This window comes from Triticum urartu, chromosome 1A, assembly GCF_056163025.1.
Source record: "Triticum urartu cultivar PI428250 chromosome 1A, HENAU_Tu73, whole genome shotgun sequence".
In the NCBI taxonomy this organism is placed as follows: domain Eukaryota; kingdom Viridiplantae; phylum Streptophyta; class Magnoliopsida; order Poales; family Poaceae; genus Triticum; species Triticum urartu.
Window position 1 is genome coordinate 535,035,467 of NC_141873.1, and position 70,571 is coordinate 535,106,037.

Here is a 70,571-nt window from a genome sequence, read left to right on the forward strand (position 1 = left end):
ATCTCGTTAAGATGTTGAAGCCCACTGATCGGTGCTTCGTCGTTGTTGAAGCGTGGATGAAGAACCCAAACAAATTGCCTAAATTATATGAAGTGGATCTGCCAGAGCCTGAATTACGACAAGATGACCCAACCTCTGACTCTGACATGCCAATTTCACCGCCTAGTAGTCGTCTGAAAGATGAGAAGCCAACAGTTGTTCATTTTCTGAAGATCCATGTTTTGAAGGTTATAGATCACAGCCCTATCTTAACACAGTAGTCGCCTACTTATGACTATGACGAAGAATCGAACAGCGCTCGGTGTCACACTTTCACTTGTTATCCTAGTACAATAGATGGTGCAGAGAGGGCATACATTGGTGGTGGACATGGTTTTGCAGGGCCAGGGTCCGATGGCCGTGCAGGTGCTCTGTTTAGGATGTAGATGAGACAGAGATGATGCATCTCTTTTATTCAGCAATGTATCATGTATGTTTGTTGTGTGCCAGTGTGAGAATATGTCTGTAAGACTATTGTTTGGTTGTGAACCTATTTTATGTAAGAGATCTATTTATGATGTGTGACTGATGTGAGGATGTTGCATGAAATTCAATTGTTGTTGCACTACCAGTATATGCAATTGATTTGACAAGAGATATCTCATTTAACAAAAGAGCAGAAACCACAGAGAAATTATCTTGCAGAGAGTAACTACATAGAACAGTACTAAAATAACAAGTTCATTTTGGAACTACCACAGAACAGTACTAAAATTTCTCAGTACTAAAAGAACAAATTCATCCAAAAGAATTAGTTGCGCCAAAAGTAACTACACAGGACAGTACTAAAAGAACAAGTTCATTTTGAAACTACAGCAAGTTCATTTTGGAACTACTACATTTCTGAATTACAGCATGATCTCAGTCTTGTGGTGCTGGTTGTGTATTGTTGATCTCCTCTTCATCCATGCTTATGCCAGACGTGTTTACATATGTTGGTCCTGTTCTACCTCTTCTTCCTCCCCTTCCTCCCCTTCCCCCCCTTCTTCCTGCTCTGCTGCCTCTTGTAGGTGCACCTCCTCCTCTCTGTCCATATTCAGTAGTAAAGCAGTTGGCTGCATAATCTGCATTTTTCTGAACTTTTTGTCTAATCTTTGGGCAAATCTGACCAGTCCACTTTTGTAGAGCATCCTTTTGCATTTTGTTATATCTTTTCCCTATCTTGCAAGAAATGTTCTCCAACATAGACAGGACATGTAGCTCTCTAGCTTCTAATATCCACCTAATTAGTAGGAAGGTCCATAAACAGAAGTAAGCACTAGACATTTAATAAGCAATAGTAAAGAGAAGAAGGTAAGATAATTACTTATTGAAAACTTCACAAGAATTGTTTGTAAGTATGTCACATTTGACAAAATCACTGAAGAAAGCTCTGCAATACTCAGATGGCTTCTTTCATCTAACCAAGCATGTGCTTCAGGACAATCTGCCTTGAACCTGTCCATGTTTTGCTGCCATCTTGTAGTGTTGCTTGACCTTGCACATGCCCACAAGTGATTCTTTACTGTTTCTCCCTTGTGAAGCTAGTTCAGGTTCTGATAGAGATGTCTGAGACAAAACCTATGTTCAGAGTCAGGGAACAATTCTCTGACTGCTCTAATCAAACCCTACATCACAAAAAACAACATATATGTTATGTTAAGACAGAAGATACAATGTTGTAATCACACACATATAAGGAATTTTTTAATTTTCACCACACCTTTTGTTTATCACTCATTATAGAGATAGTTGATGTGTTAATGATGTTTAGGTTGTGAGTCCATGTGGTGATACCCTTAATTTTGTGATGATTATATTGCCAATGCTTTTGCTCGCTTTGAAAGTTATTTTAATGAAGTTTGAAAATCACAGTTTGTCGGATCAAGGACGTGATCTATTTTATGTGACTTATCTGGATGGTGTTGATTGTATTAAACTGTTAATTTGGATTGACTTGGGTCAAGCTCAGGAAGTTTGTGCTCGCAATAGTTGCTTGTTTCCATTGTGTGCAGGTTCCAGTGAGTGCGGCGGTAGTCGACAACGAGGATGGTTGGCATAAGGCTTGAAGAGCTAAGATGTGACCATGGATGCTGTGCGGGATCGTGCGGCTCAAAGCAACGCACAAGTTTTGGACAAGGACTATATGGAGGCAAAGGAGAAGACCATGTCAAGTGAAGGTTATTTTGGTATGTTTACCAAAATCCACTAACAAGCAAACCAAGAGAGTGATTGTGGTGTTGCTTAAGAGTGGAAAATGTTATTTACAAGTGGCTAAGTAAAAATGGCTATTTCTTTTAGTGTTTTGGGCTTGGCCCATTCGGTGGGAACCATGGCCCATTCAATGGCGGTGGAAGGCTGATCCAGCCTTATATATGAGCTGCTAGGTTTTCCCTTGTGGGCACGAACAGAGGAGCCGCCGCTATGAGGAGAAAAACAGAGCAGCCGTCGCACATTTGATATAGAGCTTCCTGTGTGGGATTTAGCCTATGTGAGAGAGGCTTGTAACTCCAGAAATCTGAGAAATAAATCCTAAAATTGTTCCCAGCCTTACTATTGTCGAGGTCTGCTGTTTGTCCTTGCAAATCTCGTTTTTCTGCTATACTAATTTTGTCTCTGTGATTCCTTGGCTATAATGGGGTTTCCTTGATGGAAAATCATGTCTAAATTCATGTGCATCCATCCCTAGCTTTGAATCTGGTTGTTATTCATTTATTCATGGGTTCTTGAGGATGGTGCAGGAGTTTATCTTTCGTGATTTATTTTGTGCGAGTTCATACTGAGTTCTTCCCCTGTTTTTGATTCAATTTGAGGTCGCAGTAGTTTCTAGGGAAGTTCTTGTATGCGTGGTGGAAGGGAAGAGCACCTGCTGCTCTCTGTCTCGCCGCCGGGAGCGACCGTCTTAGGATTCAGTTTATCCTCTTCTAGCTGTTGTGTGACTTCCAAATAGCAGAATTGGTTTGTGCAATTTTGCAGAGGTATAATCGTGGTTTTCAGTTGTTGGTAGTCTTGCAGCTCTATGCGCTACAGGTGACTAGAGTTCCTGACAAGTGAAATCAGCTCCAGGCAGTGTAGTTCTTCTCCATTGAAAAAGTTTCTGCTGGTACGTGCACGTTAAGTACTAGTGTCTTGTGCTAGTGCGTGTTACTCTTTTGGGTTAAGTAGCTCCCATTTGATTAGCCTATAACCTTGCCGTGTAACCTCTTGGTCTAATTAAGCACTAATCTTTCCAGTACACTTTTCCGGTGCTTATTATTCTTTGAGCTCTCAAGTCAAGATTTGAGTATTGTTGGACTAGTTCCAGTCTGTTTTGACAGGCATATTTTGTTTCCGCTGCGTATTCCTCTATTCCGAGCATCATAATTTTTCCGTAACTATCATGCAAAATTGAAGAGGTTAAATTTTTCAAGGTCGTCATTCAACCCCCCTTCTGACTCCCGGCATTCGATCCTACAATTGGCATCAGAGCCCGGTCGGCTCATCTGTAGCCTTAATCAGCTCTTGAGCCATGGAGTCATTTGCGAACCTGTCACGTCCTCCGCTGTTCTCTGGGAGTGACTGGCCGTTTTGGAAGTCTCGGATGAAAACATTTCTTGAAGCTCAAAGCTATGCAATATGGCAAATTGTTGTGCGAGATTTTGCAATACCTGCTCGTGTTGGTCCTGAGAATATAGTTGATGTTGAAAATAATTCCAAAGCTATTAACATTCTCTTGTCAGGTTTGGATAGGAGAGAGCATGAGCGTGTTGCACACCTAGATACAGCCCACAAAATTTGGTCCACTCTCATCACTTACCACGAGGGCACTAGTGAGATTAAGACAGCTCGTCAGGACATTTACAAAGCCGAGTACAACAAATTTGAGCATGTGACGCCCGGATAATCATGCTACAGTAATCTCACGTTAATGATGCCACGTCACCTCGTTTAGTTGCTAATCTCGAGTTAGTTCGAAACCGATTCAAATTCAAATTCAAAAATAGGCAAACAATAAAAGTTTTCAAATATTAAAACTAAAATGTTTGGAGTGAACCAAATATTGCATAGATAATTATGGGGGAAAACCACACATGTATAAAATGTTTAAATACTATGAGATGAATAAAACAGTAGTAAAAATGATAATTTGAATAACTTTTATAATTAATAAAATGTCAAACTAAGTTATTTGGGGTCTAGACTTTTTGTGACTATGGACTAGGTTGTAATACTAATTTAGATACTAAGTGTATGTTTTACTAAAATAAAATGCAACTACAATAAAGCAGGAAAGAATAAATAAAAGGAAAAGAAAATACAAAAGAGAAAAACTAAATTAACAAAAAACAGAAAGCCCCCCCACCATGCTGGGCCAACCGGCCGGCCCAGCCGGCCCTCCTCTTTGGCCTACAAGGCCACCCCCCCCCCCCCCCGAACCCTAACCCCCACCCGATCCCCACTCTCCCCCACTCGTCCCACCCCCGCGCGTCTCCCTCGCCCCTCCCCGATCTGGATCGGGGGAGACGGCGCCTCGACCCCGCTGCCTCATCCCTGCGCCCCGTCACCGGCCGGCGCTGCCCGTCTCCGCCGGCGCCTCCTCATCGCCTCCCCACACCGCCTCCTCAACCCCCCCCCCCCCCCGACCGGCCTCCTGGCGCCTCTGCTTCCTCCCGGCGCCGCCCCGCCATCGCCGCCTCGACCCCGACCTCGTCGCCCGAAGCCGTCCCGGACGCCGCCGGACTTCGCCGTCGCGCAGCACGTCGTCCCCGTCCTCCTCCTCGTCACCCGCTGCCTAGCCCCTACACCGTACGGTGAGGCCCTCGGCCTCCTCTTCTCCTCTCCGCTGCTCGCTGATGCCTGCGACCACCGCATCGAACGGATCCGGCCGCGCTCACCCTCGCCCGTGGCCGCATCTCGCACCTCGTTCCCGACCGGCCAATGCGTGTCCATGGTCCCGCGATCGCCTGCTCGCTGCAGCTCGTCGCCCGCCCCTGCTCCTCTGTCCGCCGCGGCCCGCTGCTGCTTCGTCGCGTCCGCCGTTCCCCGCACGGGCCACAGCCCCCTGCTGCCCGGCCCCGCTGCTCGCCGGAGCTGGCCGCCCCTTTCCCCCCTACCTCGCCAGATTCTGGCGCCCCGCCTCGCCCCTGGTGGCCTCGCGTGCGGGTGTCCCTGCGCCCGCACCGCCCGATCGGGCGCACCCGATCCGCTAAGGCCCAGTGGCCCTATGACAACGGGGCCCCACCCCCAGAACGTTTTAATAAAAAAAGAAGAAGAAAAATAATAAATAAAATAATAATAATAATAATAATAATAATTAATTAGTTAATTAATTAAGGAATTAATTAAGTTTAATTAAACTGTAATTAGATTAACCTAAACCCTAATTAACCTAATTAGAGGATGACAGGTGGGTCCCCCCTGGACCCACATGTCAGGTTGACCAAGTCAACTCTGTTGACAGTCGATGTCAGCATGACATCATGCTGATGTCATTAAATCATTTTCGAATTAATTAAATAATTAATTAAATCTCAGAAATTAATAAAATCTTTAGAAAATCATATCTTTTAATCCGTAACTCGGATTAAAATATTTTCAACATGAAAGTTGCTCAGAACGACGAGACAAATTTGAATGCGCAGCCCGTTTATCCGCCACGCATCCCTAGCATAGCGAACACGCAACTTTCCCCCTCTGTTTCATCTGTCCGAAAACGCGAAACACCGGGGATATTTTCCCGGATGTTTCCCCCCTTCACCGGTATCACCTCATACCGCGATAGGGCACCCCTAGCACCGATACTTGTCATGTCATGCATCGCTATGCATCTGTTTGCTTAAATATTTATTGTTTCTCCCCCCTCTTCTCTCGCTAGACACCGGGACCGACGCCGCTGCTACCCAGTACGTCTACGGTGTTGACGACCACTCTCTCTTGCCAGAGCAACCAGGCAAGCCCCCCCTTTTGATCACCAGATATCGCCTACTCTTCTCTATACTGCTTGCATTAGAGTAGCGTAGCATGTTACTGCTTCCCGTTAATTCTATACTGATGCATAGCCTGTCCTTGCTACTATTGTTGTTACCTTTACCTGCAATCCTAATGCTTAGTATAGGATGCTAGTTTATCATCAGTGGCCCTACATCCTTGTCCGTCTGCCATGCTATACTATCGGGCCGTGATCACTCGGGAGGTGATCACGGGTATATACTATATACTTTATACATGATACATGTGGTGACCAAAGACGGGTCGGCTTGAGGAGCACCCGCGAGTGGAGTTTTGAGGCGGAGCGGCAGGGCAGGTTCCGACCATCTAGGAGAGAGGTGGGCCTGGCCCTGGTCGGCGTTCACGGATACTTAACACGCTTAACGAGATCTGGGTATTTGATCTGAGTCTGGCCATTTGGTCTATACGCACTAACCATCTACGCGGGAGTAGTTATGGGTATCCCGGCGTCGTGGTATCAGCCGAAGCCTTCGTGACGTCAGCGACTGAGTGGCGCGCGCCGGATTGGACTGGAAGGCCACTAGGCTAGGTCTGCTTTCGGCCGCGTTCGCAACGTGCAGGTGTGCTAAGGGCGATGGGCCCAGACCCCTGGGCGCTTAGGTTTAGACCGGCGTGCTGACCTCTCTGTTGGTCTAGGTGGGGCTGCGACGTGTTGACCTTCCGAGGCCGGGCATGACCCAGGAAAGTGTGTCCGGCCAAATGGGATCGAGCGTGTTGGGGTATGTGATGCACCCCTGCAGGGAAGTTAATCTATTCGAATAGCCGTGATCTTCGGTAACAGGACGACTTGGAGTTGTATCTTGACCTTATGACAACTAGAACCGGATACTTAATAAAACACACCCTTCCAAGTGCCAGATACAACCGGTGGTCGCTCTCTCACAGGGCGACGAGGGGAGGACCATCGGTTAGGATTATGCTATGCGATGCTACTTGGAGGACTTCAGTCTACTCCCTTCTACATGCTGCAAGACGGAGGCTGCCAGAAGCGTAGTCTTCGAAAGGATTAGCTATCCCCCTCTTATTCTGGCATTCTGCAGTTCAGTCCACCGATATGGCCTTTACACATATACCCATGCATATGTAGTGTAGCTCCTTGCTTGCGAGTACTTTGGATGAGTACTCACGGTTGCTTTCTCCCTCTTTTCCCCCTATCCCTTCTACCTGGTTGTCGCAACCAGATGTTGGAGCCCAGGAGCCAGACGCCACCGTCGACGACGACTCCTACTACACCGGAGGTGCCTACTACTACGTGCTACCCGCTGATGACGACCAGGAGTAGTTTAGGAGGATCCCAGGCAGGAGGCCTGCGCCTCTTTCGATCTGTATCCCAGTTTGTGCTAGTCTTCTTAAGGCAAACTTGTTTAACTTATGTCTGTACTCAGATATTGTTGCTTCCGCTGACTCGTCTATGATCGAGCTCTTGTATTCGAGCCCTCGAGGCCCCTGGCTTGTAATATGATGCTTGTATGACTTATTTTAATTGTAGAGTTGTGTTGTGATATCTTCCCGTGAGTCCTTGATCTTGATCGTACACATTTGCGTGCATGATTAGTGTACGGTCAAATCGGGGGCGTCACAAGTTGGTATCAGAGCTGACTGCCTGTAGGAACCCCCTTCCACACTCCTTGGCCGAAGTCGAGTCTAGACATTACGAAACTTTTTACTAACATGGCTGTGTGCCTTACGGGCCCACGTCGCCATCTGGGTGGTATTAGGATCTTTTATTCCTCGTCTATACTCTGGAACTCTGATCTCTCTTCTATTCGGGTTAAATGAATTTTGCTAAATCTAACATTAGGATCTCGTTATCACTTTCCCCCGGAGAGCCCCTTATTACTGATGATCGTCGGCTGCACGGGAAGACCCTGAAGATACTCTCCGCTGTTAACCCGAGAACTTGTGTTCGTCACGTTTGCAATTCCCCTTCCATCGTCAACCCTTATGGGTAACTACTTACAGTTGGTATTCTTACATTCATCCCCAGTTTATTACAAGATACCCCGAAATACTCGTCGTTGTTTCGATAATCCTTTGAGCTTACTGCCTTGCTGTTCTTTGTCACCTGAATACCCCTACGGATAATTCTCGTACTTATCGAGTATCCGCTCATCCCCCAGTTGTTCATGTGTTTCACAATGGTCATCGAAATACTATTCGATCCTCCAAAAATCCTTAGTAGCTTATTGCTCTACAATACTTGTCTGCTTGCATGATGAATGCTTTCCATATGTCTGGCAATATTCGTGAGTATCCTTAGGCACCATCATTTTGATCCCTTTATTTCAACATGAGTGCGAATGCATGCAATCATCAGTTGATCCTTTTAATTATCTTTCCGGCTCAGACGTCATTTTAAACATGAGCTAGTTCTTAACCAATCAGATTGCCATCGATTGTACCCCTAAGTCTATTCAACTTGTCCGTCCTTGATCAGAGCGTTTGCTCCTGATCCCTTGATTTGAAAATCATAATTCCTTTGTTATCTAAACATCGAATTATTCAGATGTTCTATAATATGATGCTGTGCATTCTTTCTTTGTCTGATTGAGTACCGATACTCACATCAGCTCCGTTGTGGATCGCCCAATCCATTTTGTTGGATTTCATCCGACATCGTCCTTCATATTCAATAACCTTGTGAGCCTTTCCACGGGTATATAATGCCTTTGGTAAATTGTATCCTCCGCTTTGTCAACCATGCTCTACTTTTGAGCTTGTGTTATTTACTCCTGAAGTTCGTGGTACATGTGCTAAGAAGCCCCGATGGCTTGAACCTATGCCTTCCTTAATATGTGTGAACTCAAAAGTTTTCACGAGTCATACTCTTCTGGTATTTTGCCAGATAAAATTTCAACACTACAACTTCATCGAACGCGAGAAGTAAATGAAAGGTTATGCATTGGGGAAGTGGGAGTCGACCTTGAACTTTGTGTTCATGCCCATGGACATGATGTAGATCCTATCATGGAAACTTCTTGTAATAATAACTATTTCCTTGGTATAATATCATCTGGTACCTGTGAATTGATCCTTTGCTATCATGGCTCCGACCATGATTGATCCCCTTTGATTCCATTTCACAGACAAGATGAAGTACTTGTCTTCTGCAGATCACTTCACGTGTCCACCCTCTACTCTGCTCTACCGTCGAGTATTACAATCTAGTATCTCAAGAATATCATGGAACATCATAACTTCTTATGGGTTCTTCATCAATTGTTATTACTCACCAGGTCCAATTGTTCTTAGGTTATAGGTTGTTGTCAATCGAGAACACCGACTAGTGAAATTATTCCGCACTACAAATCAAATACCCCTAGTATTTTTACTGGGAAATTCTAAACTCAAGCTGGTAATTCCTAGACTATCAGCTGCATCCTGGTCTTGCTACCTTTGACTGTGCTACCTTGTCATTCTCTGGTGCACGTATTCTTCAGTGTGTGAGCACGACTTACGTCAAGCTTTCAACATCTTGTTGCTTGTCTTGGAATGCAACTTTGGTTCCGAGCTTGCCTCTTATATATTGATCCTATAACTTGCCACTTTGTCATTTCCTTGCTTGTTGCCGTTGTTATTTGATTGCATCCTCTTGAAACCTCCCGGCAAATGTGTCGGATCACCTTCAACACTTTGACTTCTTCCGAGATGTCAACTGTGCTCATGATGAGAAATACCCTCCTTGCCCTCGATGATTTTTATTATCATCGACAACACCCTTGACTTCCTTTCATCATGAACTTCCCCACATAGTGAATGCAACTTGTTCTCCAGCTAGTGTTGTGTTCTACCTTGGAGTATTACCATCTTTTAATATCAAGGATGTGGTGAGGATTGCTCCTCCTCTTAAGAATTCTTGGTATAGTGATACTTCTCATCATCACCATTCCTTCTTGGTCCTCGCGTTGATTCCAAACGGGGTACCAACAAGTGAACGGTGCTGTTTGGATTCTGCCTTTCTAGCAACCCTATTGCTTTGAATAATGGTCGGCCATTCATTCTTAGACTATTGATTATTGAATCACCATTCTGACATTGGTCGTGCAGCCCAACCCATATTTCGGGCGCACCTTTCTACCAATGTTTAATTGTGTATGTTTTCCTCAAACATGCTTCATTACATCATTTGATCTGACAAATGTTATCTCCTTGATTCACATAAGTGTGGAAATCCATCCTTTGAAAATTTCAATGAATAATCGTTGAGTTCATCAGCCACCTCCTCGTCCTCTCCTTGGTTAAATGATGAACTCATGATTCGGGACTTGCTTCCATAGTACATTCCCGAGAATTTTGCAACTCCATCTCATCTAATTGTGTTGCCCCTTTTCCTTCTCGGGCATCATGAGTCCGAGTTATCATGACACCAATCTGATCTGAATCTCGGTCAGATATGATGGTTGGAACCTATTCTAAGAGTCATAACATTGGTCTTTATATAACCTAGTAAGGTGATGTCATGCCTAGCACCCCTGGCCGGAGGACCTATTGTTATAGTTCTTCCTTTTTAGCAAGGTTAACCATTCTTCCGTAAGGAAATTGTAAGACTTATTCTACCAGTTATTCCTGATGGATCCTTTGTGTTTCCAAAGTCTGATCTTCACCTGTTGACCATGTCAATGCTATCTCGAAGCATGTAGATGGTACTCCGATTTTCAACAAGAACATTTGAAGCCCAATGCTAAATGTTTCTTGCTCAATTATCCAAACACCGTTGCATGGGTAATGTCATGAAATTTCTCTCCCCTTACCTAAAGAGTTTTCTACATTATATCCTGTCATGGATATCATGTTTTGCTTGTCCTTGGGAAGGTTATACCCCTGAAATATGTGTTTAAACACATTATCCTTTCCATTGTTGTTTAATCCGATGATCACATTTTCCTTTCCATTGGACTGTTTAACCTTTCTTGTGATCTATATGATCTAAGCAGTAATATTCTCCTACTTACGTAAACCCCTCGGTGTACAGTTCTGTCAGCAAGACCCTGTTACTATCGTTGATGACATTCCGGTAGCCACCGATGGACGAGAACTTTGCCTATTGGTCCGCCTCGTTCAACGAGCAGGAAAAGGGTTCTCTTCGTCCCTCGCCCTTGGTACCAACGATGTTGCCAACATAACTGACGGGCTAAGCTCTGACATTCCTTGCTTACACGATCGTGCAAGACGTTACCGCCCTTCCTACTTTTAACCCACATGGTGGGCCCATAACCCACCAGTCCCACAGGATCGAAACCTGACTCTCCTTGTTTTCAAAGTTGTCCCTCGCGCGTGGCTTTGTATGCAATTCATAAGCCACGTTCCTAGCTAGTGATCTATTCTGGTAATACTTATTCATGTTACTCTGAACCCCTTTCACACTCTGTTTCAGGCAATGAACGATTGCCTATCCGCTTGAAACTTCTTATTGCACCGTCTTACTTTGCTCTCGATGTGTTTCATTTGTTCAACTCGAGAGATAATCATATGTTCATTCTTGGGATACCCCTAGATGATTCTCCCTTATAACATCCTATCCTGGTAGGGCTGCCCCTTACCTATTCGTAAGTACGATGGAGTTCCCCGAAGAAAGGACGACAACTTCATCATGATGCATTGGAATAAAGAATTGAAGACATCAACGGAAGGGATTAACTTCTTCGAGAAGATCCGTTAACATATCGTAACCAGAACTTTCCCCTTACTCCCCTCTTAAATCTCGGGACGAGATTTCTTATAGTGGAGGAGAATTGTGACGCCCGGATAATCATGCTACAGTAATCTCACGTTAATGATGCCACGTCACCTCGTTTAGTTGCTAATCTCGAGTTAGTTCGAAACCGATTCAAATTCAAATTCAAAAATAGGCAAACAATAAAAGTTTTCAAATATTAAAACTAAAATGTTTGGAGTGAACCAAATATTGCATAGATAATTATGGGGGAAAACCACACATGTATAAAATGTTTAAATACTATGAGATGAATAAAACAGTAGTAAAAATGATAATTTGAATAACTTTTATAATTAATAAAATGTCAAACTAAGTTATTTGGGGTCTAGACTTTTTGTGACTATGGACTAGGTTGTAATACTAATTTAGATACTAAGTGTATGTTTTACTAAAATAAAATGCAACTACAATAAAGCAGGAAAGAATAAATAAAAGGAAAAGAAAATACAAAAGAGAAAAACTAAATTAACAAAAAACAGAAAGCCCCCCCACCATGCTGGGCCAACCGGCCGGCCCAGCCGGCCCTCCTCTTTGGCCTACAAGGCCACCCCCCCCCCCCCGAACCCTAACCCCCACCCGATCCCCACTCTCCCCCACTCGTCCCACCCCCGCGCGTCTCCCTCGCCCCTCCCCGATCTGGATCGGGGGAGACGGCGCCTCGACCCCGCTGCCTCATCCCTGCGCCCCGTCACCGGCCGGCGCTGCCCGTCTCCGCCGGCGCCTCCTCATCGCCTCCCCACACCGCCTCCTCAACCCCCCCCCCCCCGACCGGCCTCCTGGCGCCTCTGCTTCCTCCCGGCGCCGCCCCGCCATCGCCGCCTCGACCCCGACCTCGTCGCCCGAAGCCGTCCCGGACGCCGCCGGACTTCGCCGTCGCGCAGCACGTCGTCCCCGTCCTCCTCCTCGTCACCCGCTGCCTAGCCCCTACACCGTACGGTGAGGCCCTCGGCCTCCTCTTCTCCTCTCCGCTGCTCGCTGATGCCTGCGACCACCGCATCGAACGGATCCGGCCGCGCTCACCCTCGCCCGTGGCCGCATCTCGCACCTCGTTCCCGACCGGCCAATGCGTGTCCATGGTCCCGCGATCGCCTGCTCGCTGCAGCTCGTCGCCCGCCCCTGCTCCTCTGTCCGCCGCGGCCCGCTGCTGCTTCGTCGCGTCCGCCGTTCCCCGCACGGGCCACAGCCCCCTGCTGCCCGGCCCCGCTGCTCGCCGGAGCTGGCCGCCCCTTTCCCCCCTACCTCGCCAGATTCTAGCGCCCCGCCTCGCCCCTGGTGGCCTCGCGTGCGGGTGTCCCTGCGCCCGCACCGCCCGATCGGGCGCACCCGATCCGCTAAGGCCCAGTGGCCCTATGACAACGGGGCCCCACCCCCAGAACGTTTTAATAAAAAAAAGAAGAAAAAATATAATAAATAAAATAATAATAATAATAATTAATTAATTAGTTAATTAATTAAGGAATTAATTAAGTTTAATTAAACTGTAATTAGATTAACCTAAACCCTAATTAACCTAATTAGAGGATGACAGGTGGGTCCCCCCTGGACCCACATGTCAGGTTGACCAAGTCAACTCTGTTGACAGTCGATGTCAGCATGACATCATGCTGATGTCATTAAATCATTTTCGAATTAATTAAATAATTAATTAAATCTCAGAAATTAATAAAATCTTTAGAAAATCATATCTTTTAATCCGTAACTCGGATTAAAATATTTTCAACATGAAAGTTGCTCAGAACGACGAGACAAATTTGAATACGCAGCCCGTTTATCCGCCACGCATCCCTAGCATAGCGAACAAGCAACTTTCCCCCTCTGTTTCATCTGTCCGAAAACGCGAAACACCGGGGATATTTTCCCGGATGTTTCCCCCCTTCACCGGTATCACCTCATACCGCGATAGGGCACCCCTAGCACCGATACTTGTCATGTCATGCATCGCTATGCATCTGTTTGCTTAAATATTTATTGTTTCTCCCCCCTCTTCTCTCGCTAGACACCGGGACCGACGCCGCTGCTACCCAGTACGTCTACGGTGTTGACGACCACTCTCTCTTGCCAGAGCAACCAGGCAAGCCCCCCCTTTTGATCACCAGATATCGCCTACTCTTCTCTATACTGCTTGCATTAGAGTAGCGTAGCATGTTACTGCTTCCCGTTAATCCTATACTGATGCATAGCATGTCCTTGCTACTATTGTTGTTACCTTTACCTGCAATCCTAATGCTTAGTATAGGATGCTAGTTTATCATCAGTGGCCCTACATCCTTGTCCGTCTGCCATGCTATACTATCGGGCCGTGATCACTCGGGAGGTGATCACGGGTATATACTATATACTTTATACATGATACATGTGGTGACCAAAGACGGGTCGGCTTGAGGAGCACCCGCGAGTGGAGTTTTGAGGCGGAGCGGCAGGGCAGGTTCCGACCATCTAGGAGAGAGGTGGGCCTGGCCCTGGTCGGCGTTCACGGATACTTAACACGCTTAACGAGATCTGGGTATTTGATCTGAGTCTGGCCATTTGGTCTATACGCACTAACCATCTACGCGGGAGTAGTTATGGGTATCCCGGCGTCGTGGTATCAGCCGAAGCCTTCGTGACGTCAGCGACTGAGTGGCGCGCGCCGGATTGGACTGGAAGGCCACTAGGCTAGGTCTGCTTTCGGCCGCGTTCGCAACGTGCAGGTGTGCTAAGGGCGATGGGCCCAGACCCCTGGGCGCTTAGGTTTAGACCGGCGTGCTGACCTCTCTGTTGGTCTAGGTGGGGCTGCGACGTGTTGATCTTCCGAGGCCGGGCATGACCCAGGAAAGTGTGTCCGGCCAAATGGGATCGAGCGTGTTGGGGTATGTGATGCACCCCTGCAGGGAAGTTAATCTATTCGAATAGCCGTGATCTTCGGTAACAGGACGACTTGGAGTTGTATCTTGACCTTATGACAACTAGAACCGGATACTTAATAAAACACACCCTTCCAAGTGCCAGATACAACCGGTGGTCGCTCTCTCATAGGGCGATGAGGGGAGGACCATCGGTTAGGATTATGCTATGCGATGCTAGTTGGAGGACTTCAGTCTACTCCCTTCTACATGCTGCAAGACGGAGGCTGCCAGAAGCGTAGTCTTCGAAAGGATTAGCTATCCCCCTCTTATTCTGGCATTCTGCAGTTCAGTCCACCGATATGGCCTTTACACATATACCCATGCATATGTAGTGTAGCTCCTTGCTTGCGAGTACTTTGGATGAGTACTCACGGTTGCTTTCTCCCTCTTTTCCCCCTATCCCTTCTACCTGGTTGTCGCAACCAGATGTTGGAGCCCAGGAGCCAGACGCCACCGTCGACGACGACTCCTACTACACCGGAGGTGCCTACTACTACGTGCTACCCGCTGATGACGACCAGGAGTAGTTTAGGAGGATCCCAGGCAGGAGGCCTGCGCCTCTTTCGATCTGTATCCCAGTTTGTGCTAGTCTTCTTAAGGCAAACTTGTTTAACTTATGTCTGTACTCAGATATTGTTGCTTCCGCTGACTCGTCTATGATCGAGCTCTTGTATTTGAGCCCTCGAGGCCCCTGGCTTGTAATATGATGCTTGTATGACTTATTTTAATTGTAGAGTTGTGTTGTGATATCTTCCCGTGAGTCCTTGATCTTGATCGTACACATTTGCGTGCATGATTAGTGTACGGTCAAATCGGGGGCGTCACAGAGCAGTTACCTGGTGAGTCTCTAGAGGACATGTTTGGTAGGTTTGAGATCATAGTTGGGAAATTAAGGGGTGTTGGGGTTGTGTACACTGAGTCTGAGAAAGCTAGACACATCCTAAACTCTCTTGACCCAATCTATGAGATGAGAAAGATCGCGATTCAAGAGTCCCATAAACCTGATGAGCTCACTGTAGACATGTTGTTCTCCAAGCTTAAAACTCACCAAATAGCCAGTGAAGGTAGAAACCCACCTAGGAACAGGACTCTTGCACTAGTTGGTAGTGAATGCCAAACTGCACATGGTCCCTCTAGTGTTTCTGAGTCTGGCAGTGGTCTTTCTTCTGGTTTTTCATTTGCTTGTTTGGTTTCAGTCTCTGATGAACAACTTGAATCTTTGCCTGAGGATGATCTTGCTCTTTTTGTCCGCCGTTTTTCCCGAGCTTATAAAAACATGAGAGAAAGGAAAGGCAAACACACAAAAATCTGTTTTGAGTGTGGTGTGCAGGGGCACTACAGGTCTGATTGTCCAAATTTCAAAGATTATGGTGAAAATAGTGGTGCCAAGAACAACTACAGCAAGAAGAAGTCGTTCTCTCGTCATGAAACCAAGTTCCGGCCAAAGGCTGAGAAGCATCTTCAAAAGATGGTTGCTGCAATCGCTTCGGGTCTACAATCTGCAGTAGATTTAAGCGACATCGACTCTAACCAGAGTGGTGAGGATGATCCTCCTTCTCCCAAAGGGAAAGATACAAAGAAGAAGGCGGCTGATCGGCTCACCGGCATGTGTTTTATGGCTCATGAGGCTGATGAGGAGAACGACAACACGGATGAGGTACAAATGTCTTATGATGAATTATATGCTGAGTATGTGAAAATTGAAAATCTGTTTTTAACGCAAGCAAAAGTCCTTAAAAAATGCACGTGCACCATAAATGATAATCTTGCTCAAATTGATTCTCTCACACTAGAAATAACTACTCTGAAGGATGCTACTGCTAGTGTGCCTTCTCATGATATTGATGATTGTGCTGGATGTGATGTGTTGCGTGCTGAATTAGAACTTGCTAGGAATACTCATGCTAGTATGTCACAACTGCTTGAATCTGCTAGAAATGAACTTGCTGATGTTAAATTGAGCCCTTGCTCCCTTTGTGTTGAAAATACACCTATGTCTGTTCCTAAAGTTGCAGACTGTGCCTGCCCAAACTGTGATAAATTAAATGCTAGAATTAAGAATCTCGAACAGACACTTTTTGATGCAGAGAATCCTCCCTCTTGTTTGAAGTGCAAATACTTTGATGATAGAGTTAAAAAGTTGAATCAAATGGTCCTAGATGTGCGTGCTCCTGGAAATTGTGTAAATTGTCCTAAACTCGAAGAAGAAGTTGAGGAACTAGGAGCTCATCTCAGTGAAATCTATAAGAAATATGATCTTGTTAAAGCTTCAAATTCAAAGAAACCTACCGATTCTTGTGATGCTTCTTCTAGTTCTGTTACTACTTGTACTTTCTGTACCATACTTGAGAATGATCTTGTTGCTATGCATGAAGCATTTCGGGTCAGGTTTGGCAAGGGTGTAGCAAATCCTGTGAGTGTAGATTGTGTCTCTTGCGAGGGATTAAAACTTGAGATTTAGGCCTACAAGGATAGATATGGGAGAGCTGTGAGGGTGTCCTCCTTAAAAGAGTGTTTATCGTGTGCTTCCTATGCAAAAGAAGTAGCTTACCTCAAGACGGTCCTAGAAAAGCTCTCAAGTGGTGAGAAAAGATTAAACATGATTTTAGACAAGTCAAAGGTGAGTAAAGGTCTAGGTCTTGGTTTTGACTTCGTGGAAGATTCTAGGAACAACCCTCCAGAACCCATAGGCATTCGAAGTGATGGAGCTATCTTGGTCCGTGAGGATGAGAGAGCGACAGTTTTTCAGTCTGGGGGACTTTTGCCCACGAGTCCAAATGACAAGGGTACTTCTCCTTCCACTGGTTCTCGTGCTGAAAAAGAGAGAATAGTTTACCAGTGCACCTATTGCCACAAGTCTAGACACCTTGCTGAGTTTTGCTTCAAAAAACTTAGAGATGAGCGTAGATCTCGTGTTCGTGCACTTAGGGGCATGCAACGACAGGCTCGTGCACTGCATGTTTCTAACACACATGGTCAGAGTGAGTACCTGCATGGCTCGGGTAGGAGAGACTATTTTAAATCCAATGAGACCGCTTCCAGAGCCCGATTTACTAGGGGTAGAGGTCAACAAAATTGTAGGTATCAAGATGGCCTTGCATTGCATGCTAATAACACATGTATTTCTGCTCCTGCAAAGGGAGTGACCAAGTACTGGATTAAAAAAATGTTTACTTACTAATCCCAGTACTGAGTCACTTCGTTGTCGCTCTTTTGTGTAGGTTGGTTTTGAGGGTTTGGCAAACAAGTGGCTTATTGACTCTGGGTGTTCACGCCACATGACTGGTGATACTAAATGGTTCGCCTCCCTCTGCAAAGCGTCTGGTGATGAAAAGATCACTTTTGGGAATGATGCACAGGGTTGCATTTTGGCCAAAGGAACAGTGCGAGTCAACGAGAACTGTCTTCTCAAGGATGTAGCCCTTGTAAGTAAGTTGAGTTATAATTTGATTTCAGTTTCACAACTTCTTGATGAGGGTTTTGAGGTTCGTTTCAAGAAATCTGCTTCTCGTGTTCTTGACTCTACTGGTGATCTTGTCTTTGGTATTTCTCGTGTTGGTAAAATCTTTGGTGCTGATTTTGGAGTGCTTTTGTCCTCTGGTCCATGATGTTTTGTCGCCTCTTTGAACATGAGCGAGTTTCAGTTGTGGCATCGTCGTTTGGGGCATGTTGGTTTTGATCATCTGACGCGAATTGGCAGCCTTGATCTTTTGCGAGGTTTGCCTAAGCTCAAAGCCACCAAGGATATTGTGTGTGCACCATGCCGACATGGAAAGCAAGTCTCTGCTTCTCTGCCTCCAATCAATCTGGTGAACACAACCAGACCCGCCCAATTGCTACATATGGACACAGTTGGTCCATCTCGGGTCCGGTCAGCTGGTGGGAAGTGGTACGTGCTTGTCATCGTAGATGATTTTTCTCGATACTCTTGGGTTTTCTTTATGGAGCATAAATCTGAAGCATTCAATCATTTTCATGATTTGGCTTTAAGGCTATTCAATGTATTTCCTGGTGAGATGAAAACTGTTCATAGTGATAATGGTTTGGAGTTCAAAAATTCTTCCTTTGCTGATTTCCTTGCCGAGAGAGGAATTGAGCACCAATTTTCGTCTCCTCGCACGCCTCAACAAAATGGTGTTGTGGAAAGGAAAATTAGAACTCTTGTGGAGATGGCAAGGACCATGCTCGATGAATTTGGCACACCACGGCGTTATTGGGCTGAAGCCATTAGTACAGCTTGCTATGTGTCAAATCGTGTTTTTCTGTGGAGTTCTTTGAAAGTGACCTCGTATGAGTTGAGATTTGGTAGAAAGCCTAATATTTCTCATTTGCGGGTGTTTGGTTGCAAGTGTTTTATCCTAAAGAAGGGCCTTCTCGACAAGTTTGAGTCGCACACTTCTGATGGTATCTTTCTTGGTTACCCTGCTCACATGAAGCCTATCGTGTTTTAAATTTAGAATCTAACCTTGTGGTAGAGACTTGCGATGTAACTTTTGATGAGGCTAGCCTAGCTAGACCCGAGTTTTCAGGTACACCACAAGTTTCCGAAACCTTATTCGTTGAAGAAGATAATGAGGATGGTGTGGTACAAGCCCCCATATCTCTTGCACCTGCCGCAGAACCTGCTACCACTTCTGTTCCAGTGGAAGATGGCCCTGTACCTAGTACTTCATCTACAACATCCGTACCCTCAACATCGATGACTCCTGATCCTACCTCCACTTCAGCTGAGGTAGAGGCTACCACGACTACTTCCTCACCTGCTTCTGACGTCCTTCAGGGATCTCTACGTCTTCATCATGCTCACCCACCAGATCTGATCATCGGCAACATCTCTGAGCGTACATTGCGCTCCAGGTCCACTCATTTCTCAGACTTTGCACATACTGCATTTGTTGCATCTTTTGAGCCCCGAGATGTTAGCCATGCATTAGAAGATGAAAACTGGATAAGGGCAATGCATGAGGAGTTAGAAAACTTTGAGAGGAACAAGGACTGGCAACTTGTAAAACCCCCGTTTGACCAGAGTATAAATGTCATTGGAACCAAGTGGGTTTTCAAAAATAAACAGGGAGAGGGCGGCCAAGTTTTTCGCAACAAGGCTCGCCTAGTTGCTCAAGGTTATTCTCAAATTCATGGTTTTGATTTTGACGAGACCTTTGCACCTGTTGCACGGTTGGAGGCGATACGTATTTTACTTGCTTACTCTGCTTCCAAGGGTTTTAAGTTATTTCAAATGGATGTCAAAAGTGCTTTTCTAAATGGTTTCATTGATGAAGAAGTTTATGTAAAACAGCCCCCTGGTTTTGAAAATGACAAGCTCCCAAACCATGTCTATAAATTGCAGAAAGCTCTTTATGGTCTTAAGCAAGCCCCTAGAGCTTGGTATGATAGACTCAAAGGGTTTTTGATCAAGAAAGGTTTTAAAATGGGTGAAGCTGATAAGACCTTGTTCACTCTTAGGCATCATAATGAACTACTCTTAGTGCAAATTTACGTAGATGATATCATCTTCGGTGGATCGTCTAATGCACTTTGTGCTAAGTTTTCCAAAGATATGAGTGATGAATTTGAGATGTCCATGATGGGTGAGCTGTCCTTCTTTCTTGGACTGCAAATCAAGAAAATAAAGCAGGGCACCTTTGTATATCAAGGCAAGTACACGAAGGACATGTTAAAGAAGTTTGGGATGAGCGATTCCAAGCCACTCCATACCCCAATCTCCACTGCCACAATACTTGATGTAGATGAAAATGGTGAGGTAGTGGACCAGCGAGAATACATAAGCATGATTGGCTCACTACTGTACTTGACTGCAACGAGGCCAGACATACAATTTGCAGTGTGTCTGTGTGCTCGTTTTCAGGCTTCCCCAAGAGACTCCCACAAGCAAGCCGTCAAACGCATTTTAAGGTACCTCCAAGGAACACCTGATTTTGGCCTATGGTTTTCTAGTTCTTCTGCTTTAGGAGTTAGGGGGTTCGCAGATTCAGACTTTGGTGGGTGTAGAATAGACCGCAAGAGCACTTCTGGCACTTGTCACTTTCTAGGTACTTCCCTTATTTCTTGGTCTTCTAGGAAGCAATCTAGTGTAGCACAGAGCACAGCCGAGGCAGAGTATGTAGCAGCTGCGAGCAGTTGTAGTCAGATTCTTTGGATCTCATCTACTTTACAGGATTTTGGGATTTTCATTTCTTCTGTTCCACTTTTCTGCGATAACACTAGTGCGATAAGTATTGCTAAGAATCCAGTCCAACACTCTAGAACTAAACACATTGAACTGCGCTACCACTTCATAAGAGACCATGTGGAGAAAGGTGATATAGAGCTCCTGTATGTTGATACTGAGCATTAGCTTGCTGATATTTTTACCAAACCTTTGGATGTTAGTCGTTTTGCTTCTTTGCGGGGAGATTTGGGGGTCGTCGGCCCCTATGGGATCATGTGAAGGGGGAGTTCGTGTTTTTTTTCTTCTTTTGTTCATATGTATCATATTGCACCTTGCATCATATGTAAGATACCTTTGAGCTTTGATGATTCTTTTGTTGAAGAAATGTTCATAATGAAGTTGCTCTTGGCCATGTTATGCTTATTGTCTAGCTCATCCTGTCATGGTTTGCCATATATGGATAACCCTTTGCATGCTAGTTTTAATTGGAAATGAAGTTGAACTAAATAAACATGTTGACCATATGATGAGTTCTATGCTAGTTGATCACCTTGACTTGAGAATCTACTTGTGCTTTGTATTGCAACTCTGATCTATGTTCTGGCTAGCTAGTTTGGACTCCATTTGATATCACACCTGGAACCACTAGAGACTTGTTTTGCTTAGACCTATGTGGCTCGGGTCGGATATGGTCTACTGTCTTGTCAAGTCCCTAGTCTTGCTTTCATGAGTTACTTTTTATCTGCATTTTTTGTGAAGAATCACTCAAGATACCTGCTCGTGCAGGAGGTGGTATTTTGCTTGTGCCTATTCCATACTTTCTTAATCAAACCACTCAAGGTACCTGCTCGTGCAGGAGGTGGTACTTTGCTTGTGACTTAACATAAAATCAAAATCAAATCACTCAAGGTACCTGCTCGTGCAGGAGGTGGTACTTTGCTTGTGCCTTTTCATAAAAATTTCTAAGTGCATCATTTTGTGCTGACTTAATTACTCAAGGTGCCTGCTCGTGCAGGAGGTGGCACTTTGCTTGTGAGATGGTCAGCAAAGCGAGAAGGTTCCATTTTTGATCGGGTGTGCCTCCTAGTCATTGGTTAGCGCTAGGTTGCAATGCCTTGCAATGTTTAGTCTCTTTTCCATGTGTTTGCCTACATAAGAACTCATCATGTGTGAAAACTGAAGTTACTAAGAACTTGAATGTCTTGCTGCATCTAGCTCAAGGATTTTCTCTATATGTCTTAGTATGACTAGATGAGCTCTTACTTATCATGGCCTAGTAGCATTTCTATCTCGTGTGCTTCAACTGAATAATCTTCAATGCTCGTACAATTGCATAAATTCCACTTCATGCATACATGATCTATCTTGATGTTATCTCATATGCATAAATTGAGGGGGAGGGATCTCCCTTGATGCTTATAGTGCCAAAGGGGGAGAAATAGGACAGTGCATATGTTGCAAATTGAGTTTCAGTATGTACACAAGTTGAATATCAAAAAAAATTCTCTTGGTTCTTTCCCTTGTGAACTTGTGAAAACAAGGTTGATTTCTCTCTGATGAGTTTTTGTTGAAAGTGAAGCTTTGGATCCGGGTGTTAGCTTCACTCTCCACTTTGTCCACTTGGTAATGTCTACAATTTTTTTTCTTTGGGACCAAGTGTGTTTTTGCAACTTTCCTTCTCTCTGTTAAACTAAAACTCTATTTTTTCTTGGTGAGAGTTGGGTTGGCAATATAAACATCAAGGGGGAGATTGTGAGTCCATGTGGTGATACCCTTAATTTTGTGATGATTATATTGCCAATGCTTTTGCTCGCTTTGAGAGTTATTTTAATGAAGTTTGAAAATCACAGTTTGTCGGATCAAGGACGTGATCTATTTTATGTGACTTATCTGGATGGTGTTGATTGTATTAAACTGTTAATTTGGATTGACTTGGGTCAAGCTCAGGAAGTTTGTGCTCGCAATAGTTGCTTGTTTCCATTGTGTGCAGATTCCAGTGAGTGCGGCGGTAGTCGACAACGAGGATGGTTGGCATAAGGCTTGAAGAGCTAAGATGTGACCATGGACGCTGTGCGGGATCATGCGGCTCAAAGCAACGCACAAGTTTTGGACAAGGACTATATGGAGGCAAAGGAGAAGACCATGTCAAGTGAAGGTTATTTTGGTATGTTTACCAAAATCCACTAACAAGCAAACCAAGAGAGTGATTGTGGTGTTGCTTAAGAGTGGAAAATGTTATTTACAAGTGGCTAAGTAAAAATGGCTATTTCTTTTAGTGTTTTGGGCTTGGCCCATTCGGTGGGAACCATGGCCCATTCAATGGCGGTGGAAGGCTGATCCAGCCTTATATATGAGCTGCTAGGTTTTCCCTTGTGGGCACGAACAGAGGAGCCGCCGCTACGAGGAGAAAAACAGAGCAGCCGCCGCACATTTGAGATAGAGCTTCCTGTGTGGGATTTAGCCTATGTGAGAGAGGCTTGTAACTCCAGAAATCTGAGAAATAAATCCTCAAATTGTTCCCAGCCTTACTATTGTCGACGTCTGCTGTTTGTCCTTGCAAATCTCGTTTTTCTGCTGTACTAATTTTGTCCATATGATTCCTTGGCTATAATGGGGTTTCCTTGATGGAAAATCATGTCTAAATTCATGTGCATCCATCCCTAGCTTTGAATCTGGTTGTTATTCATTTATTCATGGGTTCTTGAGGATGGTGCAGGAGTTTATCTTTCGTGATTTATTTTGTGCGAGTTCATACTGAGTTCTTCCCCTGTTTTTGATTCAATTTGAGGTCGCAGTAGTTTCTAGGGAAGTTCTTGTATGCGTGGTGGAAGGGAAGAGCACCTGCTGTTCTCTGTCTCGCCGCCGGGAGCGACCGTCTTAGGATTCAGTTTATCCTCTTCTAGCTGTTGTGTGACTTCCAAATAGCAGAATTGGTTTGTGCAATTTTGCAGAGGTATAATCGTGGTTTTCAGTTGTTGGTAGTCTTGCAGCTCTATGCGCTACAGGTGACTAGAGTTCCTGACAAGTGAAATCAGCTCCAGGCAGTGTAGTTCTTCTCCATTTAAAAAGTTTCTGCTGGTACGTGCACGTTAAGTACTAGTGTCTTGTGCTAGTGCGTGTTACTCTTTTGGGTTAAGTAGCTCCCATTTGATTAGCCTATAACCTTGCCGTGTAACCTCTTGGTCTAATTAAGCACTAATCTTTCCAGTACACTTTTCCGGTGCTTATTATTCTTTGAGCTCTCAAGTCAAGATTTGAGTATTGTTGGACTAGTTCCAGTCTGTTTTGACAGGCATATTTTGTTTCCGCTGCGTATTCCTCTATTCCGAGCATCATAGTTTTTTCGTAACTATCATGCAAAATTGAAGAGGTTAAATTTTTCAAGGTCGTCATTCAACCCCCCTTCTGACTCCCGGCATTCGATCCTACATAGGTCATTTTTCAAATTAGTAAGAAACCACTTCCAGCTGGCATGGCACTCCACCTCTACAACAGCCATTGCAATTGGGTAGATGTAGTCATTGGGATCTACTCCAATTGCTTTCAATATCTGTCCACCATATTTGGTCCTTATGTGTGTTCCATCAAGACAAATAATGGGCCTACAACCAAGTAGCCATCCTCTTTTACAAGCATCCAGACATAAGTACAAAGTGCTCAATGTTTCACCTATCCTTTTCAAGAAGAAAGTAGTGCCTGGGTTTGCTCTCCTTAGCTCATGTCCATAGTCCCAAAGCTGTCCATATTGGGCCTCTTCATCTCCTCTGATTTTTTCAAACATGACAACCTAGCTCTTGCTAACTTAAATCTGTTTGGCTTCATGTTGTACTGTTTCTGAACTTTGTTCTGAAAAGCTGTCAAACTCATCTTTGGGTCATCTCTGAAATCTTCAACAAATTTTCCAGCTAGCAATGGAGCTGTCAACTCTTTCACTTCCCACACCCTCTCACAAGTATGCTCTCCAACATATCTCTGAAAATCAGTTTGGCTTCTTGCCATAATCGGGTGCATCATCCCAGGGAAATCGCCGTCGAGGAAGAAGCTCAGCACCAACGCAACCACCGGCATCAACCACACCGACAACGGCTACACCACAAACACCGCCGCCGCCAGTACCCGCAGATTCGTCAGCCGCCGCGGCTAGTGTAGGGGGGGCGGCTGCCTCGCCATCCTCTCCGCCGCCGCAACCTACGGAGATAGCCAACGGGGTTGACATTGCCGCCGACGGGCACCCAGCCGCCGTCAAGGTCGGCCGGTCGGGGTTTGGGGGTGGAGTGCGCAGTCGGGGATCGGTACTGAATATGTTTTTCTTTCTAGGGGTTTTCTTGCAAATGTACACCGCTGACTCACAACGCCACGTGGGCTGCGCCAACGACTGAAAAGAAGAGAGTGACCCGTTTGCTCATATAGCAAACCAAACTGACCTGTTTTCCATGTTTTCAGACTTGTGTGACCAATGTGCTCATCTCACGAGAGTTCAGTGATGAATGGTGCGTTTATCTCGCAAAAAAATGCCTCCTGGTGGCTCAACGGCTGGAGATGCTCTAAGATCGGTGCAGCAACCACAGTATTTAGCCAGGGTGACGTGTGGTAGGCAAAACGCTCAAAAGGAGAGGAAGACCAACGGGGCTGTAGAGCTATATAATATGGGCGAGGTCACTACTCCGGCCGGCCGCTCGAATGCCTTGTCAATTAATCTCATAGAACGTGTGGGATAGTGGGAATTAAATGGAAGTGTAGTGGGTGGTAGCTTGAAGAACAAAGGAAGAGACGCGCTGTTAAAAAACCTTCGGGGGGGTAAATATGCCTGCAAACAATGCTATGTGAGTGTGGAGAAGAAAAAATAATGGAGAGATGAAGTAACATGGGTGGAAACTGATGAGGTGGCTAGATGATGATGTGGATGGGATGCATGTTGAGAGAATTGGTAGTAGTGGGGATCAACTTCTTAAGAATGTAAGATTAATCTAATGGTAGCAGCTTTCACTACAGGACTAAAAGTGTCCTCGTAGTCAATTCCATACCTTTGTTTAAACCCCTTGGCGACCAGGCGCGCGTTATACCTGTCAATACTGCCATCAGACTTTCTTTTTACCTTGAATACCCACTTGCAGTCAATCACATTCCTACCCTTGGCAGGAGGAACCAAGTGCCATGTGTTTGTTTTTCATGAGAGCAGCATACTCTTCATCCATAGCATCCTTTCACTTGGAGTCACCAAATGCTTCTCCTAGATTTTTCGGTTCACCTATAGCACAGAAAGATCCCCAACGAACGCAACCATCCTTATACATTTTGGGTTGAGAAATGCCACTCTGTGACCTGGTGTTTGCTCGCACAGGAGGAGGCGGAGCAATGTGTTGTTGAAGCCGATTGGACGCGGAAGACACAACCGAAGAGTTAGCCATAGAAGATCCATCGTTCGACTCCTGTAGAGGATCCGAATCTGCATGCAGCAAACCACCGGACGCAGAGGTCGCCTCCTCTCCAAAAACACCAGGTAGCGAGTCCTGGCTGGGCTGCAGCGCACCACCACTCAGCCTTGTCGCGACGCCAGATCCACGTGCGGGGGTCTCGCCCGGGTCCGCCCGCTGATGGGCTGAGGGAGGCCGACCAAGCCCACGTGCGGTGGACCCACCTGGTCCGCTTGGCGCAAGCTCATATCCCGTCGGGGATTCGCCTGTCAGACCTGCAGCGCGGGATCCCGAGGAGATACTCCCGCCAGGATCAGCTCCGGGATTACGGCTCGGATCATCTGTGCCAGTTTCACCTGTATTTTCTGGTTGCTGCATAAAATCAAAGGAATTGTCGCCTATTTCCTCGCCAGTTTCCTTCACACTTTCAGCAGAGCTTTGTGCACGAGTATTAGACATTGACATATGATCATCAATACCTACTACACCCCAGGAACATAGGTTGCTGAAGGAAGAAGATGTGATGGAAGGAGGACAAGTTCCTTGCGAAGTTGTGCGCTGACATTTGGATGGAGTTGTGCAAATGGAAAAACATGCTCGGCAAACACCACATCGCGAGAAACATAAACCCGTCCAATAGAGACATCTAAGCACTTGTGCCCTTTGTGAAGGCTATTGTACCCTAAAAACACACATTGTTTGGACCGAAATTCAAGTTTGTGTTTGTTGAAGGGACGTAGATTTGGCCACACCGCGCAGCCAAAAATGTGAAGGAACGAATAGTTCGGTTTAGTGCCAAAAAGACACTCAAGTGGTGTTTGGTTGGAGATGACTCTACTAGGAATACGGTTTATAAGGTAAACTGCCGTGAGAAAGGCCTCATCCCAAAACTTTAAAGGCATGAGCAAGAAGGGAGAGGCCAACCTCTACAATGTATCTATGCTTTCTTTCAGCAGAGCCATTCTGCTGATGGGCATGAGGGCAAGATACATGGTGGGTGATGCCAATATGTTCAAAAAACAAATGAAGTTTTTGGTATTCACCCCCCCCCCCAAATCGGTTTGCATAGCAAGAATTTTACGAACAAAAAGACGTTCAACATGCTTTTGGAAGAGATGGAATTTCTCAAACACATCAGACTTATTCTTGAGTAAATAATCCCAGCTAAACTTACTGAAATCATCAATGAAGCTCACATAATATTTTTGTCTGCCTACAGAAATTGGTCCAGGACCCCACACATCTGAAAAAACAAGCTCTAAAGGGGCTTTCGACTCACTAGTAGACCTAGAATAAGGAAGTTGATGGCTCTTGGCCATTTGACATGCATCACGAACCAAATGATGATCTCGTTTATTTGACACTGGAAGACTAAAATCGCGAACAATTTTTTGGACCACCGATAGCGAAGGATGCCCTAAGCGTTTGTGCCACCGTGAAGTAGATGGTTTTGCAATGCCTAGCACTCGACGATGAGGAACACCCTGACGACCGGATACGGGAAACAGGCCACCTCTACTCTTGTTTTGAAGAATGGTGCTCCGAGTGGCCCGATCCTTGACAAAGAAAATTCCAGGGTAAATCTCAAGAAAAGCATGATTGTCTTTAATAAGACGATGAGCGGAAAGTAAACTTTGGTCGGTTTGTGGAGCATGGAGGATGTTGTTCAGTGCTAACGAAGAACCATCAGGGGTAGTAAGAACTGAATGACCAATATGTGCAACATCCAGACCTTGACCACTTGCCGTGTGGATTTGTTCCGTGGCGGTGTAACGATCACGAACGGCGAGCTTCTCCAACTCTCATGTCACATGGTCAGTGGCGCCGGTGTCAAGATACCAATTGGTATCAACTCCATAGGAGTGAGCTGCGTTGGTGGACCGATGTCCTCCACCACTTCCGCCTCCTCCGCCACCGCCGCCTCCTGCGCGGTTGCAGACGTTGTTGTAGTTGCTGTCAAAGTATTTCTTGCAACGCCACACGTCGTGCCCTTCGAGCTTGCAGATCTGGCACTTCTTGCGCTCGCGGTCACCACCTCCTTGCCGCGGCCTACCTCCAAAGCCGCCGCCGCTGGGATTGTCGGCGTAGCGGGCGCCCTCGTTGTTGTTGCTGTAGCCGTGGGAACCGCCTCCTCCGCCGCTGTTGCCGCCACCAAGGCGGTTTGGGTTGCCGCGACCTCCACCCCTTGCCGCCAGATTGGCGGAGTGGAAGGCGGTGTTCTGGGCGGCGATGCGAGCTTCAGTCGCCAGCAGCAGGGAGAAGAGCTCGCTGAGACCGATCAGTTGTTTGGTGGCGGTGCGGGTGGAGATGGCCGAGACGAAGCCGTTGTAGCCAGGTTCGTGAAGGAGACCTTGCAGGATGTGGTCGACGATGTCCTCTTCATCCAGGGGCTTGCCGGCGGCTGCCAGCTCGTCGGAGATGCTCACCATCTTGGTGAAGTAGGTTGCGGCGGACATGTCCCCTTTGCACGTGTGTTCGATGGCGGAGCGAAGCTGGATCACCCTTGCCCTCGACCGTGAGGAGAAACTCTGCAGCGGGGCGTTCCAGATCATGGCGGCGGTGGTGTAGGAGCTGACCTGCAGGAAGACCTCACGGGAGAGCGATGAGATAAAAAACGTGAGGATTTGCTGGTCTTGGGTAATCCACACATGGTGCTCGGGGTTTGGCGAAGACGTGATCTCCTTCTTGCCGGAGACTTCCTTCTCCGAGAGGATCGCAGCGGGAGGCTCCTTGATCGAGCCGTCCAGATAGCCCATCAGCCCTACCCACTTGATGTGTGGCAGGACATGTGCCTTCCAGACTAGGAAGTTCTCTCGGGTCAGTTTTTCGGTGATGGTGTGACAGAGAGAGGCGATGGAGGGCACGACCATGGCGACAGATGAGGAGGAGCTCAACATCTAGATGCGATGGAAAATGTAGGCTCTGTATACCATGTGAAAAATAGGTTAAGTGTATGCCTAGCAGGGACGCATTGCGTGTTAATATAGGGCCGAACCCTGGTTGTTACAGAGGAGATTTACATGACGTGGATTGTCCTCCAAGGACTCAATCACAACGGCCTAACAACCTATACAGAATACAAGTCTATCCATACGGTTTATACAATACCGCAGGTTACAATGTTTAACAACAAGGGAGGAGAAGAAATAGTGGGAGCGAACGATGCCATATCTGCAACAACGAGGGGAGAAGGGGTAGGAATTTAAGGCACGGAAGGAGGTGTATCGGGAAATGTGAGAAAAGAGATGTCTGTTGACGAGGATGGACGCGGGTAGAAAGGACAAGACTCATCAAAGTCACATTCCCGGAAATATGTATCCCCGTCGACCGACAGAATCCCAACACCGATAACCCTTATGCTCATTGTTGTATGCATGTATCATAAAAAGACAAGCTCTCGTTTCTTTTTGGATTGCCTTGGGCCGGGCTGATCGACTGACTCAGAATTTGGTCAGTCGGTTCAGTTCACACTTCACACAGAAGTTGGTTCTGATCTTTAGATCAGAATCCAACGGCAGATCAGAATTCGACTCACCCAAATTCTGAATTCAGTGCCTATAGCCATTCCCTTTCATAAAAGAAAACTGGAATGAATGAGCCTTCTAAGTTTACTATGTGAATCCTAGGAGAAGTAGTAAAGGGTACCACAAGTCCAGAAAGTGAAGCGCACTTCTCTCTTATTTTTACGTGAACAACTGAACATCGACCTTCCTTCTGCTTTACTCGTGTTCATAGACCAGCCGGCCCGGCCGTGCTAGTTTCTCAGCATCGGTCGTCCCTGCCGGCCTACCGGTCAGCCATGGCGTTGAAGGTGAACTCCGACCCTTGGAGTGCATCCTCGACAATCTTGTCCAGCCGCGCAGCCATCGCCGGCGTCAAGTGGTTCCTCCAGTCGCCGGCGACCCCCTTCCGGAAGAAGGACTCGTTCTTCACGTACAATTGACCACCATTCTTGTTCACCTCCATGTTCTTCAAGGCGTCGATGCTGCAGAGCTCCACGATGTCCCGCACCACCCCCGCGGCCTCCTCCCCGTCGGAGAACGCGCACCCCATGAACTCCGCCAGCTTACTTACGTTGCCCGCCGGGTCCCGGAGCATGTCCTCGTACCGGAGGAAGAGCACCTTCTCGGGCCGCCTCCGGCTCGCCTCCCAATAGCCGGCAACGTGGTGCCACTGCGGGCCGCCCATAGAGCGGCCATGGCAGTAGAGCTCGAACGCGTCCTCGATCGCGAACGGCGCTGGAGGTGGCGGCGGGTCGCCATTGTTGTCGGCGTCAGCGGCGGCCTCCATCATCTTCTTGGCGAACATCCACGTGGAGACGAAGGCGTCCTTGGGGTCGCGGCAGACGTACACGACCTTGCATCCGGCGCCCTCCGCGGTGATCCGCTCCGGCAGGAGCGGGTAAGGGATGTGGGTGGCGATGACGCGCGGCGAAGGGTGCGCCGCGAACACGTCTCCGCCTCTGATGACCGGCGACGGCGAGAGCGCGAAGAGCCCCTCCAGGAACTCGACGCAGTCGTGCGGGTTGCGGCAGCGGAGCGGGTGATCGGGGGCGCGCGGCGGGTGGTCAGCGCGGTGCAGCGCGGCGAAGGCGAGGGCCTTGAGCCAGGTGGTGCCGGACTTGGGGAAGCTGGCGAGGAAGACGTCGGACGGCCTGGGCACGAACCGCGCGCGCGCGGCCACGACTCCCGGGAGGATCGGCTCGGGCCACCAGAAGCCGCCGTACCGCCTGAGCGGCGACGGCGGGCACCGCGTCTCCAGCGGCAGCTCGGCCATGTGGACGTCGTCGGCGTCGGGGGACGCTGCCATTGGTCGCGCCGCGCCGTGCCCCGCGCGTGCGCGTCGTGCTGCCGGTGATCAAGTAGAAGTAGGGCGTGTTAGGTAGGTATGTTGGTGTTGCTCTCTGCCATCTTGGTATGATGCTCTTTGCAAGATGAGCTGTCGCGCTCTGAGTGGTTTAACATTTCTGAACACTATGATTGAGCAGAGGACGACAATTATGTCCCCGCTGACAATGATGCGATCCAGACGGGAAATGACAACACCCATGTGGCCTGTGTGATGTAGGTCGGGCCTTAATTCGACGAAAACTCTGTTTATCAAAATAAATCACACGTGGAATTCACTTCGATTCTTTCTTGGAACTAATTGATCGCATTTCCAACATTCATTAACCAACAATAATAAAGTTCAAGTATTACACCACCCAGAAACGCCACCTCGCAAGCCTGAATCCGTCAAGAGGTACATTTCTGAAAATACAATGCAACTATGGCTTGCTGTGAATATGTTTAGATACATGTTTTTCAGTTGAGAACCTTGGGCCTCTGTATGAAAAAAGAGAGCATTTTCATGTGAGAAGTTTGCCCTGAACTGTCTATACACACACACACACACACACACACACACACACACACACACACACACACACACTCAATGTAACCTTTTTCATCGATTTGGACCGCACGTGAAATCTGGATCTTCTACCAAGTTGATAGTACGCTCAGGATTTGGACCGTGCAGTTCGAAGATTACCTGCCAAAAATAATGAAATGTAAGAGCATGTGTCACTTGCTAATAGCATTCCTGCCAAAGAACTAAATTTCTCTGTGCATTTGAGTTCTGGGATCAGTGTATGGAAGGTATCTCTTTGCCATATGACATAATAAACAGCGAATGTAGAAAATTTATAGTTAGAAAGTACATACAACAATGTTGTCTCCAGATCTGAGGATTGGAGCAGGAACATAAAGAGCACACTGTGGTCCCGTTACCTACAAAATAGGTCCGATTTCAGATCACTTTTGAGCGTAACAAAAATTCTTTGCAGAACTGGAATTCATAAAAACAGTTTGTCAGGTGGAGGTCTCAGTATTTTACCGGCCAGAACCTTCCGATGTTGAAGTTGTTCACAAAAGCAACCCCTTTGTTCCAACCACGGAATGATATGAATGTATCCTTTACCGTGCTATTGGAGTCAATGTGGAAATGGCCTTCATAAAATTCTGGCTCTTCTGATTTGCCTTGTCATAATACAATGCAAAGATATTTTGAGTAGCGGTGCAGTATATTTTTCAAAAAACTCATCGGATGTGCAATCAAAGTACAAATGCAACACTGGAACATGTGCATTACCGGCTATGAAAAGGTCAACACAAAAGTATTAAAATTCAAGATGCAAACTTTTGGTTACAGCAATTTTCAGGTTTCAACAATATTGATCTAAAAAGAGAGCTCCAGAGATCCACTAGCTTTTCCTGAACTAGCAACAAATATGACAAATAAGGCAAATGTTTCCAGGAGATTAAGTGCAATTTCAAAGCCCATTATATCATGAGCCATTTTAAGTTTTTAACCAACTGACGATGACTAGGAATCAGTTATGCCTGACTTTCCCATGAGCATGACTGCACCGGAATCAGTTGTGTTTAACTATTTAAAAGGACCATATACAGGGGCTTACCATTTAGATAGAATGACAAATCACGTAGCTTATTTTGTGAACCACCATGACTGGACACTTTGCTAGCTCTGGCATCAGTGATCTGCTGGATTGGTTGGAATTTCGAAAGGTTTTCCAGTAAATTGAACGATAACGGGTACATTTTCCAGTGATGGAGAGTCACACCATCTATTTCAACAGTAGATAATATCCCCTGTATTTGTCAATTCCGTAATGATCAGCACAAGAAGCTTACAAGCATGGTCCATGTGGATACTGCAGCATGAGCGAGGTTACGTGGGAGTGTGGGACTTACCTTCTGATCAAAAATGTATGGCCCATAATTTACACGGCCCATATTTTCTACCTGTAGATAGAACGCATATATATGTAGGTAAGGCAGAAAACATGAATTAATATTATTTATTCGAAAGGAAGGTTGCAGAAGTAATAGCTAATTGTACTCTGATACTTATAAGTACTAAGTAACAGTAGTTTATCATGTTATCTTTTTTGGCTAGGCTGATACTTTCCACATGTGCAGATCTCTAAATAAGTGTTAGTTGAATTTTAGGCTATCCAGTTATGCAAGTCAAAATGTTACAGAAGCATGCCATGCCTCCAGTCATGGATGTATACAGAAGGTTTAAACTGGAAATCATGCAATCATCTTTTACCAAGTCATTGTCATGCCTATGGCTATACACATTACACAGGCACAAGCCAAATCGGCTTCTACCAATACATTTTTAGGAGTCTCTACCAATCTATTCCACATCTCAAAATTCACTGAGTTTGATTTGAACTAAGTAGAGTAGCATTAGTAGACTGTGCAACAGTTTCCTCAAGAACATGAGAATAAGAGCAGGATTATGTAATATTGTGTCAGCAACTGTAACATCTACGGAAGCAAGGAGATTTTCCATTTTATACTTTACAAAAGAAATTCATGACTATTACCAGGATAGATAAGCGGATATTAGAAGAGCAGTTTAAGGTTGGTATCTGTAGGGTTTTACTAGACCATCTTTCAATAACACCAGCATATATTTGATTTCTGACGTCATCAAGTGAGCATGACACAAACACCTGGGCTCTGTCATGTACCTACAGCATAAATTAGACCTAAAAGCAATGAACTTGAATGCATGTCAACGAAAGAAATGATGAGTAGGAAAACCTTTGGAATTGATAGGATGCTGTAAGGACCTTTTCCTTGGTATTCCGACACATACAGTAGAAACCCAAACATCTGGAATAAAAGAAATGTAACCATGAACATAGTGAACCTGCTTGACAACTTCTAGAACGGAAAAGGAACCAGAGTCCAGAAATATACTTGGATAGGTTCCTACCTGGCCTGTCAGTTCCATAGACAGAGGCTGTTCTGAAACAGCCACTTTCAGTGGATCACAGATCTTATCAAATATGTCAAAGAAAGAAGCAACCTTTTGTAATTTCACAAGCCCATAACTTGCTCTTTCAATGTCGGCAGGAAGTGGATGCAGAGGAGTGCCAGTGCATTCATGTATTACTCTTCTCAATGCTGCTTGATACCACCAAGTTGTAATCAGAAAAACATAGACAAACAGTAGTTTAAAAATACATCTCAAGTATAAAATTTCTCTAAGACTTTTAGAAATTCAATAACTTTTGTCTAGTGCTAATTCTTGTTCTTGTAGGAGCTCTAGGACCTTCTTTATTATTTTTATATCTTTTAGTCTTTTCCTTGTTCAGTTTTGCAGGTTTTGCATGGTTATTCTTTCGCCTTCTTGGTTTCCTGTAACTCTGTGTTATTTCAACGCGTACAAAATTACACGCATTTCAATGTGTGGTTGAGAAAAATACTTTAAACTGGTGGTTACTACACCTGCTCGTCAACTATGGCATACAGATGATGCATAGATTAGGGTATGTCATTTAAGACCTATCGCGTATTTTTCGTTTTAACTCGTGGTGATAGATGGCAAGCAGAGCCAAAAAAGAACAAACAAAACAGTTATGTTTTCATGTCAAGAACTGAATAACTAAAGCAACTATTTTAGGAGAAACTGGAACTTCTGATAGAACCATCATGCTTCAAATAGAAAAGTTCAAATGTAATATAGCATGCCTTTGTATTTGGGATTATGCACGTCTCCATGCTCCTTAATTGGCGCATCCTGGTCAAAGACATTATATAAATATAAGATAACTCCAGAAATGGTTTAAGAAATGAAAGAACCGATTTGGCGAAGTACTTGCATAATCGTAAGATGTAAGGTCTGCCTTATACTCGTATTCAGTTTGACCAGTATTTGCTCCATTGTAAAACCCAAAATTTGTCCCTCCATGAGCCATCTGGAAACAGATCTCATGAAAAACAGAATTAGTAAAACTAAAATGTAAATGAAATGCAGTGATAAAAGGGCTCTCGTTACAGACATAGAGTACAGCAGAACCATTGCGGCATAGAATACTTTTAAGAGCTTTAGCTGTGCTGCTGGCATCTGTTGTTGCAATACTCTCACCCCAGTGTGTTAGCCATCCGGTATAAAATTCCCTGAAAAGTAAAGAGGAAATATCAGTAGTACAAGTTACATCCGAAAAAATAATAAATGAGTGATATAATATTAATCATGGTGCACAGAGCCACAGACCACTTACGCACTTAAAGGGGCTGATTTTCCCGGTAAGTTGTATTTCTTCTGTAATCTGAATATTGGCCATGGATCATCACCAGTTGAAAAATCAACAGCTGCACTTGAATTATAACTATTTGGAAACTGGTAACTGGGGAGAACCAAAAGCATACTACTTGTAATAATTATGAAATTAGGAAGATAGAATTATTTTCTGCTTCAAAAGTGTTAGGAAACCATACTCAAGTGGATATCAAATAATCTTCATAATCTTTAACAATATCAACAGAGAAGTCATTGTACACGTTAGCATTTAGCATCGCTCACCATGCATATAGTAAAAAATGACAGTGCACTTTCAAGGATTACATAGATAGCAAATTTCTGTGTGTGGGGGTGGGGTGGGGGGATTGAAAATATAGGGTTATTGACTGAAAGAAACTTGACTGTATCACCCTAATCCGTCATTGAGTACCACATAAGCAGGTATATTGAAACCTTTTTGGGTGAGCTGGGACCAAAGTCCACGTGTTGCTACGCGCATGACCGCCAAACATGCGGATGAGGAGCTTTAACTGAATTTTGGGTCTAGGGTGTTTACACTAACATCCACGTCATAGTGTTTTTTTACAGAAAGAACATCCACATCATCACAAAAGTCATTTAGTCTAATTTACCAGCGAAGACATCATCTTGAAGAATTGCTCCATTCTTTAAGGTATTAGTAGTGCCCCCATCAGTTGTATACCTAAAAGATTATTTGTGAAACTCATAATTGCGACTTTGATAACCACCGTTTACAAAGGAACAAACATATTGATGCTATCTTTCAGAAGGTTTTCTCTAAACTAAAATAAACAAATTAATAGAAAGATCGATCAGATGAGAGCATCACGGTGATTTTTTATCAACTGGATATCTTTTGACTCTCTTCTTATTCTGGTTTGTCATTGCAGAATGCAAGTACGTTAATCTAAATGTAAAGTGTCAACAAAAGGCAGGTCTTGTATGAAATCGTTCTTGCTTATTATAGGAGGAAACTGATAAGCAGGACAAGAGTATTATTCCAGTCCAATTCTGAATGCAAAATAAAACAAATAGAATTAGACTATAACAAACATGGTGCTAGTAAATGATATTTGTGCAGTTAAGGTTTATAACCTCCCACAAAGGGAACTGCTAGCAAGGCCAATTTCGATGTTGTATGAAATTTCACCACTACCATGCCTAGTAAGTATGCAAAATTACAGTTATACCCTAAATAACTTTGTACATAATCTATAGAATAAGTAATAAATTTAGCAGACAATAATAAGTGGTAAAAATTATGAGAAGGGAAACTGCGTACAGAACAATGTCATTCCCCAGATATCGTCTGGCCAACTGAACAAGGTAATGAAGGTAATTCTTGTCATCTCCAAATGAACCAAATTCATTTTCAATCTGCTAGACAGGGGAAAAAGATTAGTTACTTGTTAGCAGGATAAAACAGAAACGAAAATGGATATGAAGTGGTTAACCGATTTAAACCATGATTGACTTGCCTGCACCATGATAATTGGACCTCCATTCTCGTATAACAGTGGTGCTACTTTTGGGAGCAAGACTCTCCACCATCTCTCTACCTATAGAACTAGCTAACCTTGGTCAAAATAGCTCCAGAAAATCCCAAAGCAATGATGGCAGTATCATACATAAAACCCTGAAATTGGTGATGTTTTGGGCAGCTTACCAAGGAAAGATAGGTTGCGTCTGATGATCGTAGTTTAAGGGCTGGTTCTATGGTGAGCAACCATGGTGGAAATCCCCCTAAATCCCATTCTGCATAACAGCTTCAAGAATTCATAGATCACATCGGCAAAAAGCTCAACTGAAGGGCATGAACTATCACAACCCAATCAACTCCAAATTCTGAAACTATATGGAATCTGTACTAATACAAAGAATTTCTGAACCGGGCATAACAAGTTCAGAACTAATCGTAGTAAATCATAGCATGAGAAAATGATGGTTTCTGTTCTTGATCAAGTGGAAGCATTTTACTCTTTGCTTCATCAGAGAGGGTCACAGAAAACATCTGACATGAGGACCGACTGTAGACACTACGACTATTGTTAGTCCTTTGACTTTTACAGGGTTATTTTGTAAGTAAAAGAGCTAGAAGGCCTTATCAGACATAAAACCAGCAGACTATGAAATACATATTTCAGAGGAAGAAGGGGTGACTATTTCGATTATTTAGAATATTTGTCCGAAGTTTATAAGTCTGCTTAGCCATGTCTTTAGTATTCTCAGTACACAGATACAATTATCTTGATAGTCATATTGACATGCTGAAATTTCAATAAGCTATGAAATTACCTCCACAAATATATGGACCTACACGAAGCATGACGAGCATTTCTAATTCTTGAGCAAGTCTTAGATACGATTCAATGTCAGCGAAGCCCTTGAATTCCCAGCTCTGTGGTTCCGGCTCGTGCAAATTCCAAGGAACATATGTTTGGATTGTGTTCAGGCCTAGTGCCTTAGCCCTTAAAAGGCGATCTTTCCAGTACTGCACACAGAGAATGCAACGTGCATGTAAGCTCGCAATAAGATATCTGGAAGAACATAAGCTTATAAATGGGCCATGGTCTCTAGATACAAACCCAGATAACAGAAACATTTATTTCCCTATCAATAAAGAAAAATCATCTCGGATAGCTTATTCAGTCATTTTATAAGCTGGGTGTAGCAAAAAATAGACTGCAAGTATGACAAAAAAAAAGCTACTCCCTCTGATCCATATTAATTGCTAAACCAGCAACAATTAATATGGATCGGAGGTAGTAAACTATTCCAAAGAGAAGTCGCAATTTCATCAATCAATCACAGCCATGCAAGCTCAAGGTCACCCGATTTGTTGAATACAGTCTGTAAACTAGTAGTAGTACCGAATTTCTGAAATGCACCAAAATTCTGTGCGAACATGTACAGAATTCAATTTCTGTCAGAACTAAACCTACAACACATGTACAGAACTGACTGAATTCGTGATTACTGATACTCTGGAATGCGCCAAAACCACCAATCTATCAGTCGAACCTCACTTGTCATCGCGAATTAACTGAGTGAACCACTCCACTCCAGGCTCTCTAGCAGATTGCATTGACATGTACAGTAATACCAGTTGGAAGAGGGGGGATTTATTCACCTCGGGGACAATGCGGAAGTAGTGCACGTCGCCGCCGACGATCTGGAACGGCGCCCCGTCCTTCCAGAAGGCGTCGTCCTCGATCCAGAACCTCCTCGGAGCCTCGCCGTGGACCTGGCGACACCCGCACCGCACGGCGAGTCAAGCGCCACCAAGACCAAATCAATCCAAATCCCGAACAAGCGAAGGATCGGTCGACGCGAGGGAGAGCGCGCGCGCGTACCGTGGATGCGAGCGCGGAGCACAGCGACAGCGCGAGGAGAAGAGAGAGCCCCCCGAAGCCTCCGGCGGAGGCCATTGCTTGGCCCCAGTGGACTCTGCTCGACTGCTCGCCCGCTGCTGCTGCTGAATTAGTGGATTCTTTCCAGCTCGTGCCGCGCGGAAGCGTGAGGCGCTGGGTGGCGGCTCGGTTCGGCCACGGGCACGGGGAGGAGGCGCCCGCGGCCGCGTGCCCCGGAGTGATGGCGGTCGCCGGCGCTGAGGTGGTAGGTAGGGGAGGGGAGGGGAGGGGCGCGGCTGCGGTTGCCTGACGCTGACGGAGAAGCGGACTGGCACTTCGGTCTTCCGGGTTCCGGCCGCTGTTGTTCTGCTCTGTCATTTTCTTCAGTATAATAAATAAACTGTTGTGCTGTGTCGTTGCCTGGTGGGAGATGCTGTTTATCCAGATTTTCAGATTCTTTCGTATATCGACGACGTGACGGCACCTCAACTTTTTATTTACTGTCCCTCAAAAAAAAAATTTACTAAACTATGAGCCGCGATAAACCGGAAATCCAGTTTGGGTCTGGGAGCATCGTGCAAAAAAATCCCAACGAAATTTAAATTTTTATGTATTAACTAGCATCCAAATGCTACCTGCAAAGTTTTAGGTAAAAGAGTTGAACATTTTGGGCTATGAAAAAAAACAAATTAAACACTAAATGTTACCCAAATTTGTGTTTCACCGACGAAACAATACTGCTCCATTTCACATGAGAATTGTCTAGCATGCTTGCAACATTTACACGAACATCCACACAAAAGATAGAATTTTAAAAAACATTTTACCACTTTTGTTTAGGTGTTGTTTATCTGGGAGGCAAAACGCCTCCCCGAGACTAAGTTGCTTTTTTATGCACGTTGAAATGTGTGGGCATTCCACCTAAATATTTACGGACAATAATTAGACATGAGTTGTTTATTTTATTTCATTTTACATTTTTTTTTGACGTTTACAAAAAAATATTTTGGAGGACGGAGCAAATGCTCCCGGAGCCGAATTGAATATCCAAAGATGAGACTGAATTGAATATCGGTTGATATACTGCCTGCAGTACCATAAGAAAAATAACTATTCACAAAAGAAAAGTACCATACGAAAATTGAAGGCTTCGACTTTAGCATTGCATGCGAGAGGCCGATGATAGAAGGCTTCGACTTTTAGTCGGCGGCACTTGAGTTACTCCAATGAAATTGGTGCTATTACTATAAATTCACTGTTCATGTTCTTCTACTTTTAAAAAAATTCCATGCAATACACAATGGGCGAAAAGATGAGCTCAACCATATTGAGATGAAGCTCACACTCAACAATTATTTATGAATTTCCTTCACATATATTCTTATAAAGATGTTTAAACATGGTTGGCACTACTACTAAGTAAGATAATTAACTGATAATTAACTTTAATTGGTCATGTACAAAATAAACAGTGAAGATTTTTTTTTGCGGGGAAACAGTGAAGATTAAACATGGCATAACTAAAAAAAATTAAACATGGCAAGACGCGCTAGTAGACGCAGCTGGCGAGTAATGCTACATATTCGGATGCTTACTGTTTTTTTTAGCATCAACAACTTTATTTCTCATAGAATAGACATATCATTTACAACTCAAAGGAAGAATAAAATCAAGGCTATTAGGCCTTATACAATGGTGAGTGCCTTAGACACAGGTGCTTAAGGAGAGAGAACAGCTTGGGTCGCAAAAAAAAAAGTTGTCTTGCAATGCGGAGTGCTTAGGGCCTGTTTGGTTTCAATAAGTCACCCGACTTATAAGTCAAGTGACTTAAAACCAGTGACTTATAAGTCACGCCTGTTTGGTTGTCACCTGACTTATAAGTCACCTGAGCACACCTTCCCACCTTGTTTTTTATATAAAGATGGTGGGACACATGCAAAAGGGGTGACTTATAAGTTTTAAGTTAGGGTGAAGCAACTTATGACTTATAAGTTGGGGTGACTTATAAATTGAGTCTGTTTGGTAAAATAAGTCACTTTTTACACTTTTTGATTTATAAGTTGGTGACTTATTTAGAACCAAACAGGGCCTTAGCATAGATGCTTGAGTTGCTTTAATACTCACGTAGCACCTAGCCTGGCACCTGCGTAGCGCCTGCTTAGCCTGGCACCTGCTACTATTTGAAGCTTCGCTGGATGTGAAGGGGGCATTTATTTTTGCAAGCACCGGCTGGCACCGGGAGCAAAACTTTGCTTCTACCTACCAATCTCAAGAAAAAAACCCGGGTTTTTCTCTCTAGCGCCTGTCTAGGCACCTGCCATTGCACAGGGCCTTAGTCTCCCAAAAAAGGGTTACGGGTTTTTACGGGCTGATTAGATGTGGTTTAGTATACATGGAACCGTATGTAAAATTCGTGTAACTGAACGTAGGTCTAGCATTTTTTGTGTCATATGGGCGCTAGCTAGCCCCCGTTATATACCTAGGCATATCTTGGGCCGGGCCAAAAAAAGCCTAGTGCTGAAAAACCAGGCCCAAGCTTGGCCCAGCCTGATTGTCAGGCCTACTGAATCGGGCCTGAGCCTGGAAAAGCCTGACATGTCCCAATCGGCCCGGCCTGACTACAGCTAAAATCTTGTTTTTTCGCTAGCCCGAGCTCGGCCTAACCTGCCCATCGGTCTCAACTTTCAGGCCCGAGCCCGGCCCGTTGACACACTCGGGCTCAGCCCGATCCAGGATTTTCGGGCCAGGTCGTCCGAGCCGGGCTGTCCATGGCCAGGTATAGCCCTAGTACGTGCCCGTATCCCATCTCTGCATTTGGCCATTAGGGCATCTCCAACGTGAACTCTCAAATCGTCTGCATACGACTGGACTGCACGGTCCGGATGTGTTTTTTCATCCAACAGGGGTCTGTATAGGTCCACCGAGCGGTCTGGACGCATTTTTTCTCACAAATTAGAAGCAAAGTTGGGAGGCTTTGTGGGAGACCGGACAATAGTCACATAGGACTCCGACACCCCAGGCCCATTAAAATCCCCCTCATGGTCCCATTATCTTCTAATCCGTCCCATTTGACCTTGCTTTGCATCCGCACCTCCTCCGATGACCACGCCGTTATACCTCTCCGTCCGCCGCTCAGCCGGACGTCCGCAATCAGCATCGACACGCCCGCTCGCCTTTTACGACGACGTCGTCCACCCAGGACCTGTCTGCATCCAGGTACACTCCGTCCCCCTGTTGATAACGTCCATGGCGGACACCATGCCCGGCAAGTGTTCAGTCAAATGTCATTGAGCTAATTTTTGAACACCATGTCGTTTTTTTAGAGTACAAAGGATGACGGGTACTCGACCAGGGATGATGAGTTGTTGTGCCATGCGTGATTGGCCGCATCCGTGGATTTTGTAGGCAGGAGCAGAAGGACGCTCTTCTGGCAGCGCATGCATGGTTCGTTTCACGCACGAAAGCACATTGCGTCCTATGACATGCACATCATCCATGATCACAATGTGAAGTCGTTATCGTATCGGTGGTACACCATCCAGACCACCTTCACCAAGTTTTGTGACGCGATTGCTCGGCTGGAGGCAAGGTGGCCATTGCGTGCTGCAGCAGAGGGGATCGAGTTTTGCTTCTTTTTGCTCAACTTATTAACTGAATCATCCATTCACTCAATTTTTGTCTACACATAGATACACTGTCACCAATAATACACCTAATTAACTCACCTGACGTGATTGGCTGGAAATACTTGACTGGTGATTCTTTATGGAGACATGACGAATAATTCCTGCGCTGATCAGACAGCCCGGAGCACTTCCAACTTTCATTTTGTTATATACAGTATCTTTCTCCATAAACTATTACTGTATATCTCCAAGGATCTCGTGAGTCTCGTGGCAACTAAACTAATAGAGCAAATGCAGCTACAAATATACGTACACACCGTGGTTGCTTGGCACAGGCAGCAGCACGGCGCGACCGATGGCCGCATCGATCGGAGACGACGACCTGGCCGAGCCCATCGTGGTCTCCTCGCTCCCGCTGGAGACACGGTTCCTGCCGCTCCAGCTCCGGCAGCACGGCGGCTTCTGGTTCCCTGAGACGATCCTCCCGGGCATCGCGGCAGTGCGTGCGCGGTTCGCGCCCAGGCCGTCGGACGTCTTCCTCGCTAGCTTCCCCAAGTCCGGCACCACCTGGCTCAAGGCGCTCGCCTTCGCCACGGCCCACCGTGCCAACCACCCGCCGCGCGCCCCCGACCACCCCCTCCGCCTCCGCAACCCCCACGACTGCGTCGAGTTCCTCGAGGTGCCCTACGCGCTTGATCCGACGGCCGACGCCTTTGCGGCGCTCCCTTCGCCGCGCGTGATCGCCACCCACATGCCCTACCCCCTCTTACCAGAGCGGGTCACGGCGGAGGGCGCCGGCTGCAAGGTCGTGTACGTCTGCCGCGACCCCAAGGACGCCTTCGTCTCCATGTGGCTGTTCGCCAAGAAGACGGCGGCGGCCGCTGCAGCCGAGGCCGCCAACGACGACGAACCGCGGCCAGTGCCAACTCCGTTCAGTATGGAGGAGGCCTTCGAGCTGTTCTGCGACGGTCGATGCCCCGCCGGCCCGCAGTGGCCCCACGTCTCGAGCTATTGGGAGGGTAGCCAGAGGCGGCCGGAGAAGGTGCTCTTCCTCCGGTACGAGGAGATGCTGCGGGACCCGGTGGGCAACGTGAGGAAGCTGGCGGAGTTCATGGGGTGCGCGTTCTCCGAGGAAGAGGAGGCCGCGGGGGTGGCGCGGGACATCGTCGAGCTCTGCAGCATCGACGCCCTGAAGAACATGGAGGTGAACCAGAGTGGTGCTCAGGAGTACGTCAAGAACGAGGCCTTCTTTCGGAAGGGGGTCGCCGGAGACTGGAGCAACCACATGACGCCGGCGATGGCGGCGCGGCTGGACGGTATCGTCGAGGACGCACTGCAAGGGTCAGGGTTCGCCTTTGCTGCTGCTGAGTCCACCTGAGCCGCCGGCCGCCGTGCCTACCTATATGTACACATGCACGCCGATGCCGGTTGTGGATGCATCCATACGTAAACTATTGGATAGGTCAATCTTCTATACTTAGAGCATCTCCAACAAGGCGGCGCCGAACGCGCCGCGCGCAAAAAACAGCTTATAGCGCGCGCACAGCGCTGGCTCCAGCAGCCGCGCTAAAATGCAGCGCGCGCCGCTCCAGTAGCACGCAAAAATGCAGCACGCGCAACACTCGTACAAACAACATATGCATTCGAAAACAGAAGCAAAAAGATCAAAACAAACAAAAATAAATAGTTCAATTTCGTTTATTACAACTCAAACAAACAGTTTATCGTTCAATACAACAAATAGTGCAATTAAATACAACAAATAGTTCAACAATACAATAACGAACGCACAAATCATGATGCTCTTTGTCGTCCATTCCATGCGCGCGTGGGGCAGGGATAGGCCGGAGAAGCACCGGAACGGTCACCGGGTGGCGCGGCTGGATGGGGGGGGGGGGGGTGGGAGGTGCGAGCAAGCGCGCGAGAGTCCAACGCGCGGGAGCGGCGCAGCAAATAAGCGGCGCGCGATTGAGTTTCGGCCCGCGCGCTGGACTACGTATGCCGCGCGCGCTGTTTTCGCGCGCCCGCTGGAGCAACTATTCTGGTTGCGCGCACGCTAAAGTAGGGAATTTTGTGACGCGGCGCTAGTTTGACGCGCCTGTTGGAGATGCTCTTAAATAGGGGCAACCCGCTAAGATGATTTTCTTGTTTTCTCATGAAGGCACGTCACTTCAATTGTTACATCCATTGATTCAGTAAAGTTGAAAAGTCCGCAGCCATTTGATCAAAGGTTCAGAAAATTACTAAGGACTGCCACCACTAAGTATACCGTTGAAAGAAGTATACAAATCACCCCCAAATCTACTCTTTGGGATACATAACCCCCTGAACTCAAAACCGGGATAAATAACACCCTGAAATTACTAAAACCGGGTTAATAACCCTCTTGAGTGGTTTCTGTCTAATCTAAAGCGGTTTTGTACCCCATGATGCAGATTACGCGCTAACTGGGCAAATTACGCTGAGAAGGTCCCATTAGTCAGTTGCCTCTCTTTCCTTTATCACCTCGTCCCCTTCCTCTCTTTCTTTTTCCGTGAGCGCCATCGCCTCCAGAATCGCCTCTCCTCTTTCTCTCGTTAGGGCGCTGTCCGCCGTCGCCGCCGTCCCCATCCGCCCTCGCCGCCGTCATCTGCCGCTTGCCCGTCGCCGAAGGAACGAAACCATGTGTCCAGGTGTGTGTGCCTCCATCTCCGTTGCTGCTCTGCTTCGCTTCTGGTGTCGTTCATCGGCAGAATCGCGAGCTCCAGTGAACGATTGTGTGCGCCGCAGAGGTGTGGGCTCGGGTGAGGGGAATGGGGCGTCTCAGTGCTAGGGATTTAGGGGGATAAGTAGTGTTTTGGATGCGCCTTGTTCTGTTCAAGTGCGTTTTGGATGATGCCCTATTCTGTTCATGAAAAAAGGGATGTTTTTGTTAGGGAAAAGGAGTGACTTTTTAGCAGATTTTGGTGCAGGACAAGCTGGTATCTCTCGTGCAAAGTAAATGGGTCTGAATGAACTTGCATTGCTAGGAGAATTTATTGTAGATGATTACCCTGTTTGGTTAAGGAGAAAAGTGCACTTTCTTGTCTGAATGAACTGAACATGTTAGTCCATAGTAAATTATCTGTTATACTTGTCTGAATGAAGTGTTTTTGTTTGAATTTGTTGCCTTCGTATATCACAATTGTAGTCCAAATTGTAAATGTTAGTTCTCTTAATTTTTGTGTACTGTCAGAGCTAAAGATCCAACAGATTTTTTTCTATGAATGATAGTTCTTCGTGTCTCAATTTGTAGGTTCACCTGGTCCCGATCCATTGGACAATTTCTTTGTCAGGTTTCATTATTATGGATCATTTCAGCAAGTGGATGGAAAGCTGGATTACGTTGGGGAATTGATGGCAGAGATGATCATGCCAAGGGATGATTTGTCCTATGAAGAATTATATAACTCCGCAGAAGATATTCATCAGATGGAAAGAGGTCACTGCAGAGGTAGTTACACCTACAAATTGCATTGGTTGCCTCCAGGGAAAAAAGTCAGTGATGGTCTTATATTCATGTGTGATGATGAGTCAGTGAAGACGATGGACATTGGAACAATAGATAGTTATGCTGATGTTTTTGTTGAAGAATTGGACATGCCAATCCAGCAACACTTTGACAATGACAAAGAAATGCAACCAGACCAAACCATGTTATCTGCTAATGATGAGCAATTCGACATATGTGCAGGTGATGAACAGATTGACATATGTGCAGGCCTATTGCCAGTAAATGTAGGAGAAACTTACTCTAGGCAGAGAGGGACAAAATTACCACTTATTAGTGTGCAAGTCATTGACACTGGAGTGGTCGATGAGATGGTACTTGAAAAGATGGCAAGTCCTGCTGAAAGTGCTCAAGTCAGCGCATCATCTGCTCATGAAACACTGAGAGAAGTTTGTGCAAGTGCTGCTAAGTTGGAGGCACACTTTACTGCAACTGAAGTTGCTATACCTGCTAAGTTGCAAATTAGAAGAAGGGCAGTGGCAAAATCTACTGAACATGTTCCAGCAACAAAAGCACCTCATGTTGCTCCAACAGTTGGTGCAGATCATGAGATTTCAACCGAACATGTTCCAGCAACAGAAGCACCTCCTGTTGACAAATCAGATGAAGAGGATACTGATTATGAACCAATACTTGATTGCAGTTCCGGAGAGGATTCGGAGGCAGAGGAACTGAGAAAACTTGCAAGAGAGATTAGGAGGAATGAGAGAGCTAAGAAGCTAGGACAAAGAAGTGGAATTATAATGCAAGACAATAAACTGCAATGTAAATCTGATGAGGATTTGGATGCTGGTTTTGAAACTCCATATTTTGACTCTGATGAGGATGATTTCTCTTATGATGAAGAAAGTGATGGAGAAGGAGGTACCACTATGGTAAGAAGGAAGAGCAAGTGGCCTAGGTTTGATAGCAAAGCTGAAAAACCCAACTTTCAACTTGGCATGGTTTTCCGAAGCAGAGAGCACATGAAGAAAGCAGTGATTTCCTATGGAGTTAAAACTCACATGCATTTGTTGTTCAGCAAAGATGAACATGACAAAGTTAGAGCTTACTGTTCTTGGCCTGGATGTAAGTGGGTCATTTATGCATCAAGGACCACTAGACACAAATGGTTGCAAGTCTCAACATTTGTAGATGAGCATCATTGTATTCCAAAAAGAGATAACAAACTAGTGACATCTGTAGTTATTGCTAAGAGGTATGCAGCACTTATAAAAGCAAATCCGACATGGAAATTAGAAAACTTGAAGCAAACTGTTTTGAAGGACATGTTTGCAGATGTCACTATTGCACAATGCAAAAGAGCCAAAAAATTAGTGATGGAGAAATACAAAGATACCACCAAAGGAGAATATTCCTTGGTTTTTGACTACCAATTGGAATTGCTGAGAACTAACCCAGGTAGCACTGTTGCTATCAAACTGGCAGATGATGTGAAGGATGATGAGCATGTTTTTGAGAGGTTTTACATGTGCTTTGGTGCTATTAAGAAAGGATTTCTTGCTGGCTGCAGAAAGGTTATAGGACTAGATGGATGTTTCTTCAAAGGAGCTTGCTTTGGTCAGCTACTTGTTGCTTTGGGAAGAGATGTCAACAATCAGATGTACCCTGTAGCTTGGGCTGTAGTCGAAAAAGAAACATATGAGTCCTGGTTCTGGTTTGTTGAGAAGTTAAACAGAGACCTCAAAATCAGCAATCAAGGGGATGGATGGGGTATTCATCTCAGATCAGCAGAAAGGACTAATAGGGGTTATAGAGGATATTCTTCCAAAAGCAGAACACAGGATGTGTGCAAGGCACATTTACTCAAACTGGAAGAAAAAACATAATGACAAAGATTTGCAAAAGAGATTCTGGAGATGTGCAAAGGCTCCTAACAGGTCTCTATTCAACTATAACAGGGCAAGGTTGGCTCAATTCACAGTTGAAGGAACAAAGGACATGATGAACACAGACCCAATTCACTGGAGCAGGGCTTACATGAAATTGGGAAGCTACTGTGATTCAGTTGACAATAACATGTGCGAGTCATTCAACAATTGGATCATGGAATCAAGATATCTACCTATTATATCTATGTTGGAGTGGATAAGATGCAAAATTATGGTGAGGATACAAGAATGCATTACCAAGTGTTTGAAATGGTCAGGAATCATATGTCCAAACATATTTAAGAAACTAAAGCAGAATATAGCAAGATCTGGAAATTGTCATGTGCTCTGGAATGGAAGAGATGGGTTTGAGGTGTTAGAGCATGATAAATACAAGTACATTGTGAATTTGCAAACTAGGGTTTGTTCTTGTAGATATTGGCAGCTATCTGGTCTACCCTGCTGCCATGCAATAAGCTGCATCTACAAGAGCTCACAACAGTTGGATGCATACATAGCCGAGTGTTATTCCATTAAGACTTACAAGAAAATTTACTCTCATGTGTTGGAGCCATTGGAAGGTCAATCAAATTGGCCGATTGCTGATCATGTGAGGCCCCAAGCACCTGGTTACATCAAAATGCCAGGCAGGCCAAGGAAAGAAAGGAAAAGAGAAGAAGGAGAAGCACCAAAAGGGATAAAAATGAGTAAGGTGGGTGGACAAATCACCTGCAGTTCATGCAATAGGACTGGCCATAACATGTCAAGTTGCAAAAATAATGTTGCTGCAACTAAGCATCATGGAAATGCACATATTGTCAGAGAAAGGTCTAGGAAAAGGAAACTGCAGAAAGAAGCCTATGAGGCAGAAACTTCAAAGAAATCAAAGGTAATGTGGTGAACATAAGTAATTTCAAATCTTTACTACATTGTCACATGTCGTATTATACCCAGATAGTCCATAAGTTTTAATGTGGTACACTGTTTCATGTGATAGGCTGAAGAAGTTGCAAGGCAGGGCAAGGGAAAGGCTGTAGCTCAAGACCTACAAGTGCATGAGTCCAGAAGACCTACATGAATTCAAATTAGGGAGCCAAGTTTACAACCAAGCTCACTGCCGGTGTCGCAACCAATCTCGCAGAAATATGATAAGCATGCTCCAGGCAGCAAGGCTAGACCAGCAAAGGTTCAGAGAAGTGCTGCTACTCCATTTGTTCCACCTAAACAAGTTACAAATTTGCCACAACACTGTGTCTTCAATTTAGCTGCATACAAAGAAGCTAAGAAATGCAGAGCAGGGCCTTCAGTTTGATGTTGAGGAGTCACTTTTGTGTCAAGAGTCATGTCGTGTAATATATATACATATATGGAGTCATGTATTCTCTGTACGATCAAGCAACTATGTTTTGTATTATATATCAGGTTTGTCACTTCAGATGATCTTTTCATAGTAGCATACAATATATTTGTATTTTTTGTAATATTTGGTTCAGTGTAGATGATCTTTTCATAATAACATATAGTGTATTTGTATTTTTTGTAATATTTGGTTCACTGCAGATGATCTTTTCATAACAGCCATATCACTGGGATTTTGCTTTGAACCAAATTATGAATCTTTTCATATCATCATAGAGTATACAATACACATAAGAAGATCAGCCATAACACTGGGATTTTGCATTGTACCAAATTCCAAATATTTTCATAACACTTCCAAGAAGCATTGTACTGAACAAAAAACTAATTCTCGACAGATCTAATGGCAAGAAACGGGTTGAAATTAGTTTATGGGGTCCATATGTTTATTTCAGCAAGATAGGAACATCTATTTGCTATAATGTACTCTCAATTATGGTGTATTGTGAAGTACATGATCTTTTGGAACAGTTTACTGTCAATTTGCTGTTATTTACATTCTATGAAGTACATGATTTTTTCCTAATATAACTCTATGAAGCACAAAAATGCACAAGGTGTGCTGCCAGAACTGAACAAGATAGTACTTCAGGGCTTGTACAAGTCAGTACTGAAATTGTACTGTCATTTTGGTGCACAGTCACTGAACAAGATAGCAAAATTTCATTCAGGGCATCTACAGTGAGATGATCTTTTCATAACAGCATACACTACATTTGTATATTTGGTTCGCTGTAAATAAAACATAGTATTGCATACATGAGAACACATATAAGAAGATCAGACATATATTCTGAATCTTTTCAGATCAGCATACAGTATACAATATACATAAGAAGATCAGCCATAGCATTGGGATTTTGCATTGTACCAAATTCCAAATATTTTCATAACACTTTCAAGAAGCATTGTACCAAATTCTGAATTTTGCATAACAAGATACAAGACAAATTCTAAACCTTTTTAACATCATACATTCTGAATTTTGCTTAACAGCTTACAAAGAAAAACAATATACATAAATGATTCCCTATTGGACTTAATTTCTCTAGGATGCTTCTTTTTCTTCATGACAATCATTCCCAAAAGTGTGAAATGACAAAGCAGAACAGAGCAAGCACAAAGGACAGCTGCAGTTTCCAAATCCTCTTCTTCAGGACATCAACTTCTCCACGATGCTGACTTCCAAATCACACACATACGCATCTAGCATCTTGTTCTTCGCCAAGCTGGCATTTAACAGACCATTTTCATTCCTTGACCGTTCCTTCAATCGATACACAACATCCCATAAATCACCAGAGCATCCTTCGGAACCTCACCGTCCGGATATAAAAAGCAACAAGCTCCTGTAGGAGAACAACAACGTTGATTATTAATTTGGTCCCTCCTTCCAACGAAGACCGGGCGACGTAGCGCTGTTGCAAGCTGAGAACGCCCGAACACAACCGCAGAGTGCGCATGCAGGGCGCGGCGCTGCAACAGTTTCACTGCTACACGACGGACGGCTCAGTCTCGGCCATGGCAATGCGTCGTGCGCCCAACGGCCGGGCGGGAGACTAGTAAATTTGAGGAAACGCCAACAGTGGCCGGCCGTACGTACGGAGCCATCGTCGGTGGCCGCTGCCACTTGTATGAGCTCGCGATTCCGCCGACGAACGACACCAGAAGCGAAGCAGAGCGACAGCGGAGATGGAGGCACGCACACCTGGACACATGGCTTCGTTCCTTCGGGGACGAGCAAGCGGCAGGCGACGGCGGACGGCGCCTGCGATGCCAAGTCCTAGCGAACGAAAGGGGAGAGGCGTTTCTGAAGGCGACAGCGCTCTGACAAAGAAAGAAAGGAAGGAGACGAGGTGATAAAAGGAAAGAAATGAGAGAGACAACTAACTAATGAGACCCACTCAGCGTTTTTGCCCAGTCAGCGCGTAATCTGCATCATGGGGGGCAAAACCGCTCTAGATTAGACAAAAACCACTCAAGGGGGTTATTAACCCGGTTTTAGTAATTTCAGGGTGTTATTTGTCCCGATTTTGAGTTCAGGGGGTTATGTATCCCAAAGAGTAGATTTGAAGGTGATTTGTATACTTCTTTGTATATCGTTCCGTTCTTTTTCCAGCCATGCAGCTCAATGCTGGCCTCCGACTTGATTTTTTGGGCTGGGCGTACAGTTCAGCGATTTGAAGACTAAAAAGCCCATGGGTATCCATCGTTCGAGACTACCAGTACCACGTCCCACACCCTTCCGTGAGGAAGCCTTGCGAAAAAAACCCTTTCGTGACCGCGCCGCAGCCAGCCGCTGCAACCTGTGCCTTCTGTCGTCCCCACGAAGCGGACTCCACTCCCTCTCTATCTTCTTCAATCTCCATCAATTCCCACTAATTATTTTGGAATTGAAACGGTTCCTTCTCCCTCCATTAAATCCCACTACTCGGGCGATTCAATTGCTCCCTCCTCCCATCTAGTATTTCTTTTCGGTCGTGCGCGAGGCGATGAGCGATGGTGAGAGGTCTTCCTCCCCAGTGACGAGGTCCCTCGGCGGCCGTCCCCGCTCTGCCTCCGGCTTTCTGAACGTAGGCGCACCCCGCACTGGAAGCGGAGCACCTTGCGGAGGATGCAACCGCGGTGACATTGGCCCAACTATTACCATGCGAAGGTGCGCCGGTGGCCTCGGCAAAAGGCCGGGAAGACTCCCTGTGGCGGCAGCGAACCGTGCTCGGTGCCGGGGCGTCTCGCGTGTCCTCTGCTCGCCTTCCCGACCACGCGACAGGGCCACAGGGGCGGTATAGCATTGACTGTGGTTCACTAGCCCAAGTTTATGAGCGTGTAAATCATCGTCTTGACTCTTGAACACCCGCCCCGACGACGTTCAGCCGGATGCGGCCGGCTGACTGTGCCGTGCACAATTGCACTGCTGCACATCGCGGACTGTATAAGACTTCCGCATGGGCGTGGCGTCGACGGGAGATCACGCGTGCAAGATAGCTGCTGATGGTCTCATCCTTGAGCATCACGACGACCTTGGAATTGATTAGGTGCATTAGCAGGATGCTTGACGACCTCCACTTGCACATTGATGTTCATGTACTACAAGATATATACACGAGTCCACACATTTTCCCTTTGTTTCAGATTTTGGTGAACCCACCTATTGATTTGAATCCTAAACCAAGAATCAACCTCACGTCATCCACTTGCCAAAGCTGGAGGCCATGCCATCTGACAGTACATGCAGTTGCGTCAGAATTACAATATATACATGCTGGTTTCATCTATTTAAGTGATGTGTTATTCTCATTTAAGTGTTGTGTTATTCTCTATGACAACAAATTTATGACCATTGTTGATTCAAGATACTTAGGTTGCTGGAAAGATGTTTGATGACGTGCCTCTTCTACTATCTACCAAATTAAAGAGGATTGAGAAGGTAAGAATGTCTATGTCTATCCATATACTTCTGTCAACTAGACAATGCAATATGGTTCAGTCAGATTCATGAAATCCTTTATTTGCCTCAAGTATAGGATGCATAGTTTACCAATAGTAATATTCCTTTGTCAATTTTTCCAAACAGATATATGCAACAACCAAAAGCTGAATTAAAGGAGACACAGACATCAACAGAAGGAAATATGGGAGGAAGCTTTTCACAAATACTATGTTCGTAATGTTTAAATTTTTGCTTGATATATGAAACTCTGACAACCTCCCTCTCATATTTATTGTACTGTTTAGACAAGACATTTGGAGAAAGCAAAAATAAGATTGGTTATGTTATTTGAGCCCCCTAGATAATGTGTATGTGGCACTCAAGTATCAAACCTGCCGATTGTACCTCTTATTTTAGGGGCACCTACAGGTTGAAGTTAGCATGACTAGGTCTGGCTATTTCCTCCATCGCAATTTTATTTTGTATAACCTTCATATAGAATGGAGAAAAAGAAGGTTCTTAATTGAAGAAAAATGTTATTCCACAATAAATAAAGATGTGTGCTTAATCTGAATGATAACGTTCTTTCTTTTTCAATCATCTTTCTGTTATAATTTTTACGATTTTATTCTTAAAGTAATTTTTTTGCTCAACTTCCCGCCGCAATGCGCGGGATATCTACTAGTATTCAATAAAACACATGCCTTGTTGATTTCTTGTTTGAATGAAACCTGCCTTGTCTTGTGTAATTAAGCTTGTTTTCCATTGCTGTAAATGTAACATGGATGTAGCTCATGTCCTAGCTAGGTACTGTTGACATGCCCTGCATGGGCAAGGTGACGGGATTTGCACGACCGGGACGAGCATTGTCAATGTGTGTGAGTTATGCTTCTCCTCGGTTCGGTCATAAACAGAAAACACAAAATACGAACTCAGCACAGTTGGTAGTGCCATGGAAAACGTCGAGTACCTTGCGTCCCACCTTGTACTTCTTTTTAGTGATGAAAGCGCATGCTCCATCGTACACTTCTCTTCTGCTTCGGTGGATAGGATGATCTTTTTGATACTCCCTCCATAAATTAATATAAAAGCGTTTAGATCACTATTTTAATATTCCAAACCAGCAATGCTAGACCCATGTAAAACTACGTGAGGATTTTACGTAAAGGGTGATGCAGAGATAGTTAATTGGATAAGGGTTAGTGGCTGGGGGCCACCCTGGTTGAAATCAGGGGGCAGAAAAGTTTAATTAAGGAAGATTATGTAACAACCCGTAGGATGTAGGTAGATGTAGCATTTTTTATTCTAAATACTTTTTTTTAAACTCTTGATTCTAAACACTTTTATACTTCCTCCGTTCTAAAATTTTTGTCTTAGATTTGTTTAGATATGGATATATCTAAACTAAAATGTAATTAGATACATTCGTATTTAGATAAATTTATTAAGTCAATAATTTTAGGATGGAAGAAGTATTAGTTTACGGAGGGAGTAATATGGTGCCCCCGCATGCGCCCTTGTGTACGTAAAGTCCGATCCTATTCAGCGAAAACCCAGCTCCGCTCCGGGCCCAGCTCATTTACTGCATGCACTGTGTACGTACAACCCGATCGTATTCAGCGCACACCCCTCATTTACTGCATGCTCTTTACTCGTTTTCGATCCGATGCCGGTCGTGGATGCATTCATACCGTAAACTAGTATTGGATAAGTCAATACTCAATAAACACCTGCCTTGTTGATTTTTCTTGAATGAAACCTGCCTTGTTGATTTTTTAAGTAAACACTTCTGTAATTAAGCTCGAAGTTTGTTTTTCATTGTTGTAAATGTAGTAATAACTAATAAAGGCAGGACATGTAGCATGGATGAGCTCAGACCTCCTCCAATGTAAAGGTGCTTAGATGAGGTGTTAAGTATATTAAATGCCTTAACAACTCAAGTCCCCAATGCAAAGGTGCTAAACTTTTGGATGCTAAGTTTCATGCATTTAATTAGTTGTAGACTCAAAATTGTGCTTCCATCTAGGACACGTGCTTAGCACCGTTTTCTCCTGGGGTCACCATACTATTCTCTAGGCCTCTTTTGGTTCATAGGATAGGATTATCGTAGGAATAGGAATTTTGTAGGAAATGAGATAACATGTATCTCAAATCCTATGAGTAGGAATAGGAAACGATATTTCATTTGGTTGACACCAAAGGAATTTTTCCATTGAGTCTAAGCTCATTTTTATTTCCTATGAAATGTGAAGGATAGGAACCCATCCTATGTAGGAATAGACATCCAATCCTATGAACCAAAGAGCTCTAAAAGAAAAAAATCCTATAAGAATCATATCCTTTAGAATTCCTATGAAATTCCTCCAAACCAAAAAAGGCCAACTAGCATATGCCACATCAGACTTTTTTCTTAGTTGGCAATCTTAACACCTGTCCAAAGTGAAGTATTGGGAAAGGCCTCATGTTGTAGGTACTGTTGACTGCAGTGGCGAAGCCACGTTTTGGCCATGTGGTCGCTTGACTACACAGGAATTTCACAGGTCAAATACTCCCATGTACGAATACTCAGCCCGCTGAATAAACAATTTCTGAAAAATGTCTAAATAGGCCCACTCGTCATCTGTGTTGGGTAACTTTTGGTTGGGAAAAAGAAGCAAAATAGCAATGGAAGTCCTAATAACTATAGAAATAGCATTAGCCATTGGTCTAAATATATAAAATATTGAGGAAATACACACTTATGTGTGATACTTGAAGATACGCAATAGCACTGAAGTCTATTCTCCATTGCGCGAAATCATGCAAAATAATAATTGTTTGTGCCAATCTTTTGCATCTTCTTTTCAACTCACGCAATCGCCAAGGTTAATTAAATCTAAAAATCATCAGCTCTTATATAAGTCATGTGTTTTCTTTCTCAACATGTTGCGCCTCTAGTTACATCTATATTCATTTAACCTATGCCATGAGCATTGTCTCCGAAGGTCAGATGTTCTATGCTTGCCCATCTACTCTAGTTGTCTTGGTTCAAACATTTTGTCGCATTCAATTTTGTTGTGTCTTATTTTTAATTCGAACGTCATTCAATTTTGTTGTGTGTCTTATTTGACATGGTGCCTTGAATTGGTCATATAAGACATGAAAATAACTAGGGACATTTCAAGCATGGTGAGAAACAACGTGCTCTTACACGAACCCTTGTAGCATCCTCAGATATGCTCCATTGAACATGGTCTAGTTTTGGACATTCTTAAAACGACCCCAAATTTTGCAACCAAATGGGCATGCCCATGGTAGGCACCCATGCCAAGCTTGAATGATTTTCGACATCGTACGCAAGTTGCAACACATCCGACCATTTATCAGTCCTTTTAACCGAGAAAACTCCAGAAAACACAAAATTTGTAGAAAACCAAAACAATTTAGCATGGTGCCTTTAATTGGTCACACAAGCTTGGAATCATTTAACGAAAGTCCAGAAATAACATGCTCTCAATCAAAGCATTCTGGCCTATCCGAACACTCTACGTTGAACATGATTTTTTTTTTGACATTCATGAAATGACTCCAACTTTTGCTAGTAGGTGGGCATGCCGATGATAGAAATCCATGTCATGATTGAAGAAAATAAGTATTTAAAATCGTAACTCCAACGAATATTTAAAACTGTTATTTAAGTTGTTTTTTAACACGGTACAGAAGCAAGCGCTCATAAATACGTGCATACACTCATCTCTATGAACGCATACACGCACCCTACCCCTATGAGCACCTTCGAGAGACTGAGCCGGTATGTCATCTTAAGATTTACGAAGTCACCATAGGCGCCTCGTCATCGACGAAAACGTCTCCTTCCACTGAAAGTGCATCGCCGAAAATCCTCAAATAAATACAAAAATAATGCAAGTACCAGGACTTGAACCCTGATGAACTGGGGATACCACTGTTCCTCTAACTCTCCAATCACATGTTGATTCGCCTGTTATGTAAGTTGTTAACATAACTAATAAATACAAAAAGATAAAATAGTACACGGATTTTTTAAAAAGAAAAAGAGAAAAAAAGGAAAGGAAGAAATAAAATAGGAGAATAACATGACAAACAAAAACCAAAGAAAAGAAAACCAAACAATGGTACTAAACCACGCACGCGCCACAAGTTACAATCAGGGGGCACGTCAATTACTGAATACAGACATGACCTAATGGAACAGGAACACTGAACCAGACAATCAGAGCTTTCTTTTACTCCAAAAAAATAATCAGAGCTTTCTGGTTTATTACCACCTCGCGAATTGACCAAAATGGTAGCTGAGGGATGGCTATAAAAGCAGGATAAGAGGGAGCTTGGTGCCTAGAAAATTATTTTCGTGGGTGTGACTGTGCGAGCATGATTTTACCTTTTCTCAGTTTCTGTTAATTCCGTTTAACAAGTTGGTTTTCGGCTTTTAACCCCCCAAAAGAACGAATATCAAAGGGTTTGCAAATTTCAGAACTAAAACTGGAACAAAAAACCTGAAATTTTGGTTCGGTTCGGTTTTGCACACCCTGACTATTTGCCGCTTGTGAGGTTACGCCCACAGGGGCTGCGACTTGGACCGGCCCAGTTCTAGGTTCAACGTGCGGGTCACCCCGCTTGTTTTTTCTTCTTCTTTAATTTTAAGTTTCACTTTTCTTTCTGGTTTTGATGTTTTTTTCGAAAATTTCCACTCTTCCAGTTTGGTTTCTCCCCTGGTTTCTTTGGTTTTCGTTTCTAGTTTTCTAGTTTTATTTTTTTAGATTTAGTTTTCCTATGGTTTTTTCTTCCTTTTTTGAATTTTTTTTGTGTTTATTTTTTCTTTTTCTTCTATTTTTGTGTGTTTATACAAAGAGTTTACCCGTGTATTAATAAAAAGTTCACCATATATTAAGAAAATGTTCACAGTATTTTAAGAAAGTGTTCATGTTTTTTAAAAATTGTTCACCGTAGCGTATATGACAAAAGTGTTCAATGTATATTTAAATATTGTTCAGTATATCAAAAAAATGGTTCATGTGTATTTCAATATTGTTCAACGTACATCACAAAAAAATCAATATGTATTTAAATATTGTTCAACCTACATTAAAAATATATTCAATGTGTATTTAAATATTGTTCAACGTATATAAAAAAATTCAGTATTGTTCAGAATTTCAAATTTGTGTACATGTTTATCAATTTTTTGTTCACTTTTCAAAATTGTTCATGTTTTAAAAGCTTTTTTGAATTTCTAAACTTGTTCATGATTTTAAAACATTATTCACATTTTTAAGGAAATTTGTTCACATTTTATTTCAATAAATTTTGAGAAAAAAACATATTCGCCGCTATACTTTGTACTTTGACTATAGGGCTGAAACTTAGTTGCCAATGGTTTTTCTTTTAGGCAAAGCTGCCAACAGTTGTTAACTGCTGAGCTTGAGGTTCGGCGTCTGCGAATGGGCCATTTGAGCATCTAAGAGAAACTCTAGCAGACCACGCATCCGTCCTCGACCCGCAAAATAACCGTCAAAATGTAAGTAGGGGCGGAAAAAACTGCCCGATCAGACCCCGCATCCCGGCTCGCGAAATTTTTTGAGGGGCGCGGTAAAATCCCGACCCCAACCCGGGAATACACGGGTTTCCCCCTCGCGGCTGCGGTGCCCTGCATCACAGAGAAGCAGTTGGCGGGAGGGACATTTCAGCCCGCGTGCTTTCCTCCCTCCTTCCGTCGCCGACCGCCCTTGCTACCGCCCGCCCGCCGCCGCCGATTTCCGGCCAAATCTGCAAGCGGAATCGGTCCGCGGGGCCGCCCACACCCTCCCACCCCGAGACGCTGCACTGCCCCCTGGATCCGGCGAGAAGAGCCGCCCTCGTCGCTGCCGCCGCCGGGGATCGACCATCGTCGTGCTCGCCTCCTCGTCGCCACCCGGGATCACCCACCACGTCCGCCACCAGTTAGTGCATTTTGTTATGATTTTTGCAATCTAGGTTTAGTTAATTTGATGCGCCGGTGCGCATGCAGATGGAGTTGAGCCCGTGCGAGAAGTTCTTGCTCTCCGATTCGGACGATTCAGACGACTTGGATGTTGAGACCATGCTTGCGAATTTTCGGCAGCAAACGTTGGTCATGACGAGAACCAGATGAGGAGGTGAGGATCGACCGTCGGGCATCTTTGCATTCCCCAGAATCGTCATCTTGGGAACGAGATGTTAATGCAAGACTACTTCGCGGAGAATCCAACGTATCCACTGCACCTCTTCTGGAGAAGGTACCGAATGCGTCGATCTCTCTTTGTCAAAATTGTTCAAGCTTGCGAGGCAAATTGCCAGTGTTTTACTCAAAGAAGAAATGCTGCGGGTTTAAAGGGATTTAGTGCATATCAAAAAATCTCTGCGGCAGTGCGGGTGATTGCATATGGTGTTCCGGCTGACTATGTCGATGAGTACCTTCGCATTGGTGAAGATACTACAATTGAGTCTATGCGTAGATTTGCAAAGGTGATCATCCGTGTCTTTGGTCCTGAGTATCTTCGGACACCCAACGAAGATGACACAAAGAAATTGATGACAACTAATGAGAGGAGAGGTTGGCCTGGCATGCTAGGTAGCATTGATTGTATGCACTGGACTTGGAAAAACTGCCCAAGGCATGGCAAGTAATGTATTGTGGCAAGTCTCGTGATGCAACAATTGTGCTTGAGGCCGTAGCATTCAAGGATTTATGGATTTTGCCTTCTTTTTTGGTATGCCGGGCACTCTCAATGATATCAATGTGTTGCAACGGTCTCATTTGTTTGCTAGGCTTGCTAGTAGTGATGCTCCTGCTTGCAACTACACTATCAATGGGCATGAATACACAAAGGGATACTATCTTGCAGATGGTATATACCTTCCTTGGTGCACATTTGTCAAAAGTATCAAAGAATCCAAAACTAAAAAGCAATGTGAATTTGCAAGGGTGCAAGAGGCAGCCCGAAAAGACATTGGAAGAGCATTCGGTGTTTTGCAATCTAGGTTTGCCATTGTCCGTGGTCCTGCTTGTTTTTGGGATAAGAAAACCTTGAAAAATATTTTGACATGTTGTGTTATCCTACACAATATGATTCTTGAAGATGAGAGGAATGAACTTGGAATTCTTCTATGACAATGTGGGTAGTCGTGTGAAACCAGCTAGAGACCCTAACTGCATTAGAGCTTTTCTTCAAACATATAAGGAGATTGAAAATGCAAACACCCACTTTCAACTTCAGGAGGATCTCATTGAGCAGCATTGGCAAAGGGCTGGACAGTGACTCATTTTTGTATTCATTTGTATTTGTATTCATGACAAGTTTTGTATTGCATTATTTAAGTTTGCTATGGTGATTTGAATAATTATTTGTAATGTGGATGATTATTGTATTATGTTTGATTTGAATAATTTAGTTTTGCGTTCAATTGTTGTATTATGTTGGATTTGATATTTGCGGGCCGATGAGATGCGGGATGCAGCGGCGCAAAGAGCAGACCCCACATAGCTGACCCGTAAAAAACCATATTCCGTAAATATGCTTTTTTTACGGGTCCGTTTGAGGGGTCTGCATCTGTGGCCGTCCAAGCCGGCCCGCAAAAGCGGTTTTGCGCGAACTGCAAACATGCTTTGCGGGCCGACGGGATGCGGAGTCTGCTAGAGTTGCTCTAAAGGCGGGCACCTAAAACCCGTCTCATACGCCCAAACGGGCTGACTGGTCACTGTCCGGTCATAAAAAAAATCCCAGACGGGTGCCTCAAATGGATATCAAACGCCTGGGCTGGCCGGCACCCCTCATATCCAACCCAAATATGGGACGAATATGAAGCACCTGGGCACGCCCGCCACATCAGACCCGCCCACACTCACCCACCCGACCCCACATATATTTCTTCTCATCCACTCGCCGGACCAAACCCTAGTCACTTCGCTCCACTCCCATCCGCCACCCAAACTTGTCCCCAGCGCCGTCTCAGTCTCCGGCATGGCGGGCAGTCGATCCGAATCCTTCACCTCCAGATCCGTCGACCCCGAGCTCCCAAAGAGGAGATGGTCGCCCGGCTTGCGCCCCGCTGCGCCTGGGAGGAGGCCCGTGCACAACAGCGCTCAGACTCCTTCCATCAGGAATCCATTGCGTCCGTCGAAATGGCACATGGATATGGTGCTAGGGCAGCCGTCGCTGCCTCATTGGATGCGGTGCGGTTCGTCTGGCGTCCAAACGCGATGGCGGACGCGCAACCCCTCCGTTGGTGCACCGAGGCCATGGACGCACCGTGGGCGTCCCCCGACGCAAACATGGCGCGGCGGAAGCACTCACCGCAGTGGACGTCAGCGAGACGGAGTTGCATTCTCCGGCGCCCCGTATGGTACACCAGTCCGGGAGTCGTAACCGCGTCGTGGTGGATGTTGCCGGCTCATCCCAGGTTGGATCCATCACCGATCTGATGTCCACCGGCACCCAACGGGTTCCGGACTTCGACGAGGAAGAGTAGGGCATGGGAGATGGCGGCTCCTTGAGTCCCGTGAGATGGCTCGTGTCCCATGTCCTACTCTACCTTGCCGGCTACCAGACCAACACTCTAAGGGACGTGACCGGCCGTCCTACATGGTCATGGACGGGCCAGGCTTGAGCCTGAAAAGTTGGCCCGACGGCCGGGCCAGGCTCAGGCCTGAATTTTCTACCTCGGGTTTGGTCAAGCCCGGCCCAAAGCCCAGCCCGACGGATGGCTGGGCTTGAGCCTGAAAAGTAGGCCCAACGACCGGGCCAGGGCAAGCTCGGGCCTGAGTTTTCTACCTCGGGCTTGGTCAGGCCCGGCCCGAAGCCCGACCTGGCCTGGCGGATGGCCAGATATAATACGTGCATGCATGCGATTTGAGAAGAGCCTAGACTGATGGGCCTCGGAAGCCATAACATTTGTTTGTTGGTCCTCGTGCATAAAACCTTGATTTGTTTGTGTGTTAGCGAAGAAAATACGAAGAGATGACACCGGTGTGCACGTACCCGCATTTCAGTTGTCTCAAAAAAAAAAAAAAACGTACCCGCATTTCAGAATCAGAAGAAAAAAGGAAGTGGATAATACACAAGCCTCCGGATCCCCATGAACCTGCCACTCGAGCGGCCGGCGATCGAGAATATCCATTCCATGCACGGGAACGCACGGCAGGCGCGCAATTCCGGCCGGAAGATCGACGATCGCCTCCCATTCCACTTTACACGCCTTCCGTTTCGGCCATCTTTTCAAACTTTCGAAATCCACGCGCCCACGAAGCTTAGCCGTTCCGATGCGGACGCCCTTCAGGGCCCACGTCTCAGCCTCTGAGAACCTCACTATTAATACGGCCGGGCGCCGCTTGGAATGGATACGCACTTGCGCACAAGTCATCGATCAAGAAGCCATGGCCGGTGGTACCAGGAACAGGAGGCATCCCAAGGCCGCAGACCACGCCGTCGCCGAAGCTGTTGAAGCCCCCCTCGGTGGCCGCTCGCCGGTAGCCGACCCAGATGGGGTTTCACCGGCAGCCAAGGGCACAGAACTACCGGTGCCGGAGAAGAAGGTCGATGCGGAGGCGGAGGCGAAGAAGCTGAAGGAGCTCAACGCCATGCTCCTCAAGGAGGTCATGCCGCGGCGTGGGCAGGTGGCCACGCTCAGCGCGCGCGTCGAGGAGCTCTCCATCGCCTCGGTGACCGAGGACGAGCTGGACGCGGAGAAACCGCTCGACCAAGCCGATGAGACGGAGGTCGCTCAGGAGGCCGAGGATGTGGCCGCCACGGTCGTCAAACCGGGGGCGGAGAAGAAAGTGGTGACGAAGAAGAAGGCCCCGACCAGCTCAGTCCAGGCACGCAAGGCGGCGGAGGCAGAGAAGATCTCCACGGCGGCGGCGAATGCGTCGGCTGATGAGCAAGCCGTCATGGCGGGCCCAGCGCCTGGAGGGCGTCCGAGGAGGAACAGGAAGGCTAACTCCATGTATCCTTCGGATACTTGGGCCCGCTAGAGACTGCATGCATTGGCTGGAACACTGTCCAGTTTTCTTCTTCAAATAAAAACTCGTAGCGAATTCATGTACCGATCTACGCATGCATGCATCGTGCATGCAACTCGGAAAATGTTTTGATTGTGGTACTGGAGCTAGTGATGTTCGATCGTGAATGTCTTCGTGTCTGGTTGCTTCGATGTTTTGATTATTTAGAAGTAAAAAATATGTTTAGGGCCATGTGAGGAGCTTAAATTAAGGCTTTGTACCTAAAAAAGCGACAATATCAATCAAAGTTAGAGCCTTAATCTTGACATTGTTTGTTTTGAGATTACTTAGGGAATTTTCAATGGCAACCCTCCCGCATCGGTCCGTGGACACGGATGCGGGGACGCCATCCAATCGTAACTGCATGCATTCGATCTTTTTTGTTTTATTTTTCAAGTCCGCACGACCAAATTGCCGCATGCAAAGGGTACAGACGTTTAAATAGCTGTATGCAACAGTAGTTCAATTTTAAAAATGTTCAAATATTACATCCCAACATTGTTGTCCCCTTTCACCATCCATTAATGCTCAATCAGATCTTCTTTCAGTTGCTCGTGAGTTGGTGATGCTGAATTTGTTGATGCATTCGAATAAACTCCTCAAATGTGTCAGGATTCTGGTCCGAAAGTTGGATAGTATCACCCATATTCTCAAATTCCAGAGCTGCGGCATTGTAACAGCCCAGATGTAACTTGCCATATTTGTAACTCCGACATTTGCCATTTTTGGCTTTAAGTTATGAGATTCCCTTCGTGGTTGGGTTTTGTCTTTCATTTTGCATTTTGTTCATGTCATGCATTTCATATCATGTCATCATGTGCATCATATTTGCATACGTGTTCGTCTCATGCGTCTGAACCTTTCCCCCGTTGTCCGTTTCGCAATCCGACACTCCCACATGCACCGGCGCACCCCTCTTGTCTCTTTTCGTGAGCAGGAGTAAAACGTTCTCGGAATGGACCGAGATTTGTCAAGTGGCCTTGGTACATCACCGGTAGACCGCCTGTCAAATTTCGTTCCATTTGGAGGCCGTTTGATGCCCCAACGGTTAACCGGGTAACCGCAAAAGCCCCTTGTGTGTTGTAGCCCAACACCCCTCCAAAACAGCTCAATAACCCATCTAAACTATCTCCATGTTCTCCGCCGTCGGATCACGATCGTGTGGGCACCTCATTTGGACACTCCCACCTCTTTCTACCTATAAATATGTGCATCCCTTCGAAATTCGCGGTCTAACCCTAGCTTCTTCCTCCTCCCGCCGCCGGACGTGTCCACGCCGCCATCGGACGTGTCCGCCGCCGCCCTCCAACCAATCCCGCGCCGCCACCGCCTCCGCGCCGTCCGCCTGCGGCCCGCCGAGGCCCGAGGCCGGCCCGCCCGGCCCGCGCATCGCCGCCGCCCGCTCGTGGCCTCCGCCGCCACCGTCCACCCGTGGCCTCGCCATGCCGCCGCCTGCCGACCTCGCCGCGCCGCCTCCTCGCGCCTGCACTGCCGCCTCCTCGCTGCTCCACGCCGCCCACACGGGCCGCCGCGCGCCTCCGTTGTAGGCTCAGCCGACCGCCGCCCTCGCCGGAGTCGCGAGCTTGCCAGAGTGCGCCGCCGTCCGGATCTGGTCAACCGGGACCAGATCCACCCACTCCAACAACCAAACACCGCCCCGCGTCCCGTATCTCCCCGTCCCGGAACCACCTCGTCCCACGTTGACTTTCGCGGAGGTGAAATTTCTCCAAGTCCCGTAACTCCCTAATGTTTTTATGCCTCCTTCAACATGTCATATCTCGGTGACCGTGGCTCCAAATCATGCATATGATATGTCGAAATGTTTGTCTCGTTGAGCTCTTCATTCTAGCATCATTTCCATGCATGTTACTGTCTATTATGATGCCATTTTCATTATCGCAAGAGTGCTTTAAAATGTTAACTGCTGGTACTTATCGGATCATGGTGTTTTGTCATTTTTGTTACATTTGATATGTGCATTATATGAGCATGAGGCCTACATGTGTTTTGAACTACAACATGCCTTATTTACACGGGTGCAAGTCTTGTATTTTTGTGATCTATGTGGTGACTAGCACAAGCATGCAAACTAGGCTCCGTGATGTTGCTGTTTTCAGGGACTTCGGATTTTGCTAAGTCATTTTCCTGTTGTTATTTTGATGCCATGTAAACTTGATGCTACCGTGAGATCCATGCTTATTTTGAGATACTTCAGTACTAATGTTTTGAACATGTGGTTATGCTCTATCCATCCATGCCCCTGGTTGCAATTATGGAGTGCTCTAGCATGCCAGTTACTTGCTCTACGTTTGCTATAAAATATTCCTGGCAGAATGTTAACATGTTAATCAATATTGCCATGGTTGTTGCTAGTGATCCATGCATCCTATTAACTTTCTTTTGCCATGGTTAGCTTCATGAACATGTCATTTTGCTATTGGTATGCTTATGTTGTCATGCAATGCTTTGTGGTGAGTGGCATGAGCTCGCAAAGTTGCTATCATAAATCTATTTATGCCATGCTCTGTTTTTCTTCTAAGTCTGAAACTGTTAATAAAACTTGCTAGTGATCCATGCATCCTATGAACTTGCAATTGCCATGTTTATCTTCATGAACATTTCTTCTTACTGTTGGTATGCTTGTGTTGTCATGTAATGCTTTGTGGTAAGTGGCATGAGCTTGCAAAGTTGCTATCATGGATATGTTTCTGCCATGTCCTGAATTTCACTGTCTAAAACTGTTAATAAAACTTGCTATATTTACATGGGTGCCATCATATCTTCTGTGCTTTTTGGCTCATGTTCAGAAAGGGACTTTTGTTCTACGCATTTAGTAGAATCATGCCATGCCTTTAGTTGCTATAATATGTTCCTGTAGCATGTTGTTTGCTTGCTCTAAACATTGCTTCCTGATGTTGTTTTTGACATGTAAGTATTTTCACTAAGTCTGTGAAGTTGATATCTTTTGCACTTTTGCCATGCTTGCTTGAACCTGCTCTAGTGTGATTTAGCCGTAGCTCAGTGTTCATGTTTTGTCAAGCATCTCTTGTACATCACCGCCATATGCCTTGCTGATATGTTGGAGTGCAGTATCTTAGTTTCTTGTTGCATTCTAAGTGCCATCATGCTGTTAATCACAGTTTTGCATCATTCTTGTTTTGCTTGCCATTTGCAAACCGTGCATCCGTTTCCGGTGATCTTTATATCAATTTTAACCGAAACTATCTCATCTTTCCAACGGCATACTTGGTTTGCCAAGTTGATGCCTTGATCATTCTTTCCCTTCCAGAGCACGCATATGCATTGCATATCATATCTTGCATATCATGCCATGTATTGCATCATGTTGCTTGTGCGTTGCACCATGATTGATTGTTGTTCCATTGCTTGTGTTCTTGCTTTGGTAGAGCCGGGAGACGAGTACATGAACTAGGAACCTGTTGAGCATGCTATCGAGGATCAAGCTTTCGACAACTCTGAGAACATTGCAAGCAAGATGACCATACCCTCGAAATTACTTATATCTTTGCTTGCTAGTTGTTCACTCTATCATTATGTCGTGCTACCTACCACTTGTTATATCATGCCTCCCATGTTGCCATGTCAAGCCTCTAACCCACCTTCCTAGCAAATCGTTGTTTGGCTATGTTACCGCTTTTGCTCAGCCCCTCTTATAGCGTTGCTAGTTGCAGGTGAAGTTGAAGTTTGTTACATGTTGGAACATGGATATGTTGGGATATCACAATATATATTATTTACTTTAATGCATCTATATACTTGGTAAAGGGTGGAAGGCTCGGCATTTTGCCTGGTGTTTTGTTCCACTCTTGTCGCCTTAGTTTCCGTCATACCGGTGTTATGTTCCTTGATTTTGCGTTCCTTACGCGGTTGGGTGTTATGGGAACCCCTTGACAATTCTCTTTGAATAAAACTCCTCCAGCAAGGCCCAACCTTAGTTTTAACATTTTCCACCTAAGCCTTTTTTCCTTGGGTTCCGCGGACTCAAGGGTCATCTTTATTTTCAACCCCCGGGCCAGTGCTTCTCCGAGTGTTGGTCCAAACTGGGCGATGTCCGGCACCCCCTGGGAAACCAGGGTCTATGCGAACCCGACATCTTGCCCATATGGTGTGCCCTGAGAACAAGATACGTGCGACTCCTATCGGGATTTTTCGGCATATCGGGTGGCTTTGCTGGTCTTGTTTTACCATTGTCGAAATGTCTTGTAACCGGGATTCCGAGACTGATCGGGTCTTCTCGGGAGAAGGAATATCCTTCGTTGACCATGAGAGATTGTGATGGGCTAAGTTGGGACACCCCTGCAGGGTATAAACTTTCGAGAGCCGTGCCCGCGGTTATGTGGCAGATGGGAATTTGTTAATATCCGGTTGTAGAGAACTTGACACTTGACTTAATTAAAATGCATCAATCACGTGTGTAGCCGTGATGGTCTCTTTCCGGTGGAGTCCAGGAAGTGAACACAGTCTTGTGTTATGCTTGAACGTAAGTAGCTTCAGGATCACTTCTTGATCACTTCTAGCTTCTCGACCGTTGCGTTGCTTCTCTTCTCGCTCTTATTTGCGTATGTTAGCCACCATATATGCTTAGTGCTTGCTGTAGCTCCACCTCACTACCTTCTCCTACCCATAAGCTTAAATAGTCTTGATCTCGCGGGTGTGAGATTGATGAGTCCTCGTGACTCACGGATACTTCCAAACAGTTGCAGGTGCCGACGATACCAGTGCAGGTGATGCTACCGAACTCAAGTGGGAGTTTGACGAGGATCTGGGTTGTTATTACGTTTCGTTTCCTGATGATCAATAGTGGAGCCTAGTTGGGACGATCGGGGATCTAGCATTTGGGGTTTTCTTCCTTTATTTTGGTTCCTTAGTCAGACCTTTGATTGTACTTTGGATGATGTATGGATTATTTATGTATTGTGTGAAGTGGCGATTGTAAGCGAACTCTTTATCCCTTTCTATTCAGTACATGGGATTGTGTGAAGATTACCCCTCTTGCGACAAAACTATCATGCGGCTATGCCTCTAAGTCGTGCCCCGACACGTGAGAGATATAGCCGCATTGTGGGTGTTACAGGCATCATCGTCACCCTCATTGTCGGTGTCAAAACCGGTGGATCTCGGGTAGGGGGTCCCGAACTATGCGTCTAAGGCGGATGGTAATAGGAGGCAGGGACACGAGGTTTTACCCAGGTTCGGGCCCTCTTGATGGAGGTAAAACCCTACGTCCTGCTTGATTATTCTTGATAATATGAGTAGTACAAGAGTTGATCTACCACGAGATCAGAGAGGCTAAACCCTAGAAGCTAGCCTATGGTATGATTGTCTGTTGTCCTACGGACTAAAACCCTCCGGTTTATATAGACACCAGAGGGGGCTAGGGTTACACAAGGTCGGTTACAAAGGAGGAGATATACATATCCATATTGCCTAGCTTGCCTTCCATGCCAAGTAGAGTCCCATCCGGACACGGGACGAAGTCTTCAATCTCGTATCTTCATAGTCCAACTGTCCGGCCAAAGGATAGAGTCCGGCTGTCCGGAGACCCCCTAATCCAGGACTCCCTCAGTAGCCCCTGAACCAGGCTTCAATGACGATGAGTCCCGCGCGCAGTGTTGTCTTCGGCATTGCAAGGCGGGTTCCTCCTCCGAATACACCACGAAAGAGTTTGAGTACAAGGATAGTGTCCGACCCTGCAAAATAAGTTCCACATACCACCGTACAGAGAATAATATTTCCACAAATCTAATCTACTGACACGTTTTGGCAGCATGACATCACGCCATGGTCCGGTAATTATTCGAACCGTTTTTCTTTAACCAGCCCCGCACATAACGCGAGGTGGTTTCTTGACACGTCTTGTCAAAGCAGAGATCGTGTTCCCCTTATTACGGGATTCTCATCAATACGGACGTGGGTAACCCAACCATGCCTAGGACTCCTAGATCTTAGGCAAGTCCCAAACGGCCACGAGGAGGACGCTTGATATTCACCCTCTTTATAAAGGGACAAGGCTTTTACTTTTTTTCCTCCCGTGCTCAATCGAATCCTTCCCCCGCGTCGAGTTCTAACACCCAAAGCCCAGGTCAGGTGCTTCGGACCTTCAATCATGTCCGGATCCAGCCTTCAAGGCCGGTGGATGCCTTCCTCCGTCACAGAGGAGGACATCAAGAAGTTGCTGAGGCCAGATACCTGACCGCCGAAATTTCGCATAGGCTGCCCACCCAAGGGCAGGTCATCCCTACTCCCGAACCCAACGAGAGCGTTGTGTTCGTCTCCCACTTCCTCCGAGGACTAGGCCTCGCTCTGGATCCCTTTGTTAGGGGTCTTATGTTCTATTACGGGCTGGATTTTCACGACCTAGCCCTGGATTCCCTCCTTCACATCTCGTCATTTATTGTTGTTTGTGAGGCCTTCCTCCGCATTACTCCTCACTTCGGCCTGTGGCTCAAGACCTTTGATGTGAAGCCGAAGATGGTCGAGGGGCAGTACGCAGCGTGCGGAGGTGCTCTAATAAGCAAAATTGCTGACGCTCCATGGCCGAAGGGTTCCTTTCCAGAGGTGTCCGGATTGTGGCAACGGGAGTGGTTTTACGTCACAGCTCCCCGAAGTGCCAAGTGGGTAGCTGCCCCCACCTTTCGCTCGGGCCCTCCACCACAACTGATGTCATGGATCAGCAGGGGGCTGAGCTGGGGTCCAGCCAAGGACGTGCCCATACTGCAGAGCCGCATCCAAGATCTCTTCGAGGGAGATTTCAGTCTGGTTATGGTAATGCAAGTTATGCTGGTTCGTCGATTCCAGCCTTGCAAATGCCGGCCCCTCCGCATGTGGGAATTCAACCCGGAAGGACCACACACTATTCAGAATTTCCTCGGCCTGACGCACGAGGAGATGTACAAATCGTTCTTTGGACCCCAAATAGAGTGTCCGGACACTACCGAGGACGTGGGCCTGAGCAGCAACCGCTCCGCTGCCCAAGTAAGTAATCCCATGGCCGAACACATTGTCCTTTTATTTATCATGATATCATTCTGAAGAATCGCTCTTTGACCAAAACTGGATAACAAAGGCGAAGATGATCCGGTGTTCGGCCCCCCTTCCTGAAGGCTTGGATAATCCGGTGCTGGAAAAGATGCTCGAGCCAGCACCTTGCTTGGTTCCCTCAAAGGAAGATGAAGGGGGGAATAAAGAGGGCGAAAGCGGGCCTCCATCGCTACCTATTCCAACCGAGGGAATGAGCGCCTCCACGAGGGAGGATAACCAAGGGGAAGAATCTGACATTCTCCCTCTCCGGGGAAGGAAGAGGACTACCTCTGAAGATCCAGAAACTAAGGTTTCCAAATGGGAGAAGAAATCTCCACCAGAGGGTCCTGCCTCAGAGGGTGTTCTTGCCGCACACTGTCCGTGCGGGGATCAGCCCTCTAACGAGCTGTAAGTAATAAAAGAGTACTTAATAGTGAAGATATCCTACCTTACTTCTGAGGAAAATAACCGAAGCATTTATCTTGTAGTTCGGATCTTAGCCCTTCTCAGCAGAGCTCGTCTTCGGGGGATCTTCTTCCAGAGATGATGGAGAGTGAAATGCCTCCCCCTGCCACACCGCCTCACGAGGCGGGCAACCTCGAGGTGTCGTCGCGGAGGGTTTCTCCTGATCCGGCAAGGCCAGAAGGTAATCCTATGGCCACCCGAAGTCCCCAGTATCCGACTCTTGAAGAGAGCAATCAAAAGAGTCCGGCACCATCTGGTATGCGGTCGGACGTACTGAGGAATCTGCTAGAGCGAGCGACTATCTCAGAAGAGCACCATACGTTGATGAGTACGGTGATTGAAAGGATTTCGTCCGCCGAAAGCGGGTTGCATGAAGCCTTTATGAGTCTATTGATGGGTTTTGAGGTACGTGAAATGATGTACATTTTTGATAGTACCGCACATATTTAGGTGTGCCCTGTGTAGATAGTAGCCCCTGAGACTCTGGT

At 45.6% G+C, this 70,571-nt stretch overlaps 5 protein-coding genes and 1 pseudogene across 8 annotated transcripts; 4 read left to right on the forward strand and 2 right to left on the reverse strand.

Annotated features, from left to right (window-relative positions):
* Positions 1-16,075: 16,075 nt before the first annotated feature.
* Positions 16,076-18,215, forward strand: LOC147992338 (uncharacterized). The gene is made up of 2 exons (XM_087540222.1): positions 16,076-16,264; positions 17,829-18,215. The coding sequence occupies exons 1-2, from the start codon at positions 16,076-16,078 to the stop codon at positions 18,213-18,215; spliced, it is 576 nt and encodes a 191-aa protein (XP_087396348.1).
* Positions 18,216-29,567: 11,352 nt separating this feature from the next.
* On the reverse strand, positions 29,568-31,198 carry LOC147992339 (cytosolic sulfotransferase 13 pseudogene; annotated as a pseudogene).
* Positions 31,199-31,449: 251 nt separating this feature from the next.
* Positions 31,450-39,033, reverse strand: BGAL17 (beta-galactosidase 17). Of its 4 annotated transcripts, XM_087529439.1 has the most exons (20): positions 38,673-39,032; positions 38,450-38,563; positions 37,615-37,810; positions 36,986-37,074; positions 36,798-36,878; positions 36,602-36,696; positions 35,931-36,001; positions 35,279-35,369; positions 35,057-35,174; positions 34,877-34,972; positions 34,746-34,794; positions 33,988-34,178; positions 33,813-33,884; positions 33,593-33,739; positions 32,949-32,999; positions 32,654-32,846; positions 32,071-32,213; positions 31,899-31,964; positions 31,634-31,725; positions 31,450-31,517 (listed from the first exon to the last, which is right to left on the reverse strand). In XM_087529439.1, exons 1-19 carry the CDS (start codon positions 38,745-38,747, stop codon positions 31,639-31,641), a joined length of 2,025 nt encoding a protein of 674 aa, XP_087385565.1. In that variant the 5' UTR covers positions 38,748-39,032; the 3' UTR covers positions 31,450-31,517; positions 31,634-31,638. The 4 variants fall into 4 exon arrangements, with proteins under 4 accessions (XP_087385565.1, XP_087385562.1, XP_087385573.1 ...); XM_087529436.1 differs by having other exon boundaries at positions 31,450-31,725; XM_087529447.1 differs by lacking the exon at positions 33,593-33,739 and having other exon boundaries at positions 31,450-31,725; positions 38,673-39,033.
* Positions 39,034-42,632: 3,599 nt separating this feature from the next.
* LOC125537775 (cytosolic sulfotransferase 12) lies at positions 42,633-43,771 on the forward strand. Its single transcript, XM_048701090.2, has one exon. The coding sequence runs from the start codon at positions 42,651-42,653 to the stop codon at positions 43,671-43,673; it is 1,023 nt and encodes a 340-aa protein (XP_048557047.2). The 5' UTR covers positions 42,633-42,650; the 3' UTR covers positions 43,674-43,771.
* Positions 43,772-44,957: 1,186 nt separating this feature from the next.
* On the forward strand, positions 44,958-47,450 carry LOC147992340 (uncharacterized). The gene is made up of 4 exons (XM_087539006.1): positions 44,958-44,967; positions 45,570-46,688; positions 47,226-47,341; positions 47,439-47,450. Exons 1-4 carry the CDS (start codon positions 44,958-44,960, stop codon positions 47,448-47,450), a joined length of 1,257 nt encoding a protein of 418 aa, XP_087395132.1.
* Positions 45,621-49,007, forward strand: LOC147992341 (uncharacterized). Its single transcript, XM_087539007.1, has 3 exons — positions 45,621-48,584; positions 48,693-48,746; positions 48,837-49,007. The coding sequence occupies exons 1-3, from the start codon at positions 47,529-47,531 to the stop codon at positions 49,005-49,007; spliced, it is 1,281 nt and encodes a 426-aa protein (XP_087395133.1). The 5' UTR covers positions 45,621-47,528.
* The last annotated feature ends 21,564 nt before the right edge of the window (positions 49,008-70,571 follow it).

Excerpts from the sequence above, each read along its gene's own strand:
- LOC125537775 (XM_048701090.2), top strand. The coding sequence starts at position 42,651 with ATGGCCGCATCGATCGGAGACGACGACCTGGCCGAGCCCATCGTGGTC.
- LOC147992338 (XM_087540222.1), top strand. The coding sequence starts at position 16,076 with ATGGTTGCTGCAATCGCTTCGGGTCTACAATCTGCAGTAGATTTAAGC. Across the intron at positions 16,265-17,828 it reads AGAACGACAACACGGATGAG|GTTGGTTTTGAGGGTTTGGC; the intron begins GTACAAATGTCT and ends TCTTTTGTGTAG.
- LOC147992341 (XM_087539007.1), top strand. The coding sequence starts at position 47,529 with ATGGATGGGGTATTCATCTCAGATCAGCAGAAAGGACTAATAGGGGTT. Across the intron at positions 48,585-48,692 it reads AAACTTCAAAGAAATCAAAG|GCTGAAGAAGTTGCAAGGCA; the intron begins GTAATGTGGTGA and ends TTCATGTGATAG. Across the intron at positions 48,747-48,836 it reads CTGTAGCTCAAGACCTACAA|AAATATGATAAGCATGCTCC; the intron begins GTGCATGAGTCC and ends CCAATCTCGCAG.
- BGAL17 (XM_087529439.1), bottom strand. The coding sequence starts at position 38,747 with ATGGCCTCCGCCGGAGGCTTCGGGGGGCTCTCTCTTCTCCTCGCGCTG. Across the intron at positions 35,370-35,930 it reads TCAAGATGATGTCTTCGCTG|CTGTTGATTTTTCAACTGGT; the intron begins GTAAATTAGACT and ends ATTCAAGTGCAG. Across the intron at positions 32,847-32,948 it reads CATACATTTTTGATCAGAAG|GGGATATTATCTACTGTTGA; the intron begins GTAAGTCCCACA and ends TGACAAATACAG.
- LOC147992340 (XM_087539006.1), top strand. Across the intron at positions 46,689-47,225 it reads AGAAAGTGATGGAGAAGGAG|GTAGCACTGTTGCTATCAAA; the intron begins GTACCACTATGG and ends GAACTAACCCAG.